General features: G+C 44.9%; 4 protein-coding genes across 5 annotated transcripts; 3 read left to right on the top strand and 1 right to left on the bottom strand.

Moving 5' to 3' along the window:
* Positions 1-11,069: 11,069 nt before the first annotated feature.
* Positions 11,070-17,578, top strand: LOC127306116 (uncharacterized). 2 transcript variants are annotated; one of them, XM_051336724.2, is made up of 5 exons: positions 11,070-11,164; positions 11,361-12,193; positions 15,370-15,486; positions 15,593-16,014; positions 17,067-17,578. In XM_051336724.2, exons 2-5 carry the CDS (start codon positions 11,363-11,365, stop codon positions 17,347-17,349), a joined length of 1,653 nt encoding a protein of 550 aa, XP_051192684.1. In that variant the 5' UTR covers positions 11,070-11,164; positions 11,361-11,362; the 3' UTR covers positions 17,350-17,578. The 2 variants fall into 2 exon arrangements, with proteins under 2 accessions (XP_051192684.1, XP_051192683.1); XM_051336723.1 differs by lacking the exon at positions 11,070-11,164 and having other exon boundaries at positions 11,171-12,193.
* Positions 17,579-28,629: 11,051 nt separating this feature from the next.
* Positions 28,630-31,457, top strand: LOC127306119 (sphinganine C4-monooxygenase 1). The gene is made up of 2 exons (XM_051336726.2): positions 28,630-29,200; positions 30,589-31,457. The coding sequence occupies exons 1-2, from the start codon at positions 28,970-28,972 to the stop codon at positions 31,147-31,149; spliced, it is 792 nt and encodes a 263-aa protein (XP_051192686.1). The 5' UTR covers positions 28,630-28,969; the 3' UTR covers positions 31,150-31,457.
* A 661-nt stretch (positions 31,458-32,118) lies between these two features.
* LOC127306118 (probable hexosyltransferase MUCI70) lies at positions 32,119-35,983 on the top strand. Its single transcript, XM_051336725.2, has 8 exons — positions 32,119-32,441; positions 32,881-32,947; positions 33,036-33,088; positions 33,486-33,832; positions 34,043-34,254; positions 34,480-34,736; positions 34,813-34,991; positions 35,260-35,983. Exons 1-8 carry the CDS (start codon positions 32,273-32,275, stop codon positions 35,371-35,373), a joined length of 1,398 nt encoding a protein of 465 aa, XP_051192685.1. The 5' UTR covers positions 32,119-32,272; the 3' UTR covers positions 35,374-35,983.
* A 320-nt stretch (positions 35,984-36,303) lies between these two features.
* LOC127306120 (cullin-3A) lies at positions 36,304-39,354 on the bottom strand. Its single transcript, XM_051336727.1, has 2 exons — positions 39,028-39,354; positions 36,304-38,504 (listed from the first exon to the last, which is right to left on the bottom strand). The coding sequence occupies exons 1-2, from the start codon at positions 39,195-39,197 to the stop codon at positions 36,464-36,466; spliced, it is 2,211 nt and encodes a 736-aa protein (XP_051192687.1). The 5' UTR covers positions 39,198-39,354; the 3' UTR covers positions 36,304-36,463.
* Between the last annotated feature and the right edge of the window lie 32,359 nt (positions 39,355-71,713).

The raw sequence follows: 71,713 nt of genomic DNA on the forward strand, positions 1-71,713 counted from the left end.
GAGGGATTTAAACCTTGAATGATATTTATCTTAATTATTAATCCTCTAAAAATAATAACATGCTTATACATTGATACAACAAGAGAGATATAGATCAAGCTACTTCCACAAACCTTTATATAGACGTTTTTAGGTCAAGACCTTTCATCTGGGGCTTTGGATGGACAGATGTGGACGACCGAAGGGCAAAAGAGAGGTGGTTGCGCGACCTGGTGTGGGGCCCGTGCCACCCCTGTTCTTTCCTTCTCCCCGATCAGTTTGCGGATTTCAAAGCTTCGTATCGTAAAACTTTGGAAAATATTGATCCTCGAAAAAGTCCAGGTCCATTTGACCTTCTATAGATCCTTGAAAGTAAAAAAATACACAAAACAGAAGATTCATGTTCTCGAGAGTTATAACCAAAATAAAGGGGATCATTGGACCCCCCCCCCCCCCCCCCAAAACAATATAAAACATTGATATAACATTTATGGAATGCAAATATGAAGGATTATGTGGCAATAAACTGCAAATTTCATGTATGCATTTTGCATGCATCAATAACAAATTGTGGTTGTCACTCCTTATACTGGTTTGGAAGTGCGAACGCTGCAGGAAGGAGCTCCATGAAATTCAAGACACCTTGTGAAAGCTGACGGATATAGATTTTCAGAATAAGATAAACCTTTTGAAGAAATGATTATGAACTTGTATTGCCTATGACTTTTTGGTCCATGGTTGTAGTTCGTGCATGAAACACGTATTCTTGTTATTGAACTTGCTGAGTATGCTCGTACTCATTTGTTCCCTCTTGAGCCCCCTTCTTAGATGGTGACTCATCAAAGGAGAGACAATAGTGAAAATTGAAGACGGGGGAGTCAACTACTACAAGGAGTTGGACTCAGTTAATGGAGCGGATGAAGTCAACTACATACACCATGGTAGAAACCTAGACTAGGAATAGGAGGGAACCAATTCCCTAATCCTAGACCTAAATAGCTAGAGTTCGATCATAATTTAGTTAGAGGTAGTAGTAAGCCAAGTCTACAAGTTATTCTTCTAGAGTTTATTTCCAGTTTTACCTCGTTGCAATTAGGAGGATGTTCTGATCTTTTGTAAAGAGTATGTGTTGTAATTCTATAGACATACCTTGTGACATGGGTATGCCATATCGGGTCATGAACATTATCATCCCTGGTATAAAGACGGGGAAGGAATAAAAGAAAGCCCACGAAGAAATCTAGATGAAGCCAAAGACACCACGTTAGGAAAGTTGAGCCCATATCGGGGCCGACTTGAAATGTAACTCGACCTCGAGGTGGACTCTGAGACCTAGCTAGCCCGCTATATAAGGGCTGGGAGGAGCCACCGATCGAGAGGGGGTAGATTCAATCAGACGAGACACCTTGTAACCCTAGTTTGACATAATACAATCTCGGCAATTCGCTATTGTTCATAATATTCACCGGATACTGATACGTCTCAAACGTATCTATAATTTTTTATGCTCCATGCTTGTTTTACACCAATTCATATATGTTTTGCCTACACTTCGTTGCACTTTTACATGATTTCCGACACTAACCTATTAATAAGATGCCACAGTGCCAGTTCCCTATTTTTTGTTGTTTTTGTATTTCAGGAAAGTTGTACAGGAAATATTCTCGGAATTGGATGAAACAAAAGCCAAAGTCAATATTTTCCCGAAACAAAGACGAAGTCCAGAGGGGGTCGAAGAGGCGCCACAGGGCGGCCAGACCACCCCATGGAGCGGCCTGGCCTGCGCCAAGGGGGTGTGTGCCCCCCCAGGCACATCACCGAGCTAAATCCTCCGCCTATTTATACATCTTCTCGGGAAAACCCTGGATACCTTGGATACCCGAGATGTACTCACCCATCTCGGGGGGTTCTGAAGCTCTACCCGGCACCCTGCAGGAGGGGGAAATCATCGCCGGAGGCATCTACATCGCCATGCCCGCCTCTGAAGTGATGCGTGAGTAGTTCATCCCTGGACTATGGTTCCATAGCAGTAGCTAGATGGTTGTCTTCTCCACTTTGTGCTTCATGTATAGATCTTGTGAGTTGCCCTACATGATAGTATCATCTTTATGTAATCCTACATGTTATGTTTGCTTGGATCCGATGAATATTGTATACTATGTTGAGATTGATTATATATTCATGTCATATGTTATTTGTGATCTTGCATGCTCTCCGTTTCTAGTAGAAACTCTAGCCAAGTGGACACTTGTGACTCCAAGAGGGGATATTTATACTCGATAGTAGGTTCATGCCTCTAGTTTTCTGGGAGAGTGACAATAACTTCTAAGATTGTAGATGTGTTGTTGCTACTAGGGACAAAACAACAATGTTTTATCCAAGGGTAATTATATTGTTTACTTTACACACATTTGCTTCATGCGGTAATCCGTTGCTTGCAATTTAATACTGAAAGGGGTTGTTCAGACGATAACCGGAAGGTGGATTATTAGTTATAAACGCAGTTGGATTATGATCTATGTATTATGGTGTAATGCCCAATCAAATCTCATAGTAATCATCTTGTCATGTATGGTCGATATTCTGTCAGTTGCCCAGCTGTAATTTGTTCACCCAGCATGCTATTTATCTTTATGGAGAGACACCTCTAGTGAACTGTGGACCCCGGTCCTGTTTCCTTTACACTGATAAATTCATCTACTGCAATCTTATTTTGTTTACTTAGTACAAACATCTTTTTCCACTCAATATGTCTAATCCTTTGTGTTCAGCAAACCGGTGAGATTGACAACCTCACTGCAAGTTGGGGCAAAGTACTTTGGTTGTGTTGTGTGCAGGTTCCACGTTGTTGCTGATGCTGGTAGTGCGCCCTGCCACTAGTCAGCTAGCAACACCTTCAGAAGCCACGCCTTTCTCCTACTGGTCGATTAAACCTTGTTTCGTACTGAGGGAAAACTTGTTGTTGTGCTCATCACACCTTCTCTTGGGGTTTCCCAACCGCTTCCACAACAACTGCAAACAAGATTGTCTGGCGCCATCACCGGAGCACCATCAAGATTTTCTCGCGCCGTTGCCGGGGAGAAAGAGGATTTCTGTAAGGGGATTCTCTCATCTACAATCTCTTTACTTTGTTATAGTTTGCCTAGTTTACTTTATTTGTTTTGTTTTCTTTATTATATCAATAACGCAAAAATAGTTTCGTTTATAGTTGTCTTTATATTAAAAACACAAAAAAATAGTTTCTTACATAGTTGTTATTTTGTTTCTATTTCATTATGTTGATTCCTAAGTACGATCTGAAGGATCTATCTGTAGGTAGTGCTTCTATAATTGGGAAATATAACATTGAAAAATTCTTCAATCATGTTAGTAAGCATAAAGATATTGAGTATAAATCCCAGGTAGAACTTGCTCCTAATTATGAAACTGTTGCAGCTTGTTTAGTTCAAATGCTGGAGGCTAGATTTGTTAGCCTTAATCCTTTTGTGCAGCAAATGTTTCTTAAACTCCATGAAATTGAGGATGATGAAAAGAAAGACTTTATCCTAGAAACTTTGCTTATAGAATTTAAAGATGTGGTTATAGAAGCTAGGAAAGTTTTTGATCGGTTTGAGAAGCTAGGATCATGTGTAGATATCTTTGGTACACTTGACCAAATCAAAAATAGTAGAGAAGTTAAAATACCAATACCTTTCAAATTAGTAGCAATGCATGAAGCTTGGGAAAAGAATTTTGATTGGATTGTTCCTGAACATCCAATACAAATTTTGATGAAAGTAGTGAACCTAAAAGTGCAAAGAAAGGGTCTTCTAAGACTCATATTGATAAAATACAAATCTTTGTTGAAAATACTTCTCACATTGATCTAAATGCTTCTTCGCTTGATAATACTTGATGCTCGCGTTTTTTCTGCACCTAGCTGAAAGGCGTTAAAGAAAAACGCTTATGGAAGACAACTCATGTTTATTTACTGTATTTTTTCTTTTTGTTGAGTCTTGGAAGTTATTACCTCTGTAATAACCTCTCCTTATCATTTTTTATTTCATTTTTGTGCCAAGAATAGCCTCTAATAGGAAGAAAGTAAGATTTGGGGAAGTTGATGTCCTGAAAACAGATTCTGTGTTGTTACTGTAAAAAATCGTAAAACTATCCAGAGAGGAATTTTGAGCTGTCATTATTTATTCTTATGCCTCAGGTTATTATATAACTTTTGTTTGTTGACCACTTTTCTAGATGAGCAACAGAGGATTTTCAAAAAAATCGATCTTTACATGTTGTTCTGTTTTGACAGACTATTTGCATTTGCCTCTTAAATCTCTTTATTTTTGAGTTCTTTTGATAAAAAAAGCTTTTTGAAGAGTTACTGCATTAGCTAATGTTTTAATATATGTTTGATATATGTTAGAACTGAACCCAAGTGGATTTTTTATCTTGATTGAACTAATGCTGCTAATAAAGAATTGTGTGAAGTTTTGTATGAAGGAAGTTTTCAAGTGTAGAGAAAGAAAAATGATGTGATGAGATGAAGAATGGACAAAAGGTCAATCTTGGGGATGGCCTTGAACCCCCAATACATATTCAAGAGGTACAAGCGTTAAAGCTTGGGGATGCCCAAGGCATCCCCTATTCATCAACAAAGCAACACATCATCTCTCTATGCGCTATATTTTTATCGCTTCATACGCTATGTGTTGTTCTTGGAGCGTCTTTATTTTTGTTTTTGTTTTTGTTTTGTTTTGTTTGCAGTAGCATATGTTGGATACCGGCACATTTGTTTGGAGAAAGACCCGCTCCTTTTTAATTGCATAGAATGCTCTAGTTTTCGCGGTTATTGTTATGCGAGTGTTATAGTTTTCTGGTACTGCGTTTAGCTCTTGTTCATTTACTTGAATCTTGTTCAGAACTCGTTAGTATTCTTTATTTGTGTATGATTAGCTCTCTGGTCCATAATGTATTTCATCTCTGAGATTTATTTCAAATAAGTTGATTGGAGTTGGATACGAGTAAAATATTTCATGACTATAGTGATGCAAAAAGAATCTTGTCTAGACTCTGGCATAGACTTTGGCATGTCATGTTGGATGTTATTCTTGTCATATGATTAGTATTTATTGTTGTAGCATGACTTTTTTTTAAATAGCTGAGAGTGCATAATGTGTCATTGAAAGAATCATGTGTTGTTTCTATCATAAAAGCATAATATTGTGGTATTCTCCTTTGATGCTTTATTGGGTTGACTTGGCGCATGATTATACCATGTTATGACTATAACCAGTCAACTAAAGCCTCTATGATCATTTAATTTTTGACTTGTAATATCACTTTATGCTTTGATTGATAATGTTTTGTCGCTATGCATGATTATGACCATTATTGCTCTCTTAGTTGGTCGCTCCCAGTCTTTTGCTAGCCTTCGCCTGTGTTGAGTATGATCTCTACTCGTGCATCCAACCACCATGAAACAAAGTTTTTCAATTGTGTCCACCATATCTACCTAGTAGCACTATTGCTATTCCAAGTAATGCATCATGTTTTATTTATCTTCCAAATTAAATTTTAGCATGAGAAAATTAGTCAGTAAAGCTCTCACGAACTTGATGGCACATTTACTTTCTTGCACTTAATAAATTTGATCATTGTGCCTATCTTATGAAGTTTATATGTTTGCAACATGCGAGTTGGGAGTTAGTAGAACCATGCTTTCATGGGGAACACTTTCGACATTGCACTTATATTTAGTTGATGTCATGTTCTTTTGTTTATGAATGCCTAGCGGTGTGAAATAAAATGGAAACTTATAAGTCCATGGAGTTTGTATATGAATTAGAGAAACGCCTAGGCCGCTAATCTAAGCCACGCATCATTCATGGTGGAAATTTACAGCTAATCCATAGTGATCATTCTATGAAGCATTTGCAATAAAAAGCTATACTCATAGTAAATAAAAAAAATCGAGATGCTCACTGTCTGTTTGTCGTGTCATTTTGGCATGGGATACTCTTACAAGAGTACCTCCATATCATCGGGCAAGAGGTACCCCGTTGGCGGTTCTCAATGATACATGTATACTTACAATGCCAAGAACTTATTTGGGACCTAACTTGAGTAGCATGAGGTTTAGGTGCTCGCATTCAAGGGGCATGAGATTTTCAACTTGTGATTTGCAAGCATATAGCTCAATTTTGACTCTAACCTTAACCATTCAAGATTCTTATGATAGGGGCAATGACAGCTCAAAGCTAATAAGTACCATACTTTTTGAAAGGTTTATAAAACTTGTTTATCTTGCTTACTCTGCAAAGAGTCTCTGTTTTACTTTATGTTGAGTCTTCATCTTATACTTTATGCACCAATTAAGAGAGCATAGTTGTCATTCTTAGTGCAATGTGCATAGTCCCAACATTATTATTGATTGATTCATGATTGTGCTATTGATTGCTCTCAAAGTACTTGTATATAGTCACCCTCTGAACTTTAAAGGTGTCCTAGCATTTATGTTTTGCTATTCCATAAAGAACATGTTGAATACCACTTTGCTATGTTTACTCTATGCTCATAAACAAAAAGTTGCTTTCAATGCACTATTATCCATGATCCTTTGTTTGAGTTACTCTTCATGTTATAACATAGTTGCTAAGTTACATTGAAGTATATTTATCATGCCTATGTAACTATGTTAGAGTACTTAGATCCTAGCTCACAATGCTTTACATGCTTGATCAAGATTGTGTTGGCTTCATGTCACCTCAAAAATTATTTTTGTTATCACTTACCTACTCGAGGACGGGCAAGATTTAAGCTTGGGGATGCTTGATATGTTTCAAACGTATCTATAATTTTTGATGCTCCATGCTTGTTTTACACCAACTCATATATGTTTTGCCTACACTTCGTTGCACTTTTACATGATTTCCGGCACTAACCTATTAACAAGATGCCACAGTGCCAGTTCCCTGTTTTCTGATGTTTTTGTTTTTCCGAAAGTTGTACAGGAAATATTCTCGGAATTGGACGAAACAAAAGCCGAAGTCAATATTTTACCGAAACGAAGACGAAGTCCAGAGGGGGTCGAAGAGGCGCCATAGGGCGGCCAGACCACCCCATGGCGCGGCCTGGGCGTGGCCAGCGCCAAGGGGGGTGTGGGCCCCCCAGGCACACCACCGACCTAAATCCTCCGCCTATTTATACATCTTCTCGGGAAAACCCTAGATACCCGAGCCTTCATCCATAAAAAGTTCCATCGCGGCCGCCATCGCAGAACCCATCTCGGGGGGTTCTGAAGCTCTTCCCGACACCCTGCCAGAATGAGAAATCATCGCCGGAGGCATCTACATCGCCATGCCCGCATCCGAAGTGATGCGTGAGTAGTTCATCCCTAGACTATGGGTCCATAGCAGTAGCTAGATGGTTGTCTTCTCCACTTTGTGCTTCATGTATAGATCTTGTGAGCTGCCCTATATGATCAAGATTTATGTAATCTTACATGTTGTGTTTGCTAGGATCCGATGAATATTGTATACTATGTTGAGATTGATTATATATTCATGTCATATGTTATTCGTGATCTTGCATGCTCTCCGTTGTTAGTAGAAACTCTGGCCAAGTGGACACTTGTGACTCCAAGAGGGGGTATTTATGCTCGATAGTAGGTTCACGCCTCTAGTTTTCTGGGAGAGTGACAATAACTTCTAATATTGTAGATGTGTTGTTGCTACTCGGGAGAAAACATCAATGTTTTATCCAAGGGTAATTCTATTGTTTACTTTATATCATTGATTAATGCGATAATCTGTTGCTTGCAACTTAATACTGAAATGGGTTCAGACGATAACCGGAAGGTGGATTATTAGTCATAGAAGTAGTTGGATTACAGTCTATGTATTATATTGTAATGCCCAATCAAATCACATAGTAATCATCTTGTCATGTTTGGTCGATATTCTGTCAATTGTCCAGCTGTAATTTATTCACCCATCATACTATTTATCTTTATGGAGAGACATCTCTAGTGAACTGTAGACCCCTATCTTGTTTCCTTTACACTGATAAATTCATCTATTGCAATGATGTTCTGTTTACTTACTGCAAACATCTCTTTCCACTCGATATGTCTAATCCTTTGTGTTCAACAAACCGGTGAGATTGACAACCTCACTGCAAGTTGGGGCAAAGTACTTTGGTTGTGTTGTGTGCAGGTTCCACGTTGTTGTTGACGTCGGTAGTGCGCCTTGCCACTAGTCAGCTAGCAACACCTTCAGAAGTCACGCATTTCTCCTACTGGTCGATTAAACCTTGGTTTCGTAATGAGAGAAAACTTGCTGCTGTGCTCATCACACCTTCCTCTTGGGGTTTCCCAACCGCTTCCACAATAACTTTCAACAAGATTGTGTGGCGCCATCGCCGGAGCATCATCAGCTGCCTGGTTTGGCTGACTGGTTTGTTGGTTCGCCAGTGTCCTTCTTCTTAGAAACCCAAGTCCATCGATATCATCATGGGCATTGGCAAGGTTAACCCTTTGTCACCTTAATTGGATCCAATGTTCTGTTGTACCACTTTGAGGGATGTAATACTGGTGGAACGATGTCTCATTGGTGTTATGTCAATGACTTGTGTATTGCAACATGCAGTGGTATGCTAGGTTACCGCACAGTCTTAGAATGATTTTTCTCCTTATGAAATTTCTCCATGCATTTTATATAACAAGATTTTGCATGGCTACTCTTCAACGACAGACATGCTTCAGTTGTTCACATTCAGGTCACTGAGGAGACTGACTGTGTGCTTTGTCATTGTGAAGAACCTAAGACGCATGTGGCATGAACACATGTACGTGAATTGCACCTTCGGTACTTAATGTTGGGATTTTGTTGGGCATCTGGACACGCTCTCGATGTTAGTATGAATACTGATCACCTTACTAGAGAGGCTAAGTATCAAATTGTTTTCTCATGTGACAAGGAAATAATTACAAAACGCATGGGTATTTATGTCATTGGACTAGAGAATTTTGTTATTTATCTCAACCCACACGTTTTCTATCCTTCCCGCTAGATACTAATCACGATCAATTGGATCAGTTCATCTCTTAAAATAAAGATGACTTTAAATTCAAACCCCATGAAGATCCAATCAATACAACTATAATTTATAGGGAATCATCTACTTTAAGATGGTCCAGATGGTTAGTTCTAGTCGATTCTCTTATGGGTGGAGAAACATAAACAAGGTACAAGTTTGGCTCGAAACATGATTATTTATTAATTGGTCCGGTATAACTAGTGTTCCCTCCATCCCATAATTTTTGTGGTTTCACTTCAAATTTGTCGTGGTCTTAGTTCAATTTTTGTTGTGGGTTTAGTTCAAATTTGAACTAAAACAATGATAATAATTATGGAACTAAGGGAATACATCTATAGTGCTACCATGACCTCACCGTCTAGTTGTGATCTCTCGGTTGAGGGTGCGTGAATATCAATGCATGCACTACATACTATTAGAAATATTTGATGCTAGATGCATATACCAAAGGTAAACACGGAACCATAGGGTATATTGCACACTAGTAAGAGTATGAAGTAGAACAATTCGTCTAAAAGTTGTGAGACTAATGTAGGAAATAAAAACATGTCTCTCTCAAATGCTCAATGAGGCTTGCACAATTATTTTTCACATTTAAATATATTTAATATGTTTAGGTGAATATAAAGTGGATTATTAGTGCAAGTCTGAGTGTAAATCATGAAGGATTGTCTGTAAAGCCTAGGCCCAATTAACTCTGACGTGCCTTAACAATGTAAAGCTAAACCAACATATCACTTCATTCTTATAGCCGGTTGGCTATCATCACGTCCGGTGATGCTGCAACACGTAAGTTAGTCGGATGCCATGCTGAAGATAGCATACGACCATAGGTTTTTGAACATGTTATGATAGACAACCGCACTACCCCGTCCTATGGGGTCCTTTGACACTATCAATGCTAGAGAGGGCAGGAAGAGCCATGTGGTCTTCTGGGCTAAGTGAAGGAAGAATAAGGCATCCCAGTTGATAGAGCTTATCCCGAAGATGCGAGGACCTAGATGTGCATGGTCGATCAAGGAATGAATAAGCTATGTGTAAGCACAAACTATAAAAGACAAGAGTTTATATTGTCTGTGATTGGAGGAATATTTTGGTCATCGATGTGGGTACATATAAATGCTACTTCGTTGTTGTGTTTGTACTCTATTGAATATAGACATGATAAAGGAATCATATTTTCCAATAACGCCATATCCAAATCGTTGGCGACAAGCAACAAGAGTGTATGCCACATACTTGAATTAACGAGGGTCTCCTTTATACAAATGAGATGTACGAATGCGACAATCATAAGCGTATACTATACCAGATTATAAACCGAAAGCCACCTCTTTCGCAACTACATACCACTCGAACCGATGTATGTCCACTAATAACAAGCATGAAGTACTTAAGCAAGGGAGAAAACTCATGCGCTACAAAAGAATGGGAAGCAACTCATTTGAGAAAGCGGAAACTGATATTTTCAGTAGTCTTACCAAAAACATTGGATATGAATGAAATCTCTAGGTGGAGATCATTCATAAGTACCAACAAGGCGACAAGCAAGAAGATTGTGCGACACATGCGACAAGCAACAGGATTGTGCGACACAAGCGACAAGCAGCGAGATTGTGCGTTACATGCTTGAATCAATGATGGTCTCCTTTATCAATGCTAAGGTTGTAACCGTTTACTTATACCGAATTATAAACCAAAAATGGCCTCTATCGCAACAACGTATCATCCAACCGCTCATCCTCAAAGCGAAAGAGGAGTAAAGCCCCAAGAGTGCACAATGATGAGTGCTACAATAAGAGGTTTCTATTAGAAGTGGGGAATGTGACTTCTTTTTTTGACATGGGAGAATTATTATAGGACTTATACTTCAACACAACAAGTGAAGCAACTCATTTTCGAAAAAAAAAAGGAAGAAGCTGACTTTTTTCTGGACAATGCTTGATCCAGACCGTGGGTTTCTTAGTCGTATATCGGGTAAAGAATCGGTTTGGGACCCGGTATGGACCCCTCGAGTCCCGGTTTCTATAAAACTCGACCCCTGACGCACGCACATCAACCGCGCCGTCACATCCCCTGACAGTCTTCCCCTTTCCTTGCAACCAAGGTACGCCCTCCTCATCTCATCTTCCTCATCCAGACCTGGTTCTTGATTCCTTCCGAATTCTTCGTACCATCCTAGCGCATAGCGAATCTTATCGATTAATGGCGATTGCCTAGTCCCTTGTTTGATCACGAGTAGATTTCAGCGCACCTTTTTTTCCCGTGGCAATTGACCCCCCTGATCTGGCTGCTCCGATTAGCCATGGTGAAGAAGAAGCCCACCAACCCGAGCGCCAAGGGCAAGGGCGCCGCGTCCGCCTCCGCGCCGCCGCCGCCCAACCCCGCCCCCGGATCGGCCAGACCCAAGAAGATTTTGAAGAAGAAGAAGAAGGTCAAGGCCGATCCGGAGAAGCAGAAGGCGGCCGCCGCTGAAGTCGCCGCCACCGCCACCGCCGAGGCATCTGCTTCGGCGCCTGCGCCGGTTCCGGTTCCGGCTCCGGCCGACGTCAGCCCCTCAGCGGCCCCTGTGGTCGCCGAGAACAACGGTGCTGACGGGAAGACGGCCGCCGAGAACAACGGTGCTGACGGGAAGATGGCCGCCGAGAACACCGGCGATGGCAGTAAGACGGCCGCCGAGAACAAGGGTGATGGCAGCAAAACGGCCACCGACAACAAGGCTGATGGCAGCAAAGCCATCGCCCAGAACAACGGCGATGACAGGAAGACGGTCACCGGGAAGAAGGGTGATGCCAGGAAGACGGCCACCGGGAGCAGCAGCGCTGACAGGAAGAAGGAGAGGCGGAGGGGAGAAGGACATGGGAGGGCGGAGGAGAAGGGGAAGAAGGACGAGGAGGAGAGGAGTTGCGCTGGCTTTATCTTCATGTGTAACGCAAAGACAAAGCCCGAGTGCTTCCAGAACAGCGTGTTTGGCTTGCCCAAGGGCAAGATAGACGTGGTGGAGAAGATCCGGACAGGGGCCAAGCTCTTCCTGTATGACTTTGACCTCAAGCTTCTCTATGGGGTGTACAAGGCGACGGCGAGAGGCAAGATGGATCTTGTGCGCCGTGCGTTCAATGGGAGGTTCCCTGCACAGGTAATTCTTAGTCCCTGTTTACGTGTTTATAGCTAGTCCATGCTTGCTTATGGTAGTAAGAAATCCCCGTTCACTGTCAGCGGATGTACAACAAGACATTATATGCCATTAAGTATGGTTTGAGTATATGTGAAAAACAACGCAAATTAATACTGCAGACAATGACATTATAGGAGTTCAATATAAAATATATCTTTTGGAAATTCGGTGTTACTCTTGTTTTAGATTGATGAAAAAAGAAGAACATATTGAAATCATTCAACAAAATTGGAAATTTAACCGTACTCATTTTCTATACAGGCTGTTAAATATGTAGGAAGTTAGTGACGCAGTAGTATAATAAATACCCACGTCACTTATATGCTTTGAATATACTGTCATGGTCATTAAGTTATATCTCCGTCTAATGCGCAAGCATGCTCTAGATTGTAAAACCTTTTTTTGTTGCTTAAGGCTATGTTTGGTTTACTGCCGATGCTGGTCCTACCAATTTTCTGGCTTGCCTGTGATATTTGTCTTCCATTTGGAACGCCACCAAAATATTGGTTTGCGCTAAACTTTATGTATACATAATTAAAATATGCCTGATTTTGTTCAATGTGAATTGGCTTGAAAATTGTACAAATTCTGCCTATCTTTTTCATGTATACCCAAGCACAAGTGGACAACTGAAAAATTCCATTCAAGTTTGAATGCACAAACTGATCTAATATGGAGAGTTGGGCTTTGGACTAAACAAAGACACGACAAACTTAGATAGACAAGTTATACGAGTAAAGTACCTTACTTTCTTCCCTCGCCATCGCTCATGTTGACCATGTTGCCAGCGGGCCGTGCACTCGTGCCCTGCATCGAGGCTCTAGATTGCCGCTGCTTCATCTCCAGTGAATATTTGGAATTGACGAATTGGAGCCTTGCGACAGATGGCACAACAGACAGGCAGCGATCAAACAAAAGACGAAACACCAGTCGAACTAGAAACGGCAATCCGATCTACTCGCAGTGTGCGTGTTGTTTCTGATTTGCAAGTCCCTGGCCCTCTTGCTGCTTGCCTGCTTCCGAATGGGCTAGTTGGCACGTTTGGGCCTAGTAGTGGTAGTTGCCTATCTGTTTGCACGATCTCATGGCAAATCAGTTGGGCCTGAAGGGGGAAACATTACGTGAGTTAAACACAGGCAGGGGGCAAAATTAGTTGTAAAAGAAAGATTAGCGTTTTAACTGGTCACTATTAAGGTGTGAGAAACATTAGTCCTGGAAAGGAAAGATTAGCGTTTTAACTGGTCGCTACTAAGGTGCGACAGAAACATTGGCGGGGGTCTCCCCCCGCTCGTCCCCCTTAACTCCATCCCTGGGTTCGGCTAGTTTGGGCTCAAACCAAGCACACCCTAAGTGCAGTGCATCCATCAGTCACCCCATACTTACCTGTTCTTACATTGGTTGAGGAATCATTTAGATGAGATCCACACGTATCACAACATAAAATGGCCAACTACTAATGAGGAAGCCACTCTTTTCCTTACTATACACTTTACTTCGACTTTGCCAATTGCCAGTTAGTGAAGCTGTCATTTTTCTTCATTATATAGTTTATTATTACTTGTTATTGCCATTTTAGATTGGTTCCTTCTTATAATACCTAATGACAACTTGTGAATCAGACTTCCTTATCTATAAAGGAAAACAGATTCCTGCATCTACAACATGAATCAACTAGTACAAACCTCGTGATATATATGAAAGATTCTAACTATGCCAGGCTCAAATATTGCACTGCAGATTTATTGGTCAGACACATGAGAGCTTTGATTTTAGCATTCACCCATTTCAGACAACATATATGGCTCAACCAAATAAGATGTTTTCCAGCGACAACGTTAACCTTTATAAGTTAACTTAAGCCTACTTTGAGCTTAGTGAAACATGAAACTGAAGTTAGATTTAGCTCCCATCAGACCCTTTGGGCTCATTGTTATTTTGTCCCCTTTGCGTTCTTTGTCTTATGCCCCTGTTTTTTTACATACATCCCTGGTGCTAGAGTACAAAATAACTTAACTTAATCCATCTTTGTGTCATTCATCACTGGTTTCTGACTGATCATTTAATGGCGTATTTGATTCCCATGACATGCAATCTCAAAGTTTTGATAGGGGTTGTGTGTTGACTGAAGAGAGAAAAACGTGAAGTTTGTTTATTGCAAGTTCAGATGCAATTGAAAAAAATTCTACTTTGATAAACTTAAAATCTGGTATGGCAACTAGCTTTATTTTCTCAAAAAACATGATTTAGTACCCACTCAAATACTATCTCGGAGAATCACAAAACAAAATGGTTATTAGCAGTATTAATTCTGATGGAAGTTTTTTTTTTAACTTATAATTCTCATGGAAATTGATTCACCAATATCTGGCATGTCCTCGTGCTAGGAAATCCTTGCCATGGTATATTATCACTAAGACAGCACAAACAATTACTAGAACATGTCGTTGAGACCAGCATGTCCTAGTGTCCAGTGTTGCGCAACAAAGTTCTAGGTGGAAGTGTGGAAATGAATAAGAAACAAAGTTTATATGAATATATGGGCCATTCTTGGAGATGTCTGCCTTGGAATCTGTTAAGTTCCACTAAAGAGGATGTGCCTGTACGGTATCTAAACCCTTCTAGAAAATCAATCTGGATCCTTGTAAGGTTAAGTAGAAATTAAGTATCGAGCCTAACTTTAATTGGTGACGAGTTCAATAGTTTCTCCGTCCTTTGGAAGAATTACTGGGAGATGACCTTATACCCATGTTTTGTAATGATATTTTTGGCAAGATATTTTAGTGACGAGGAGTACTGGTAGGGATTGAGTAACTCGCAGTGGAGCATGGTTAACACCACCGACCATGTATAACGCACCCCGTGCATAAACAGATATTATGCGTGGATCTTTATATAATACAGTTATATTTGTAGTGGAATTCTAATTTCTATATCAACCTCACATCTGATTTTTGGGTTTACCAAAATATGTGGTGAAGATCTTATCTTTTTTTATCTTGTTAATGTGGTTTTTTACCTCTCAAAGCTAACACGGACCTTCTTTTAGCATTGTTCATCTTTGGTGAAGATGAATGTTAGGGACAAGTGATGATAAGGAGGATTTTATACTATTTTAGCTAATTTGTGACTTGATGCAGGTCAAATTTAAGATTGACAAAGATTGTCTTCCTCTTCCTGAGAGTAGTTTCAAGCATGCCATCAAAGAGAACTACAGTTCAAAGGGCAAATTCACCCCACAGCTCAACTCTAGACAAGTAAGTCGTGATAATTCTTCTCTATTATGTAAATTGAAATGTGCCAAATTAGAATTAAAAACATCAATTTCAATGTTATTTACTACGATCTGGTGCTGTTTTGTAGGTTCGTAAGCTTTTAGCACTATACAAACCGATTAGCCTACATCGGTCATCTTTGCAACATGTTGAAGAATCACATCGTGTTGAAAGGCGCATGCCTCGCTATGTTGATGAAAGGCGACAGCCGCATGATTATGAAGAAAGGCGACTATCGCGACATGATGAAGATGAAAGGCGCTTATTACGACATGATGAAGAAGTGCATCACCCACGATTTGTTGAAGAGAGGAGACTAGGGTATGCTTATGAAGAAAGAAGGCCACCACACCATGTTGAAGAAATTCGACGTGCACAATTTGTTCAAGAAGTTCATGCACCAACTCATTTACCAGAGTCTCAGTATGCACCTCCAACATACTATCGCCACATTGCTCCTGCTTCTAATGATTTGTACCATCCACATCAGACCAATATGATTTATGAAAGGTGAGTGCTCAAATCACCTTATCTGATGGTATTGTATATTGTACTTTGTGTGCTAATTTATAATTTTATTACAGTAGAAAGTTTCACTCGTTAATGAAAATAGTTTCAGTCTAGACAGACAATTTGATAGATACTTCGTGCATTTCTTAGTTGAATTGTGAGTAGTGAACTTAGAAGTGCTTTGTGAGATTTTAATTGTGGGATTGTTACAAGGCTGCATTTTTTTCTTTTGACTTGGTTACTAGTTGAAGGATGGGATTTCATACCCACCAACTATTTATCAGATTGGTTGTTTGTGTGGATTTCCTATGATTGAGCCCTTGCCTTTTGGTGCTAAGTCTAAGGTAGCTAACTAGTTCACCTCTTTTTCAAAAATATAAGATAGATACTCCCTCCGTCTCGTAATATAAGATGTTATTATAAGTTTATAACCTGCTAACTCACATATGAGACAGAGGGAGTAGTTATGAATTTTATTGTATTGAAATCTGGAAATTTAGAAGAAGACAACACATCTTTAACTTGACCTTTTGGGACTTGTTTATACGCTGACTTGTCAAAGAATGGATTGCACTAGAGGCCCCTACAATTTAGGGACCTAACTGCTACTTAACTACAAGTTCGTGATCCTCAATTTTCTCTTCCTAAAAAAACTGAGTGGTTTAGCTCATCTCAGAATCTCTCCACCACAATTCTAGAGTTTACATATTTGTTTGGGAATCAATTATTGCATAGACTGAAACATTCAGGAACAAAAGGAAGAATTGCCAGGTATGAATATTTGAAGGTGTGAGTTGAGGCAAAGTTGTGTCACATGTTGAAGTGTCTTGACTTTTGTGGAAATAATACGGAACATGCTTTAATGTTTATATCATGGTGTCTTGATGATTGCGCTCTTCTATTAGTGTACATCGTGTATTATCATGAAAGCGGTGATGTGATTTAATTGTTATTTAATAGAGTAATAGAAGTCTCCTCAGTCTGCTCATATAATATACTTGCTTATATATCTGACGAATTCTGAACTTGTGTGACTTCATTTCTGCTCCCAGATCTCCAGTTGACGCAGCCAACAGGGATCCATACCTTGCAAGGGAGTACAGAGGGCCGCCGCCAGCAGAGTTCGCCGCACGCTCGGATCATGTGGATGAGCTCTACCGTTCTTACAAGCTCGTCACTCGTCCACAGGGCCTCCGCCAGGATCCGCCCTACGCGCCAGTCGCCTACGAGAACCCAAGAGCTCCTTACCCAGAAGACATCCAGCAGAGGCCTGTTTCTACAAGGGTGCCCGTGTCCTCCCTCTACTCCTTTGCTGGCGCACCAGCCTACAGATGATCATTGGCAGCAGCTGGTCCCAGCCTTAATCATTATTGCCAGCTGGTGTGGCTAATTATCTTCCGCAACTGTAGTTTATTGGATCCTTTAGATTCCGTTTGCAAGAAGTCTGATACTGGAACGTGGTCTTTGTTTCGTGTGCTGCTGAACTAGTGCGCAGCTGGATGTTAGTAACTTTCCTGAGAAAATGCTTCCGTGGTCTTGCAAATATGATCTATTTTGTTTGTTATGCAAGTGGTAGCTCTGTGCCTCTGTTTTTTGTTTCTGGATCTGTCACATGTCTCACAGAGAGGTTGCTAAAATGGCTGTTGTAGCTTATAATATGGTCGACATGTGTGCTGGTCAAATGTCTCCATAAGGAAGACTTAGGGCATGCACAATACAAGATGCTTAGGTAGGTGCTTAGAAAAATAAACCGGGTTTGTCTAAGCAAGAGTGTTTACTTACACTAGGGAGATGTCTAATTAGGCCCCTCCCATGTACAAATAACCACTTGCGCTTCATTAAACCGGTTTATTTTCATAAGCACCCAGCTAAGCATCTTATTGTACATGGCCTTATGCTGGACATGTTTTACTGGTCAAATCAGCCTGAATCCAAAGCATCCCATTCCCATGTGGCTTATATATTTGTTTGGTTCCTGGTCTTGAGTCTCAACCGCAGGCTTCCATGTTCTTAGCAGCTAGCATCTTTACTCCGGGAAGGTCCCCAGGATGCCTTTTTTTTCATCCGGATGGACGAAAACGCTTCAGTCGTGCCCCGATTCCTCGTTTTCTCCCCCGGATTAGGCTTTTCATCCGTCCGGAGAGCCAAGGCCATCCCCGGTTCCCGAGGCTCGGTCGGGGACTGATGTCTACGTTCCCCCTCCTTTCCTGTAGACAGTGTTGGGCCTCCAAGAGCAGAGGTTTGTAGAACAGCAGCAAGTTTTCCCTTAAGTGGATCACCCAAGGTTTATCGAACTCAGGGAGGAAGAGGTCAAAGATATCCCTCTCATGCAACCCTGCAACCACAAAGCAAGAAGTCTCTTGTGTCCCCAACACACCTAATAGGTGCACTAGTTCGGCGAAGAGATAGTGAAATACAGGTGGTATAAATAAGTATGAGCAGTAGCAACGGTGCCAGAAAATAGCTTGCTGGCGTGTAGTTGATGGTGGTAGTATTGCAGCAGTAGTAACACAGTAAAACAGTAAACAAGCAGTAGTAACGCAGTATTTAGGAACAAGGCCTAGGGATTACACTTTCACTAGTGGACACTCTCAACATTGATCACATAACAGAACAGATAAATGCATACTCTACACTCTTGTTGGATGATGAACGCATTGCGTAGGATTACACGAACCCTCAATGCCGGAATTAACAAGCTCCACATTTTGTTCATATTTAGTAACCTTATAGTGTAAGATAGATCAACAGACTAAACCAAGTACTAACATAGCATGCACACTGTCACCTTCATGCATATGTAGGAGGAATAGATCACATCAATATTATCATAGCAATAGTTAACTTCGCAATCTACAAGAGATCATGATCATAGCATAAACCAAGTACTAACACGGTGCACACACTGTCACCTTTACACACGTGCAGGAGGAATAGAACTACTTTAATAACTTTGCTAGAGTAGCACATAGACAAATTGTGATACAAACTCATATGAATCTCAATCATGTAAAGCAGCTCATGAGATTATTGTATTGAGGTACATGGGAGAGAGATGAACCACATAGCTACCGGTACAGCCCCGAGCCTCGATGGAGAACTACTCCCTCCTCATGGGAGCAGCAGCGGTGATGAAGATGGCGGTGGAGATGGCAGCGGTGTCGATGGAGAAGCCTTCCGGGGGCACTTCCCCGCTCCGGCAGCGTCTTGCGGAACAGAGACTCTGTCCCCCGGATCTTGGCCTCGCGATGGCGGCGGCTCTGGAAGGTTTCGTGGTTTCGTCGAACGCATCGGGGTTTCGATCCAGGGGCTTTAAATAGGCGAAGAGGCGGCGCGGGAGGGTCGAAGGGCGACGACACCATAGGGCGGCGCGGCCGGGGGCCTGGGCGCGCCGGCCTATGGTGCAGGGGCCCAGTGCCCCCTCTGGTCCTTCTCGTGTGTTACGGATGCTTCCGGTGAAAATAGGAACCAGGCGTTGATTTCGTCCGATTCCGAGAATATTTCGTTACTAGGATTTCTGAAACCAAAAACAGCAGAAAACGAGGCGGCACTTCGGCATCTTGTTAATAGGTTAGTTCCAGAAAATTCACGAATATGACATAAAGTGTGCATAAAACATGTAGATAACATCAATAATGTGGCATGGAACATAAGAAATTATCGATACGTCGGAGACGTATCAGCATCCCCAAGCTTAGTTCTGCTCGTCCCGAGCAGGTAAAACGATAACACAGATAATTTCTGGAGTGACATGCCATCATAACCTTGATCATACTATTTGTAAAGCATATGTAGTGAATGCAGCGATCAAAACAATGTATATGACATGAGTAAACAAGTGAATCATAAAGCAAAGACTTTTCATGAATAGCACTTCAAGACAAGCATCAATAAGTCTTGCATAAGAGTTAACTCATAAAGCAATAATTCATAGTAGAAACATTGAAGCAACACAAAGGAAGATGAAGTTTCAGCGGTTGCTTTCAACTTATAACATGTATATCTTCATGGATATTGTCAACATAGAGTAATATAATAAGTGCAATAAGCAAGTATGTAGGAATCAATGCACAGTTCACACAAGTGTTTGCTTCTTGAGGTGGAGAGAAATAGGTGAACTGACTCAACATAAAAGTAAAAGAATGGTCCTTCAAAGAGAAAAGCATCGATTGCTATATTTGTGCTAGAGCTTTGATTTTGAAAACATAAAGAGAGCATAAAAATAAAGTTTTGAGAGGTGTATGTTGTTGTCAACGAATGGTAGCGGGTACTCTAACCCCCTTGCCAGACAAACCTTCAAAGAGCGGCTCCCATTTTATTTTATTTTGGGTGGCACTACTTCCAACCTTTCTTTCACAAACCATGGCTAACCGAATCCTCGGGTGCCTGCCAACAATCTCATACCATGAAGGAGTGCCTTTTTATTTTAGTTTTATTATGATGACACTCCTCCCAACCTTTGCTTACACAAGCCATGGCTAACCGAATCCTTCGGGTGCCGTCCAACAATCACATACCATGGAGGAGTGTCTATTTTTGTTAATTAATTTGGGACTGGGAATCCCATTGCCAGCTCTTTTTGCAAAATTATTGGATAAGCGGATGAAGCCACTAGTCCATTGGTGAAAGTTGCCCAACAAGATTGAAAGATAAACACCACATACTTCCTCATGAGCTATAAAACATTGACACAAATCAGAGGTGATAAATTTTGAATTGTTTAAAGGTAGCACTCAAGCAATTTACTTTGGAATGGCGGAGAAATACCATGTAGTAGGTAGGTATGGTGGACACAAATGGCATAGTGGTTGGCTCAAGGATTTTGGATGCATGAGAAGTATTCCCTCTCGATACAAGGTTTAGGCTAGCAAGGCTTATTTGAAACAAACACAAGGATGAACCGGTGCAGCAAAACTCACATAAAAGACATATTGAAAACATTATAAGACTCTACACCGTCTTCCTTGTTGTTCAAACTCAATACTAGAAATTATCTAGACCTTAGAGAAACCAAATATGCAAACCAAATTTTAGCATGCTCTATGTATTTCTTCATTAATGGGTGCAAAGCATATGATGCAAGAGCTTAAACATGAGCACAACAATTGCCAAGTATCACATTACCCAAGACATTATAGCGAATTACTACATGTATCATTTTCCAACTCCAACCATATAACAATTTAACGAAGGAGAAACTTCGCCATGAATACTATGAGTAGAAGCTAAGGACATACTTGTCCATATGCTATAGCGGAGCGTGTCTCTCTCCCATAAAGTGAATGCTAGGATCCATTTTATTCAAACAAAACAAAAAACAAAAACAAACCGACGCTCCAAGAAAAGCACATAAGATGTGATGGAATAAAAATATAGTTTCAAGAGAAGGAACCTGATAATTTGTCGATGAAGAAGGGGATGCCTTGGGCATCCCCAAGCTTAGACGTTTGAGTCTTCTTGATATATGCAGGGGTGAACCACCGGGGCATCCCCAAGCTTAGAGCTTTCACTCTCCTTGATCATATTGCATCATACTCCTCTCTTGATCCTTGAAAACTTCCTCCACACCAAACTCGAAACAACTCATTAGAGGGTTAGTGCACAATAAAAATTAACATATTCAGAGGTGACACAATCATTCTTAACACTTCTGGACATTGCATAAAGCTACTGGACATTAATGGATCAAAGAAATTCATCCAACATAGCAAAAGAGGCAATGCGAAATAAAAGGCAGAATCTGTCAAAACAGAACAGTTCGTATTGACGAATTTTAAAATGGCACCAGACTTGCTCAAATGAAAATTCTCAAATTTAATGAAAGTTGCGTACATATCTGAGGATCATGCACGTAAATTGGCTTAATTTTCTGAGTTACCTACAGGGAGGTGGACCCAGATTCGTGACAGCAAAGAAATCTGGAACTGCGCAGTAATCCAAATCTAGTACTTACTTTTCTATCAACGACTTTACTTGGCACAACAAAACACTAAACTAAGATAAGGAGAGGTTGCTACAGTAGTAAACAACTTCCAAGACACAAATATAAAACAAAGTACTGTAGCAAAATAACACATGGGTTATCTCCCAAGAAGTTCTTTTCTTTATAGCCATTAAGATGGGCTCAGCAGTTTTAATGATGCACTCGCAAGAAATAATATTTGAAGCAAAAGAGAGCATCAAGAGGCAAATACAAAACACATTTAAGTCTAACATGCTTCCTATAAAAAGGAATCTTGTAAATAAACAAGTTCGAGAAGCATAATGCAACAAGCATAGAAAGATAAAACAAGTGTAGCTTCAAAAATTTCAGCACATAGAGAGGTATTTTAGTAACATGAAAATTTCTACAACCATATTTTCCTCTCTCATAATAACTTTGAGTAGCAACATGAGCAAACTCAACAATATAACCATCACATAAAGCATTCTTATCATGAGTCTCATGCATAAAATTATTACTCTCCACATAAGCATAATCAATTTTATTAGTAATAGTGGGAGCAAATTCAACAAAGTAGCTATCATAAATAGGAGGCATATTGTAATCATAATCAAATTTCTCCTCCATAACAGGTGGTAACAAAAGACTACTATCATCATAATCATCATATATGGGAGGCAAAGTATCATCAAAGAAAATTTTCTCCTCAATGCTTGGGGGACTAAAAATATCATGCTTATCAAAGCCAGCTTCCCCAAGCTTAGAATTTTCCATATCATTAGCAACAATGGTGTTCAAAGTATTCATGCTAACATGTTCCATGGGTTTTTTAATTTTCGGATCAAACCATCCATGTCTTAAATCAGGAAATAGAGTAAAAAGCTCATTGTTGTCCATTATGCCAAACTAGTGTAAACAAGAAACAAAAAGTTGCAATTGCAGGATCTAAAGGAAATAGCTTTGAGTACTTACGGCGCCGGGAAATAGCTTGGTAGCCGAGGTCCGGAGTGTGAGTACCTTTTACCTTTCCTCCCCGGCAACGGCGCCAGAAAATAGCTTGATGTCTACGTTCCCCCTCCTTTCCTGTAGACAGTGTTGGGCCTCCAAGAGCAGAGGTTTGTAGAACAGCAGCAAGTTTTCCCTTAAGTGGATCACCCAAAGGTTTATCGAACTCAGGGAGGAAGAGGTCAAAGATATCCCTCTCATGCAACCCTGCAACCACAAAGCAAGAAGTCTCTTGTGTCCCCAACACACCTAATAGGTGCACTAGTTCGGCGAAGAGATAGTGAAATACAGGTGGTATAAATAAGTATGAGCAGTAGCAACGGTGCCAGAAAATAGCTTGCTGGCGTGTAGTTGATGGTGGTAGTATTGCAGCAGTAGTAACACAGTAAAACAGTAAACAAGCAGTAGTAACGCAGTATTTAGGAACAAGGCCTAGGGATTACACTTTCACTAGTGGACACTCTCAACATTGATCACATAACAGAACAGATAAATGCATACTCTACACTCTTGTTGGATGATGAACGCATTGCGTAGGATTACACGAACCCTCAATGCCGGAGTTAACAAGCTCCACAATTTGTTCATATTTAGTAACCTTATAGTGTAAGATAGATCAACAGACTAAACCAAGTACTAACATAGCATGCACACTGTCACCTTCATGCATATGTAGGAGGAATAGATCACATCAATATTATCATAGCAATAGTTAACTTCGCAATCTACAAGAGATCATGATCATAGCATAAACCAAGTACTAACACGGTGCACACACTGTCACCTTTACACACGTGCGGGAGGAATAGAACTACTTTAATAACTTTGCTAGAGTAGCACATAGACAAATTGTGATACAAACTCATATGAATCTCAATCATGTAAAGCAGCTCATGAGATTATTGTATTGAGGTACATGGGAGAGAGATGAACCACATAGCTACCGGTACAGCCCCGAGCCTCGATGGAGAACTACTCCCTCCTCATGGGAGCAGCAGCGGTGATGAAGATGGCGGTGGAGATGGCAGCGGTGTCGATGGAGAAGCCTTCCGGGGGCACTTCCCCGCTCCGGCAGCGTGCGGAACGAGACTCTGTCCCCAGATCTTGGCCTCGCGATGGCGGCGGCTCTGGAAGGTTTCTGTGGTTTTCGTCGAACGCATCAGGGTTTTCGATCCAGGGGCTTTAAATAGGTGAAGAGGCGGCGCAGGAGGGTCGAAGGGGCGACGACACCATAGGACGGCGCGGCCAGGGCCTGGGCCGCGCCGGCCTATGGTCTGGGGGCCCAGTGCCCCCCCCTCTGGTCCTTCTCGTGTGTTCTGGATGCTTCCGGTGAAAATAGGAACCTGGGCGTTGATTTCGTCCGATTCCGAGAATATTTCGTTACTAGGATTTCTGAAACCAAAAACAGCAGGAACTGGCACTTCGGCATCTTGTTAATAGGTTAGTTCCAGAAAATGCACGAATATGACATAAAGTGTGCATAAAACATGTAGATAACATCAATAATGTGGCATGGAACATAAGAAATTATCGATACGTCGGAGACATATCAGGGACTCCGGACGAAACAAAAGCGCGCGAAACGTCGAGCGGGCCCGCGTTGTCGGCAACAGAACTGGTAGTTCCCTCCATTAATTTCGTTTTCCCTCCAAAATGCGCCGCACAGAACCATTTTCCCCGCCGAATTTCGGAGGAGCTACCGCCATTTTTTCCCACAGTTGCAGCTCCTCCTCTTCCCTTCCACCACCATGCCGCAGAAGAAGCTCACCGCCGATTGTGCGCCGAAGGCGAGGAAGCCACGAGCGCCAAAACAGAGGCCGTCGGACCTGACAAACGCGCAGTGGGCGGCGGATGTGGAGCGGCGGCAGAACGAAACTCGTGGCAGGGCGGAGAGGAAGAAGAAGTGCAACGCGAAGAGGGTGGCGGCGGACGAACAGGCGAGGTTGATCTCCATCAACTTCGGCCAGCCGCGCGTTGGCCAATTCCCTGGGCCATGGCCGACCCAAGGTATGATCGGCTCTCCTTCCTTCTCACCGGCGTCGCCAGCCACGGGCATGTTCCATGACACCTACGCCGCCGGCATGGCGGGGTTTACGCCGACACCGCCCGCGTACGACGGTGCGATGTACGAGGGCATCTCGCCGGCCCTGCGACATGGGTCGCTCTCCTTCTCCAACCCCGGGATGCCGCCGCCGAATGAGCCCGTGATGCACGAGATGATCACGTCGGGCTCCATGACCATCGCGTCGAGCCCGAGTTTCTTCACACAAGAGGAGGCAAGGGCGACGGAAGCCATCGCGTCGCGGGGCGGCGTCAACCTCGACCACGATCACCACGATGAGAACGACGGTACCCAAGACGTCGACGAAGAAGATGAGAAGACCTACCTTGACCAAGACATGGACGAAGAAGAAGCGCCTGAACCCACGCAAATCTTGAATCGCCGGACTGTTTTTGCAGATGCGACGGACACTCAACATGTACGCGAGATCTTAAGCTCCTGATTGTCAACCGATGTCTCGCCCAAGACGAGGAGCTTTTAGGGCATCTCCAGCGGCGCGACGCATTTCGGACGCCCAAAAGTGGCCGCGAGCGTCCGTTTGCGTCCGTTTGTGTCGCCCCGCAGACATATTTTGTCCGCACGTCCGTTTGCGTCTGGGTGTGCTTCCACCGAGGCGACCCATTTTTTGAATTGCAACATAGTTAAAAACTTTTAAAGCAGTACATATGAATGCATAAAAACTATAGAAAGTAGATCTATAGGCCTAGACTACTTGCTTCCTGATGGGCTGGTACCGTCGTTGCATCGCTCCGTCGCCTCTTGATACGTCTCCGACGTATCGATAATTTCTTATGTTCCATGCCACATTATTGATGTTATCTACATGTTTTATGCACACTTTATGTCATATTCGTGCATTTTCTGGAACTTACCTATTAACAAGATGCCGAAGTGCCGATTCTTTGTTTCTTGTTTTTGGTTTCAGAAATCCTAGTAACGAAATATTCTCGGAATTGGACGAAATCAACGCACAGGGTCCTATTTTGCCACGAAGCTTCCAGAAGACCGAAGAGGAGACGAAGTGGGGCCACGAGGTGGCGACACCATAGGGCGGCGCGGCCCAAGCGCTGGCCGCGCCGACCTAGGGTGTGGGCCCCTCGTGCCGCCTCTTGACCTGCCCTTCCGCCTACAAATAGCCTCCGTTGCGAAACCCCCAGTACCGAGAGCCACGATACGGAAAACCTTACTGAGACGCCGCCGCCGCCAATCCCATCTCGGGGGATTCAGGAGATCGCCTCCGGCACCCTGCCGGAGAGGGGATTCATCTCCCGAAGGACTCTACGCCGCCATGGTCGCCTCCGGAGTGATGTGTGAGTAGTCTACCCCTGGACTATGGGTCCATAGCTGTAGCTAGATGGTTGTCTTCTCCCCATTGTTCTTAATTGTCGGATCTTGTGAGCTGCCTAACATGATCAAGATCATCTATCTGTAATTATATATGTTGCGTTTGTTGGGATCCGATGAATAGAGAATACTTGTTATGTTGATTATCAAAGTTATGTCTATGTGTTGTTTATGATCTTGCATGCTCTCCGTTACTAGTAGATGCTCTGGCCAAGTAGATGCTTGTAACTCCAAGAGGGAGTATTTATGCTCGATAGTGGGTTCATGTCTCCGTGAATCTGGGGAAGTGACAGAAATCTCTAAGATTATGGATGTGCTGTTGCCACTAGGGATAAAACATTGGTGCTATGTTCAAGGATGTAGTTACTGATTACATTACGCGCAATACTTAATGCAATTGTCTGTTGTTAGCAACTTAATACTGGAGGGGGTTCGGATGATAACTGAAGGTGGACTTTTTAGGCATAGATGCATCTTTGGATAGCGGTCTATGTACTTTGTCGTAATGCCCAATTAAATCTCACAATACTCATCATAATATGTATGTGCATGGTCATGCCCTCTTTATTTGTCAATTGCCCAACTGTAATTTGTTCACCCAACATGCTGTTTATCTTATGGGAGAGACACCTCTAGTGAACTGTGGACCCCGGTCCAATTCTCTATACTGAAATACAATCTCTTGCAATCTTTTTCTTGTTTTACGCAAACAATCATCATCCACACTATACATCTAATCCTTTGTTACAGCAAGCCGGTGAGATTGACAACCTCACTGTTTCGTTGGGGCAAAGTACTTTGGTTGTGTTGTGCAGGTTCCATGTTGGCGCCGGAATCTCTGGTGTTGCGCCGCACTACATCCCGCCGTCATCAACCTTCAACGTGCTTCTTGGCTCCTACTGGTTCGATAAACCTTGGTTTCATACTGAGGGAAAACTTGCCACTGTACGCATCACACCTTCCTCTTGGGGTTCCCAACGGACATGTACTGTACGCGTATCACCTCTCGCGCGGCCGCTATGGCTCGGTGTGCCGCCGCGTCCTCTTGCAGGCACTGCTCCAGCCTCGCGTTGGCGGCGTCGTCCTTCAGCGTCTTGAAAGACTCGACGATGGCCCTCTGCTCCCCCGCCTTCTCCTCCGGCGTAGGCGCATCAGGGTCATCGGAGGACCAAGATATCTCCGAGTCGGAGTCCTCTGCTGCAGCGGCGGCCGCCAGCCTGCGCTGTTCCAGCTCGGCGTCGACCGCCGCATGGGCCGCCCGCTCCTCCTTTGCTTCCTTCTCCGCTTCAGCCAGGGCCGCTGCGTCCCTGACCGGGTGGAGGAGGTCGGTGCTATCTTCGGAGTCGAACCCGTCGTCGGAGCTCGAGGCCGGGGGAGGTGGAGTGGGAGGTGAAGGTGGAGGTGGAGGCGCGGCATCCTGGCCGCGTCCGGCGCTGCTCATGGCGGATCTGCTAGGGCTGAGCAGAAGCGGCGCTACGGCAGCGGCGGCTAGGGTTTTGTGGGAAGGAGATGAGATGCTCGCGCCCCTGTTTATATAGGTCGGAGGCAGGGCGATGGCCGCGCCACGCGTGGCATCGCCATTACTACGTGCGCAGAGGTAGGCGACGGCCGCGCGGCACGCGAGGCATCGCCATTAACGCGGCCGCAGACTGCCGAAGCGACGCCTCGGCGCCAGTACTGGCGGAGAAGACGCATCGACGCTACGTCATTGCCTGGTGGGCCAGACAAAACGTCCGCCAGACGCGAGCGGACACTTTCCGCGTCCGCCGAGCGTCCGCCAGAGACGCATCACAGGCGCATATTTGGGCTAGGTTTGCGTCTCCGCGGACGGCCCGGTCACTTTGCGTCGCCTCGCTGGAGGTGGTGCCAGACGCATTTCTGGTCACGGCGGAGGTTGCTGATCGATCGTTTGCGTCGCGCCGGTGGAGATGCCCTTAAAATTCGATACGAACCCTATCTGCACCTGCACGCGTCACAATCTTCTAGTAGACCTCCAGGACGCAGCGTGGTAAAGCCGGCGAAAACGAATGGACTCCGGGGAGAGACCCAGCCCGGCGGCTGTTCTACGCAGGAAAAGTCCGGCGGCTTCACGCGAAAAATCCGCAGCGACTCGCCGTGACGAGTGGTCGTGAGCGGCACCAGCGTCGGCCTCGTGGATCCACCATCCGTTGACGCGCACGTCATCGTGCAGCACAGTTACCGGCTCCGTTATAACCTTTGGCTGGCCCAGTTGCAATTGCAACGTCCCTCCCCTCCCCTCGTCTCGTCTCCTTCCTCCCTCCTCCTGCCACAACCCGACGGCGCCGGCCGGCCCCCGCGCCACCGCCTATATACCCGTCGCTTTCCTCCACCCCACCCGTCCTCCCGACCGAGCCACCAGCCTCCGCCAAAAAAAAAAGATCTTCCCATCCCAGCTCCTCCTCCCTTCCCCTCTCCACATCCCTCCCCGCTGGGGAGATCCGGCCGTCCCCTATCCCCGAATTCGCGCGGTCTCCGACCCGGCGGCACGCGGAATTCTCCGGGCGCGCATTTCGTCCGCCGCCTCGCCGGGGATTCGGGCCTTCTGAAAGAGAGGGGGAGGCCAGCGGCCGGCGGGGGGGATGGCGATTGCGGTGTCGGACGAGCTGCTCGGCACCTTCGTGCCGATCGCCGTCTACTGGCTCTACTCGGGCCTCTACGTCGCGCTCGACGGAGTCGACCGCCTCCGCTCCTACCGCCTGCACCCCAAGGCGGAGGAGGCCGCCAAGAACGTCGTCTCCAGGGCCGCCGTCGTCAGGGGCGTCCTCGTGCAGCAGGCCTTCCAGGTCGTCGTCGCGCTCACGCTCTTCGCGGTAATTCCCCTCCTCCTCCTCGCCGGCCCGCCGCCGCTTAGTGCTTATAACCTAGCCTGCCAGTGTCCAGATACACCTGAATTCCTGATGCTCAATCAGTTAGCTCTGTCCTTTGGGGTAATAATAATAATGGGGACCAAAACCGTGATTTTTTTGCTGGAAAAGCGACCTTTTTCCTCTTCCAGAAATGGTATTACCGAGACAGACGCTTTGGTAAGCTAGTATCAAAATTGGTCAAGTCTTTGGCATTCATAGTTTTGGCATGCCATTGCCGCATTGCAGGCAGCGCAAAATTTTGGGCCTGGACACATTAACGAAAAGAAAACAGCATGCCATGCTTATTAACTGGGCAGTTTCTTCGCCTGGAGAATCTCTCTGCCCTTATGTTTTGTGTTCACATTTGCTATAGAAAATCAGCAGCTAACCATTAGCCAACAAGGAATCCAAATGAATTAGTGAACAGAGTCGATCTTTTCCTCTTCTCTTCTTTCAGAAACGGTAGTGCAGAGAGAGACGCCTGGTAAGCTGTCCTGGTCTGAAGCGAAACTGGTAGTCTTTGTCGCTCATAGTTTCGGCATGCCATTGCGGCGTTGCACAGAGAGCAAAATCTTGGGCCTCACCATCTTAATGAAAGGAAATCAGCATTTCACGCTTAAAACTGCAGTTTCTTTGTTTCCAGGGAGAATCGCTTGGCCTTATGCTGTGTGTTCACATTTGCTATAGAAAATTAGCTAACAGGGAATCCTAATGAATTGGTGAGCAGAGTGGTTTTGTTTCTTCTTCGGAAATGATAGTACAGCGTAGTGAGCAGAGTGGGTCATTTCTCCTTTGAGAAGTGGTAGTACAGCGATAGACGCCTGGTAATGGTAAGCTAACCTGGTCTGAGACAAATTTGGTTTAGAGACGCCGTTAGGTTATCCTCCCTTGCTTTGGCATGCCATTTTCACATTCCACATAGAGCGGATTTTTTTCGGACCTGAGCGTAGGAAGCCCTGTGAATTTGTGAGATGGTAAGACTAAATACTGATGTTGATTATGTCTTGAGTTAGTTCTGGAGAACAGTTGTATTCCCTCTGTTCCATATTAACTGTCGCAGATTGGTTAAGATACGCATGTAGACCAATCTGCGACCGTTAATATGGAACGGAGTAGTATTTCTAGCATAGCATATAAGCCTGGTACAAGCCCTTAAATTGATGTAACATGAGCTACTTTATGTGGACTGAAGGTATATCAACATAGCTTCTATGGAGAAAAAATTGATGCCCAATTTAAATGAACAAGTTTTTTATAAAAAAATACCGAGTCTTTACTATCCTTGTAGAGTTTACCTGACAGCTTCATTTACACACAAGTTTCTAACATGGTTAATTTTTGGTGAACTGCAGGTTATTGGTGATGACAGTGGTATTGCACAGAAGCAACCTTCTGCTGTGGTGATAGCACTTCAATTTGTCATCGCGATGTTTGTTATGGACACATGGCAGTACTTCATGCACAGATACATGCACGTCAACAAGTTCCTATATAAGCACATCCATTCCAAGCACCACACTCTTGTAGTCCCTTATTCCTTTGGAGCTCTTTACAACCATCCTCTCGAGGGACTAATCCTGGACACCATTGGTGGTGCTCTCTCGTTCCTCGCCTCTGGTATGACTCCACGAACATCGATATTCTTTTTCTCGTTTGCGACCATCAAGACGGTGGATGATCACTGCGGGCTGTGGCTTCCTGGTAATATCCTCCATGCTTTGTTCAGCAACAACAGCGCTTATCATGACATCCACCACCAGCTCTACGGCAACAAATACAACTTTTCGCAACCTTTCTTTGTCCTTTGGGACAAGATACTAGGGACATACATGCCCTACTCTCTCGAGCAGCGAAAAGGAGGAGGGCTAGAGTCGAGGCCAGTTAAATTAGTAGAGCAAACCAAGACTGATTAATACATGCATAGTCTCTGATCCTTGTTCCATTTAGGTCCTATACTCACCGCTTTGTCGCTCCCCCAGATTTTCTAACTACGCAAATGCTGTAGAATTCGTGTCCTGGTCCGTATAGTGAGGGTTTTTCTTGTTTTCTACACTTTCTTTTTGATTTGGTTTGGGAGTTCCGTCTTGTATCAAGGTATACCGGGTAAAGTATTGTATTGTATCAAAGAATACTCAGCATCCACTTGGATTTGTCTCCTCTGGATTGGTCTGTACTTCCATCCATGGCGATGTTGACAAAGAAGGATGATATTTACACTGTATTCAGTATGCAGCATTGAGTTGTACTTCTCATTCTTCTTTTTTCCTTTTCCTGTGTGTGTGTGTGTGTTGATACCTGTGGTCGATGAATGCTAAGCTTTTTTCTGATGTGTGTAACTTGAAAAGATGCTCCTTAATGAGCTGTACAGAAAGAGCTGTCTGTGTTATTTTGCAACTTCGTTCTGCAGTTTTGGATGTCAATCAGGCGCTTTGCTGCGCCGCTAGGCTGGTCTAGCTAAACTAAATAACGAAGATCGTTGTGGCAACACTGCATCAGTTTTGATCACTTTGAGATATATTTCTGCTGACTACGATGTGTAAATGGTTAAATTAACTACTGCTATTGTACTTCACAGTCCAGTTACTACACGTACGCTTAATCCTGCCTAAAACACACAGAAACTGGGAATTTTGCTAGGAACAAAAAATTCTACTGCCGCTGAAACGGTTAACTCTGACTACGATCATGAGGCAGGCAGACCGCAAGACCAGAAATAACAGCTACTCTGAACATTGGTTGACACAAATTTAAATCAAATGCATCATCACCCATTGGACCATCAATGTGAAAAAGTATAATTTGTGAGATATACTGCAGCTCTGCATGATCAGAAAAAACTTCGTACTGTACTAAAATTATCGAAGAACACAACATGTCGCATGAAATTTGGAACAGTGTCGTGCCCCCAAGATAGGGAGGAAGACACGGGAACAGCAGGAAACGCAACAGGGGGAAAAGCCCGTGAGATTTGGCCACGCTCTTCCCGTACCGTCCCCGCGACTCGCCGGAGCGCGCGCGCGCGCGGCGTGGGGGCCTATGCCGGAGCACCGCCTGCCGACATCCACCCCGGCCGCGGCCGGGCCCCGCCGCCATTCCCGACGTCCGCGGCGCCGTTGCCGCCTGCTCCTCCTCCCGGCCTTTACCCTCGCGCTTCTCTCCCTCGCCTACCTCTCCTTCTCCTCCCACTCCAGCCTCCCCTTGCACGGTCAGCTCTCCTACCCTGTAATTAAGGTTTGCTTTCAATGTACGTAGTACTTACTCCGTAGTGGCGAAGGTGAACAGATTGCGATTTGTTCGTCTCAGTGTGTCTGTGTGTGACTGCAATGGCATCGACATGTTATCTCCGCTCCCATTGCGATAATTCGCGGGGCTAGTGTTCTCTATGATGTTGCATTTGTGAGGAGGGGAAGTTAGGACGTCTTTGCATCATGTTTAGCTCTTAAAGTTCACTGTCAATTCAAGAGTCTACAAAATTATGATTTGGCGTGCGACAAATTGTTTAAGAAATAAACTTCATGCTGAACAAATTTGTTGCTGAACCCTACATCTTCATGTTAATCAGATATTTGTTAAGAGTGACAGAGGCAGTTTTATCTTGTAACGTTCTCAAACTTCTCTTGAATGATGCTTTTTCTGCTGCGCAGAGAATGTTGGGAAGGAAATGGACAAGAGGTACACACTCAATGCCACCGTCAAGGAAAATGTCTCTATGTGAGTGCACATTTACCACTTTAATGTGTATATGCACACATCTTTGGGTGTCACTAAAGGTCAATCATCAGATTTATTTTTATGTCAGGGCTATAGAAGAGTCTGAACCCTTCATAAGAAAAAAGAAACCTCATAAGCATTGTAAGCACCTTCTGGACCCTACTCTCTAAACATTGAAGTAACGTCGTCATTTTTAATCTAATGTATGAAAAATCTGTCATCTATCAGTCTGTTCCGAAATATAAGACGTTTTGGGAATTTGAACTCCCAAATCATCTTATATTTAGGAAAGGAGGGAGTATTTTTTATCTTATATGCACACAGTTAGAACAAACATGTAGATATGCTCGGATGGTTCTACATTCAGAATATCTACTCTATCTTTTGCTGCCCTATTAAGCCTGTTGATCATCTAAATAGAACCATGTAGATGATTGATATATTGAAAAAAACCGATGTTTCTCAGTTTTTTATTAGTTAATGTATTTTTTTTGCGAATTAGTTAATGTATTTGTTGACAACTAATGAAACGTTGCAGATGTGCCCTGTGAAATTGAGTTTTTGCCGTCCGTTGAAAATCTTGTGGAGCCTGCTGACTACAACAATTTTACCCAGTTCTCATTGAGCTATATCTTGAAAGAGGAACATTTGGCTGGTAACGGATCATTGTTTGGAGGGCACCAGAGTCTTCAAGAAAGAGAGGGGACATACTATGCAAAAAACCAAAGTCTCCACTGTGGTTTTGTAGAAGGCCCAGACGGTTACCCTAGTAGTGGATTTGATTTGTATGAACATGACAGGGCTTATATGGATACCTGCCGTGTTGTGGTGTCATCATGCATTTTTGGAGGCTCTGATTACTTAAGGAGACCAACTAAAAGCAAGGTACTTTTCTTATTCCTTTTTTTGTGAAATGCATTGTAACAAGTGCCATGTTTTTGAGATGCAAAATTTCAAGTTACCATCGTTTGCTCCTTACCAATTTCTTCTGCTATTTATTTTCATGATAATTGCATGCTTTAGCAATATTCGTTACTTCTACCATAGGTGTTATTACATGATGTCAGAAACATTACCAGTTTAAAATTCTCACAGATCAGCTCATACTCTAAGAAGAATGTATGCTTCATCATGTTCCTGGATGAGCTAACGTTGGCAACCCTTTCCTCTGAAGGACACGTCCCTGATGAAACTGGATCCATTGGTCTTTGGAGAATTGTTGTAGTTAAGAACTTACCCTACAAAGATATGCGGAGAGCAGGAAAGGTGCCAAAACTTCTGGCTCAGCGACTCTTCCCATCTGCCTTGTAAGTTTTTGTGGATGGATTTGTCCATAGTATCTAGTTGTATGCAGAATCTGTAGAGTACCCTATACTCCTGCAAAATAAAATTATATAAATTCTAAAACATCTGCAAATAGTTGGTTATTAACTGGTTGGTGACTTATGCATGTCATCGCATCAACTCCTAATATATATTACCTACAAATGCATTCTTTCTCCATCGCTAACATACCACATTTTACCCATTAGGTACTCCATCTGGTTGGATAGCAAACTGCGTCTTAATGCTGATCCAATGCTTATCATTGAATATTTCTTATGGAGAAAGAAAGCAGAATATGCCATTTCAGTGCACTATGATCGCACATGTGTCTGGGAGGAAGTGCTTCAGAACAAGCGCTTAAACAAGTACAATCACACTGCTATCGACGAACAATTTTACTTTTACCAGTCTGACGGCCTTTTGAAGTTTAATGCTTCTGGCCAAGAGCCTCTTCTACCAAGTTGTAAGTAGCATTTACTTGTGTTTTTTTAAAAATCCTACGAGTAAATGAATTGATCTAGTGTATCATAATTTTGCAGATGTGCCCGAAGGATCTTTCATTGTTCGTGCCCATACACCAATGTCTAATTTATTTTCATGCCTTTGGTTCAATGAGGTCAACCGTTTCACCTCACGTGATCAATTGAGTTTTACATACACTTACTTGAAGCTCAGAAGAATGAACACAGGAAGAAATTTTCACCTAAATATGTTTAAGGTAATAAATGTTTACAGTAGAGCCTTCCTTTTTCTAACTGAGTTTCTCCGGATGTATTGCTTTTCTATCTCGGCTAATAATAGTTACCTCAATAAGATCCCATGCCTTTGCAATATTTTTTGTTGCTCAAATTGATTATCCGTCTCAACATTTATATCTTTCGTTGGCTACAGATGCAAAAATAGGAAGTCATCTTTCACCGCATCAATGCTTAAACAGGTTCACATAGAATTCTAATACGGTGCTTTTCAATTTATTTTTGAAACAGGACTGTGAAAGAAGAGCAGTAGCTAAACTCTTCCACCACCGAACTAATGGAACTACAGATCCACCACCTTCTAATCATCGTATGGATAAAACTCATTCATCAACACCAAGCTAAGATTGCATTGAGGAATTGATGGCAAGACTACATTTCATTTTGAGATGTGTACAATGCATCGAGGTGTTTCTACAGTTCCCTTTTGCAGCACAAATCATAGGAAGCACCAATGTATTCCGCTGTGATCAGAGGAACAGAAAACACGAAGTCCCAATCGTGCATGTCTACTTTGTACATGGCAGAAATCTACCGGTGATCACTTTCTCGGGATATTATAGTCGATTTCAACTCACTGCTGATGGTCACTGCTCATTGAAGGAACAAACTTACTGGTCGGAGATCACCTAAGCAGTCTTTATCATTTCTAGACTAAGTTAGAACATGTTCCAGGGAGAACAGGGCGTCGACCTGTTGGTTAGCAGTGCGGGAGCGCCTGCTGCCCACCCGGGCTCGAATCCTCGGATTGACGGGTGTTCAAGGAGCTTTCTTCTATAAAGCTACGCCAGCCAGGGCTTGTACTGGCTGGTCGCATTTTTTTTTAGAACATGTTCCAGGACAATTTCTGAAGGTTCTTTATTATAGTGCTCGGAAAATTCTTGGATGTATTTTTTATGTACTGCAACTTTTGAATCAGTGAGCTTTGGTCGTATACAATGAAATAATCACATCACACCGGGAAAGCTTTAACAAATTATCTTGCATTAATTTTTAGTTTTTTTAGTGCATCGGCTGCATGGCTGGGAGTATTTGGACAAGAAACGTTAACAAACGATAGAGATGTTAAATATTGAAACAATAATGAAATGCATATATATACTCTGCCAATCTTCACATTCGTTAAGAGTTCAGGACTGAGAAGCAGCATCCTAGGAAAAGGAAGGAAAATGTGTCAAGTCAAATCCCTGGTAATATATTTCGAATATGAAATTCTGAATGAACAAGTATGCATAACAGAAATGCAGCACTAGTAACCCTGTTGTAGAGAGCGGGTAAAAACCACCGTTTCAATCGATTGATAACCAGATCCAATAGCTGCTATGATTTCAGTGGACAGTGTCCAACAAATAAAACTGAACTCAAGCATAACGGAAAATGTTTTACAGTAATACAAGGAGGCCACATCCTCATGAAATATATCACATGGTGGGTTTTACGCAAGATAGCGATATAATTTTCTATCTGCTTTGTCCCTTTCTAAGAACTCACGTTCAATTAGAGATTCTATGCGTTTTTTTATGATAACAGGGTTTGGCAAGAACCGTGCTTGCAACTGCTTGGTAACCTCAGCTACGATACTGTTATGATCCAACACTCTCCTGGATTTCATGATCCTGACAATGGCAGCCTCAATTTGAGGTTTCCTGTCCTCCTCAACCCGTTGGCGAGTCTCCTGCTTCTCTGGCTCGGATTCCTTTTGTGCGACCACTGTCCCAATCTTCACCTTAACAAGCTTGCTTGTGAACTTGTCATTGAAGTAGAATGTGTCATCCTCTGATATGTCCTTGCTCATGGGCTCCTTACGGAGAACATTCTTCCCTTTGACACAAGCAAGAGACTGGAGACATCTCTTTAGGTCTGTGGCAGGTATCTCAGTAGCTTGTTCGATATCTTTGTAGGTGTATCCATCATTGGAATTAAACAGCATGAGGACACACATCTGATAAGTGGATACATTTAGCTCATGCTTCTGGCCTTTCCCAAATGTGGCTTTTATATCAGCTGTCCCCATATTTGTTTGCCATGTCAATCTCCGGCCACTATGAGTTCCAAGATAATATGCGCGGAACTTCTCACATACTACGAGGATTTCAGGTGGGAGGGTGCAGGGAGGGCTGGGTTGCGTTGGCCAAGAGCCAGTTGTGAGAATGTGGACATCAAGCGTAGGGCCATCCCCAAGCTCCTCAGATTTCTTGGCATAGAAATCTTGCATGGTGTCCTGAGAAGTCTTCATGTCAGTGAACATGCCCTCCAATTTGGAGGTGAACTGATACCCGCATTCTGTCTTGAGTTTCACTATCATACTCCTCTCAGCATCATCAGAAACAGTTTTGGCAGAAAGAAGCCTTTTCGCCAAATGCTGCTTGTAGTACTTCTCAAACACATCCTTCTCCTGAAGGTAACGGAACAGCATCATGACTTTGTCCAATATACCCTCCACGTCCTCTTCTGTTGCCCCTTTCAGTCCTTTGCGGAGTTTGTCATCAACATACAATGATATGAATTCAGGTGACCTGTTGTTTAAGTTGATGAAGAACTCAAAGGATGAATTCAGAGCATTTTGGAAGGTTTTATCATTGCCAAAAGCAACACTGATGATCTTGTCATGCTTGTCCTTCTCATTTAACAAGCACTGGACAAATTCCACAGGGTCTTTCAGTCTCTCTGGGTCTGTCACCAACTGCTTCCCTGTTTCCCGCAGGTAAGAAATCATCATATCTCTGATTGTGGATAGACCATCAGGAACCCTTCGGAATAAGGTGTACATCCTACCCAAATCTTCATACTTGTCATCTATAAGCATGTTGACAAGGCCTGAGTTCTCCATGTGGACCAATCTATGCATGTGATTGGCAATCATCTCTTTCTCCACCACGCTAGTTATCTTCGCCTCACTGCCAGCATCCAAGTAGTGAGATACACGCTCCATTTCCTCATTGAGCCGCCTCTCAGCCTTCTTAAGATAGTTGCCACAATCACAACATTCAATGAACTCCTGAGATTCCCCACTGTAGAAGCTAGCTGAAACTTCCAAATATGGCTTCTCAAAGTCATCTTGATACACAGCAGGACCAAGATCCATCAGCATCTTTGTTATGCTCCTCATCAGGCCCCTGTTGATCACCTCACCCATCCTTTCTCTGTGAATAAGATCGAGAAGGGTGTCGAGCAGCCGACCATGGATCATGGAGTGGTGGATTATATGATCCCTCCACAGATTCAGACCAAGCTCGTGAACAGGCGTCCTATGAGACGTCGGGACGTAAGTCCGGTCCATGTACATTAGAATGTCCCGGATCATCTGCAACGCCTTGTTGTGATCCATCCACTTGGCGTTCAGCTCTGCCAGAAACAAACCGCCCTGCGCAGCCTCTATGGATTTCGATATCTCCTTGAGGCGCCATGTCAGAGTGCTCTCGAGGCCGTTGTAGAGCTTCTCGCCGTACTTGTGAAGCACCATGTTGTAGGCGCTCCTGCACATGGAAAGGGAACTCGCGAGTTAGACTAGAGGTGAGAACACAATAGCTTAGCATACTACATTTGATATGCGCCCAATATCCATGGCGTAGCAATTCGTTACCAACTTAGTTCAACAGACAATATGACTCAGACTTGTACATGACAAGTAAATACGCAGCATATATACCTAGTGGAGCACAATGTCAACAGCTAGGAATCCACCACCGGCCACACACGCAAAAGAAAAAACTGGTTTTTTCAGTAACATTATGGAGGGTACCAGCTGAAAGCACAATTCTCTCCGATAGATCAATTTCTTCCATCGCCTTGCACGACGATAGGAATATCCAGCTAAATTTCACAAGGTACTACCAAGAACCAGTTCCAATTGCACAAAGTCTCTACCTTGGAACCAAAAAAATTCCCCCGAATTCACAAGGGTGTGTTATCTAGCTAAGCAAGGGGAGCAGCGAGCGTAGATCAGGCATGCTAGCTTAGGGGTAGGGCGGACGGGGCAGGGATGGCTGGAGGACGGACCTGTATAGCTCCTCGAAGGAGAGGCCGCTGGCGTTGTGGTTGTAGATCTCGTGGATGGCGTGCTCGAGGACCTTCCATGTCCGCTCGGCGTACTTGGGGTCGAGCTCCACCCGGTGCTTGAAAGCCTCGATCTTGAAGTTGCGCTTCCTGGGCGGGCCCCCGCCGCTCATCCTCGCCGCCGCCGGTGGGTCCGCCTCGCCGCCGGCGGCTGGCTAGGGTTTCCGGGCCGCGGGGTGGGTGGACGGGACGTGGGGAGAGGCGATGAACGGAAAGAAAGAAAAGGGAACGATAGATAGCACAGCGAGTTTCCTTCGCCGCTGGGTTCGTTTGTTTACGGGAAAATAGAGGATTGTTGTTACTGCTGTCAAGCTGCAGCCGATAATCAAATCGTGATGAGTACTAATTCATGCAGTAGTTATTTTTTCGCTTTGTAGATTACCTAACCTAAAGTGATATACAGTACAAACCTGTTTTGTTTGTGGTTGATCTCTCGCTGAAATTAGCTGGACATTGGCGGTTTTCAGATTCAGGGGACAAAATAACATTGGAAGATGGATTTGGTACCACTGATTAGGGTAGCTCGAATCATGCACGATAGTAGTAGTAGGATCGCACGAGCGAAAACGACGATGGCCGTCACCATCGTGCCATGCAATACCGAATTTCCTGTGAGGTGTAGGAGTACCATCCATCGTGCCATGGAGGAAAGCAGAGAGGCAGCTTCTCTAGCCAACCACTCGTCGCTACAATGCATGTGCTAATTGATTTCCTGCACTAACAAAAGCTTGGCGGTGCTTATCTAATCTTTGTAGTTAAAGCGTCCCTTTTAGCACCTCATGACCTGGCATTTTGCATTTGAGAACTGAAAAGAAAGCACTCAACCTCGACACGGATGTAACACCCGATTTACCGGAAATATCAGGATATTTGTTTTCGAATTGAGAATTAATACTTCTATCTGGCTGTATCAAGTAGCAGCACCTTTAAATTACGAAATGTCGATGTAGAGCAATTGGTTGATCTGTGAGCAATCGAAAGCTTTTTCGAGGGCACGCCAATAGCGTGCCAAAGCTTTACAAAAGAAAAAAGAGGGTAATTTACAAGAACCGACACCAAGATGCGAACATCTAGGGAGGGAACTCCACACACACCCGCTAGCCTACTCTCGTGGCATGACTAGGCTGCCTCGATACGCGCCAACTTTCAAAGCTCAAACTCATCCTTGATTTGCATCTGTTGCACATTGCGCTGCTGTGTGGTGTTGTTGAAGGCTCGGGTGTTTCGTTGTTTCCACAGCGTCCAAGCTGTGAGAATAACCAGAGTGTCGAAGCCTTTCTTGTCCTTCTTGTGCACTAACTCCCTAGCAGCTTCCCACCAAGAACGTAGCGTGCTCTCCGTGTTTGTTCGACGATGTTCAGGCCTGCCGCCAACAAGCATTGAAACCAAACCTGTCGCGAGTATGGGCATCGCATGAGGACGTGGTTTACCGTGTCCTCCTCCTGCAAACAGGTAAAACATGCCTCTGTATCCTCCTGTAGTCCATGTCTCTGATGCCTGTCCGATGTTCAGAGCCTGTATCTGAGTGCCAACCAGCAAAAAATCTTGCATTTGAGTGGGTGTCGTTGCCTATTCGACGGTACCTCGGAGGAGGGATCCTCACGAGGGGGAGAAGAAGTAAGGGCCATAGGGCGGAGTGCACACGGGACGGTGGTACGCGATTTACCCAGCTTCGGAACACCTGCACGATGACAGGGCCTACTGCTGCTTGTCTGGAATTATCTGGGCGCTTTCGCGTTGTTACAATGAGTTGTGGTTGTGCCTCTAGGGCTCCCAGCATCCGGCTTATATAGGCGCACGGATCTAGGGTTTACATGGAGAGTCCTAGCCGGAATACAAGTTACCTAACTACGGTACAATATCTTGCCGTGTACGTCAAGGATCCGCCTTCCTTCTAGGCCGTGCTGGATCCGGATACTTTATGGGCCTCCACGGATCCGGCCTCCTTCGTAGGTCGGTTAAGATCCGGCTCCTCGTTCCTGGACTGGACTTCATCCTTCACGATCAACAAAGAATCGGGCCGCCCGATGGGCCACATGCCACCATCACCGTCGGTGGGCCACCCGGGCTTGCCGGATCCAGGCCATGTCGTCGATATACCCATAAAGTATACCCACAACAGTAGCCCCCGAAGTTTTCCGAGATTCATCATTCCTCCGACTTCATTCAGCTTGGATCCGAAGAGAATCTTGGAGAGCTTCAAAAACCTTTACTTGTTTCCGGTATCATCTATTCGGAAATCTTCCTTTCTTCTGGACTGGTAATGAAACGGAAAGCCCACTTCTCCCGCGCACAACTTCCTTTTTTCCCGCGCTAAATTTTCGGAGATACAAATCTTCTAGCCGGAAATTTCGGGAGCGCACAATTAAGTTACCTCCACGTCATTTTACCGTTATTTGACCTAAGACACGTGTCGATCATCCAACGGCGTGACTGTTCAGTTTCTACCGTCAGATCCGAAACACGAATCTCCGCGCGAGGTCTATATATAACCCTCGCCCGCGGTAACCCTTCATTCTTTCACCGCTCCTCATCACTTCATCTTCCTCCTCGCGCCGCGCCGCCCGACGGATCTCAACTCCGGCGAACTTTGCCACAGCGAGCTTCGCGCGCCGCCATCCCAAACCTCTCCTCGAACCAAGATTGCCACGGTTGACCAGGAAATCAACTCCGCCGCCGATTCGTGGTCATCGAAGGCTCGAAACTGCTAGCTCATCGACCTCTACTTCGCCGGAGCTTCGCCGGACCGTCGCGCCATTGCTGGTACGTGCACCGGTCTCGTAGAAGAAAAAGTAGTTGTAGATTTTCCGGTTACTCAACTTAGCTCGCATGGGTGCAGCCGGAAGCATGCCTCATGGTTCTCCTCACTGCACTGGTAGTTCTCCGTGTAGCCCGGATCCCAGTGCCGTGGAACCAATTTGCCCGGATCCCATTGCGTATCTACCACCATATGTTTCCGACGTTAGGCTTGCTCAACCGTTCTCCGCCTCTTCCAGTACTTTACTAGGCCGGATCCCAACAGCCCAAGAGCTCAAAGAGGAGCTACAAGGCCAAGCTAGAATGGCAGCCAAGGTACAAGAGGTGGAAAACAAGAAAGCTTCCAAGGTCCGAAGCCGTGAAGGGGTGCGGGGTCAATGGTGGCCCTGCGAGACAACTGACGCGGAGCTCCGGGAGCTTCAAAACGAAGGCATGATCTCCGAGCATTGGAGTTTCACGCGCGACTCCGACGTTCCCAAACCCGACGCGGATGACGCGTTATGACAAAGGCGTGGGTCGAGCGCGGATTATCACTCCCTTGCTCGGAGTTCTTCCTCTCCGTCCTCGACACGTACGGGCTCCAGCCCCACAACATCTGCCCCAACTCCTACCTCCTGCTCTCGAACTTCGCAACTCTTTTGCGAGGGGCACCTCGGAATCTGACCCGACATCAAACTATGGCAATTCTTTTTCCGAGTGAAGAAAGAGACAAAGGACAAGGCCATGCTAAACTGCGAAAGTATGACGTTCATGCTCCGCTCTGGTCGGATGTATCCTCCTCACGACTCCCACGAATCCGTCCGGTACTGGAACGCCGGATGGTTTTATGTGAAGAACGCGTCAGTTCCGAGCGTCCACGATGGACTCCCGCCCTTCAGCAACACGCCTCCGGAAGAATTGGCGAGCTGGAGCTTCATCCCCACGCTTGCCCAATCACCCATACTGGAGAAGGCTGCGCGGAGGATTTCCTGGTTAGTTCATGATGGACTAACCGGGGCCCAGCTCACCCTCAGCTGGTTTACCCGGAGGATCCAACCCCTGCGCTACAACGCACGCCTGATGTGCGCTTACACTGGGGCGGACGATCTCCTCCGAGTCACTCGCCACGATCTTCCGGCCGACTCCCTCAAGAGAAGGTTCAAGACATTGGTGAAAATTGCTAGGGGCCAACAGGTCCCGGAACTGATTAAGGATATTAGCACACACGACAAATGTCCTCCGGTAAGCACTTAATCCCTCGCATTCCTTTATCCTTTCACAATTTTCTAAGTGTTTAACTTGTTCTGCTCACCCTTTTCGCAGCTTGACTCTCTGGCGGAGGAAAACCTACGCGCCATACTCCGAGTTCCCGTTAGCGGTGACTCGGTGGAAGAGGATCCGGAAGACCCTGAGGAGGAAGAAGAACGAGTGCCCCGAAAGGCTGCTCCTCGACCTACAAAGCGTTCCCGCGCCAAAGTCTCTGGCTCCGACGCTGGAGGCAGCGGCGAGGCTTCCGCCAAGAAACCCAGGGTGATCAAACCACCTCCGCTTGACTCCAGGAAGGCGGAGCGCGAGCGCCTGAAGATGCTTTCGACAGCAGAGAAACCCTCACGTCCCAACATTTCGGGCGCAGCGTAAGCTTCCGAGTAACATGCGTTGTTTATCTTGGTAAGCTGTGTTATGTATACTTTTCTTTTACTTGCTCATAGGAATCCGAACCCTACCACCGCGCGGACCAATGTTCAGGAGCATATCACTAAGTATATGCAGAAGAAATCTCCCGCCGTTGGCCCTTTGACGCCAGCTCCGCCGAGCGCTCCACAAGCCCCCCTGCAGCCTTCTCCTCCTCCCGCGGACCAGTCTCCAACTCCTGCCGCACCCACTCCACCGGAAGTAATTCCGGTTAGCAGCGACAGAGCGAGCGGAGATGGTTCCGGCGGCAAGGGTCCCATCAACGACGAAACTGAAGGACGAAACCAGGGGGAGGCAGAAGTTAATTCCTCTGGCAAAGCTGAAGCCACCACAGGTGATATGGTCGTTTTCCCCAAAAACTTTGGAGATCCGGCTGATCTTACTTCCACCCCGAAAGCCTATGCCACGAAGTTTTTTAACAAACTAACGGAAGCAGAGAAGTGGGAGCTGGAGCAAGATTTGCTCAATGCTATGCTAAACAATGCCTGGGACAAACCGGACGTTGAAACGTCGGAGATCCAGGACGTCAAGAAAAACATTGGCGAATTCTTCGACAAGCTTGTTTGCAAGCAAAAGGTAACTCCCCAGTAGCCCCCAAGTATTTAGGCGGAAACTCTATCAGTTAGCGTCTGAATACTTTTAGAGAACTCAATCTGAAAGGAAAGTTTTAAATGTCGTGGTAGCCCCCAAGCATGATGGCGGAAAGTGAAGGAGATATGCCCTAGAGGCAATAATAAAGTGGTTATTATTTATATCTTTATGTTTATGATAAATGTTTATATATCATGCTAGAATTGTATTAACCGAAACATTAGTACATGTGTGATATGTAGACAAACAAGAAGTCCCTAGTATGCCTCTTAAACTAGCTTGTTGATTAATGGATGATTAGTTTCATAATCATGAACATTGGATGTTATTAATAACAAGGTTATGTCATTGTATGAATGATATAATGGACACACCCAATTAAGCGTAGCATAAGATCTCGTCATTAAGTTATTTGCTATAAGCTTTTGATACATAGTTACCTAGTCCTTATGACCATGAGATCATGTAAATCACTTATACCGGAAAGGTACTTTGATTACACCAAACACCACTGCGTAAATGGGTGGCTATAAAGGTGAGATTAAGTATCCGGAAAGTATGAGTTGAGGCATATGGATCAACAGTGGGATTTGTCCATCCCGATGACGGATAGATATACTCTGGGCCCTCTCGGTGGAATGTCGTCTAATGTCTTGCAAGCATATGAAAGAGTTCATAAGAGACCACATACCACGGTACGAGTAAAGAGTACTTGTCAGGAGACGAGGTTGAACAAGGTATAGAGTGATACCGAAGATCAAACCTCGGACAAGTAAAATATCGCGAGACAAAGGGAATTGGTAATGTATGTGAATGGTTCATTCGATCACTAAAGTCATCGTTGAATATGTGGGAGCCATTATGGATCTCCAGATCCCGCTATTGGTTATTGGTCGGAGTGAGTACTCAACCATGTCCGCATAGTTCTCGAACCGTAGGGTGACACACTTAAAGTTGGATGTTGAAATGGTAGCACTTGAATTATGGAATGGAGTTCGAATATTTGTTCGGAGTCCCGGATGAGATCCCGGACATCACGAGGAGTTTCGGAATGGTCCGGAGAATAAGATTCATATATAGGATGTCATTTTATGTGAAATAAAGTGTCGCGGAAGGTTCTATGGAAGGTTCTAGAAGGTTCTAGAAAAGTCCGGAAGAAACCACCAAGGAAGGTGGAGTCCACATGGGACTCCACCACCATGGCCGGCCAGCCCTAGATGGGGTGGAGTCCCAAGTGGACTCCACCATAGGGGGCCGGCCACCCCCCACATGGGAGGTGGGAATCCCACCTTTGGGTGGGAGTCCTAGTTGGGCTAGGTTTCCCCCCTCCTATGGAAGGTTTTGGTTTTGGGTCTTATTCGAAGACTTGGACACCAACACTTGGGATCCACCTATATAATGAGGGGCCAAGGGAGGGGGCCGGCCACCCCAAGACCATAAGCTGGCCGCCCCCCTTGAGTGGCCGGCCACCCCCTCCCAAACCCTAGCTTTGCTCCTCCACTCCATATTGCCCGCGTAGCTTAGCGAAGCTCCGCCGGACTTCTACACCGCCACCGACACCATGCCGTCGTGCTGTCGGATTCAAGAGGAGCTACTACTTCCGCTGCCCGCTGGAATGGGGAGGTGGACGTCGTCTTCATCAACAACCGAACGTGTGACCGAGTACGGAGGTGCTGCCCGTTCGTGGCGCCGGAACCGATCGTGATCAAGATCTTCTACGCGCTTTTGCAAGCGGCAAGTGATCGTCTACCGCAGCAACAAGAGCCTCCTCTTGTAGGCTTTGGAATCTCTTCAAGGGTGAGACTCGATACCCTCTCGTTGCTACCGTCTTCTAGATTGCATCTTGGCTTGGATTGCGTGTTCGCGGTAGGAAAATTTTTGTTTTCTATGCAACGTTGTCCTACAGTGGTATCAGAGCCGTGTCTATGCATAGATGGTTGCACGAGTAGAACACAATGTTTTTGTGGGCGTTGATGCTCTTGTTATCTTTAGTTTGAGTACTTTGCATCTTTGTGGCATAGTGGGATGAAGCGGCTCGGACTAACTTTACATGACCGCGTTCATGAGACTTGTTCCTCGTTCGACATGCAACATGTATTGCATAAGAGGCTTTGCGGGTGTCTGTCTCTCCTACTATAGTGAAGATTCAATTTACTCTTCTATTGAAAACATTAGTATCAACGTTGTGGTTCATGTTCGTAGGTAGATTAGATCTCTCTCGAAAACCCTAAACCACGTAAAATATGCAAACCAAATTAGAGACGTCTAACTTGTTTTTGCAGGGTTTGGTGATGTGATATGGCCATAATGTGATGATGAATATGTATGAGATGATCATTATTGTATTGTGGCAACCGGCAGGAGCCTTATGGTTGTCTTTAAATTTCATGTTGAGTAGTATTTCAAAGTAGTTGTAATAGTTGCTACATGGAGGACAATCATGAAGCCGGCGCCATGAACCTTGACGCTACGCCGACAATGATGGAGATCATGCCCGTTGATGATGGAGATCATGTCCGTGCTTTAGAGATGAAGATCGAAGGCGCAAAGACAAAAGGGCCATATCATATCACATATGAACTGCATGTGATGTTAATCCTTTTATGCATCTTATTTTGCTTAGAACGCGACGGTAGCATTATAAGATGATCCCTCACATTAATATCAAGATAATAAAGTGTTCTCCCCTCGTATGCAACGTTGTAACAGTTCGTCGTTTCGAAGCATCTCGTGATGATCGGATGTGATAGATTCAACGATTCACATACAACGGGTGTAAGCCATGTTGCACACGCGGAATACTTGGGTTTGCTTGACGAGCCTAGCATGTACAGACATGGCCTCGGGACAACGGAAACCGAAAGGTTGAACACGAGTCATATGGATGATATGATCAACATGTTGATGTTCACCATTGAAGCTACATCATCTCACGTGATGATCGGTTTTTGGTGTAGTGAATTTGGATCGTGTACCACTTAACAAGTATGAGGGATGTTGTATTAAGTGGGAGTTCATTAGTAATTAGATTAAACCATGAACTAATTATCTTAAACATAGTCTGAGTAGTATTTTGAATTAATTTTGTAGTATTGGCATCCGTTTACTTCTATGCGCTAGTCTTGTAATTGAGATAGAAATACTGTTAAAATCTGACAAGAAACTTTACGGTTTGGTACCGTATTGTTAAAAGATCAAGAATTAATTAAGTCCTATTGCAAACTTTTAGTAAACCTCACATTGTTGATTCAAAGAGCTATGGTTTCAATTAGTACCTAAAGTTATCTTGTCTCCGTGAAACTTGAAGTTCAAATCTGTTTGAAAAGTAAGGAGCTGAAAATTTAGTTTTCAGAAATAATCAAGGTATGAGATATATGTGATATCTAAGACCTTATTGCAAGATGATAGAATATAATTTGGTGAGACTACATGAACTCATAAGTTTTATGGGAATGTACGAAGGTTGAAGACGCAAGGCGTCACAATCCTCCAACTATTGGGGCACTAACGATATTCGCATATCCATGAAGTGACCATCCTTAAATATGCACCGTTACTAAGACTCGTCGTTTCGAAGCATCACGTGATGATCGGGTGTGATAGATTCTACGTGTGCATAAAACGGGTGCAAGCTAGATCTGCACATGCAAATACCAAGGTTAAAACTTTACGAGCCTAGCATGTACAGACATGGTCTCGGAAAGTCGTCATGATATGATGGATAAAATTATGAGTGAAACTGTTCATCATATTACAAAGTTACTAATAGTGAAATCTGGAACACTTGTCATATGATGATCAACTTCAAAGTAAGAACCTCAAGGTTATTGGTATTTGACCAACAAACCTAGAAGTTAATGATGTTGATGTGTTTTTCTGAATAATGAGGGAAGCTAAAAGAGAAACTACAAAAGATTATTGGCAGAAAGAAAGAAAAGACTAGAAAGTCTAGCTCAGGTGTATATAAATGATATACATGTTATGGTTGTATTCCTAGTTAGGTCACAATATGAAATTCTTGGGTATTAGTACTATATTGGTTGGTATGAAGTGTCATACAAAACAACGCAATACAAGAATACAATGGCCTAAGTGACTGACAAGGAATATGATAGGAATGCACGACTGGAACAAAATAAAGTGTTATTATGTTCGTCGTTAGCATTCTATCTAGCCCTTAGAATTTATAATAAAGAACTTAATAATTGTTATTTTGCTCTGGTCAAATGAAAACAATGAGTTGTTCAAATTATGACATTACTCCATATACGATGGATAAGTTATTATAAATCTTAATGGTGAAACACACATACATAAAGCGACGCTAAAATGCCATAAGGCAAATGATTTGAATTCCACTTATTTGTGGAACCGCCATTTAGGTCATGTTAGAAAGGAACGCATGAAGGAACTCCATGCAAATGGATTTTTTGAGTCATTTGATTTTTGAATCATTTGACGCTTGCAAATCTTTTCTAAAGAGAATGATTAAAATACCGTTCATAGGCCAAGAGTTGAACGGGCAACAAACTTAGTGGAAAAATACATAATGATGTATATGGTTCACTGAGCATAGTTGTGTGCGGGAGATTCTTCTACTTCATGAAAACTTTCAACAATGAATTGAGTATATATATGGATATATTCGATAAGGAAGAAGTTTGAAACATTTGAATGGGTTCAAATAAATTTCAACATGAAGTGGAAATCAACGTAATAGAAAAGTCAAATATCTATGATTGGATCATGGTGGAAATATTTGAATTACGAGTTTTAGCGAACATCTAAGAGAGTTATGAAATTATTCTACAACTCACATTTCTTGGAGTATCATAATGATGATATAGTATCCGAGATATGTATCCAAACCTTGTTGGATCAATGATGAGATAAAATATTGATGCCATTATATTTTTGTGGATTATGCTTTAGTGACTACCGCTTTTACATTGAATAGAGCATCATCATGATCCGATGAAATGACATCATACAAGTTATGACATGGGTATAAACCCTAATAGTCTTTTCTTTAAATTTTGGTCTAAGAGTTTACAACCAAAATCGGATGAATGTCTTCGTTGGTTATCCCAGAGATTTAATTGGGAATTCTTCCCACAAGACAAAGACAAAAGTGTTTGTCAATGTTTTTATTTCCAAGAAATTGTTTCTAGTGAAGTATTTGAGTGGGAGGACAATATAATTTGATAAGGTTTATGAACCTGAGCATAGTGATCAGAGTAGCGCAGCATCGGAATTGGTTTCGGAAGCGGCCACGACGATCATGGCTCCCATGACTACAAAGTGTTTTAGCCATGGAGATCGAAGTACATATTGAACCTACTGTAGGTATGGTTTACTTTGTGATCAAATAAATGATTTGTGGACAAAGGATTGATTTTGAACAATGATAAACCAACTACAAACAAAGAAGTTATGATGGGCCCTGACTCCGTTAAAATGGCCATGCGCCTTGAAATCCATAATAGATGAATACTTTTTGAAAGTAAATGGATCTATAGACTTGGATGAAATATCCTTGAAGAAAGCTCGACTTGTTGAAAAATAGTTTACAACAAAGTTCAAAGAGTTGACTACGATAAGATTAGATCTTCCGTAGCAATGCTTATAGTCTATGTGGATTATTCTAGTAATCACTACATATTTCTTTTAGGAGATATGCTAGTAGGATGGCAAAATACATTACTTATCAGAAGTATGTATTAAAGGTGTATACAAGATACAACCAAGAGTTTTGCTGGTCTGTGGAATACTAGATAGGTATACGAACTTCAATTGGATGAAGTAAGTATTGCGGAGTAGGAATCTTCACCAGATGAAATAGTCAAAGAGTTTTTTGATTTCATCAGAGACGATGAAGAAGCTTGCATTTGCAAGAAATTAAGTGGGAGCGCTGAGACATATTTATAATACTTTATGTAGATGACATATAGTTGGTTATAAATAATGTAATTATATACTTGATTAAAATGTTTCATTGAAAATTAACTTCAATGAAAGGATATGGACTAAAACATATTTAGTGTCAAGATCTATGAAGATAGATTGAAACACATAATAAGTTTAAGTCAAAGTACATAGAATGGATATTGAAATAGTTCAATATAGAAATATTAAGAAAATGTTCTTGTCATGTGAAGGTTTAACAAGACTTGAGTGTATCTGACACTCGATGAGTAAAAAACACATGAGTGATTTTAGATCACGAATAATATGTACAAAATCAGATATCTTGTGCTCTAAAATGTTATGAGCATATACCGGAATGATTCATAAGATGATCATGGGACGACAGTAAGAATATCCTTGAGTACTTTAGAAGAACTAAGGATATATATATTTTTGTATGAAGAAATGACAAACAAATCGCTGTAAGGTGTTACACCGATATTGGTTTTGTCACATATAAAATATAATCTCAAATTAGACGAAGTGTTGTTTAAAAGGTAGCACAATGAGCTAGAAGTTGTCTATGCTAGATTTAGAAGAGTTCTAAATATTGTGACGGATTCTACAAAAGAAGGCAGAGTATGTCATTGTTTTGACAATGACAAAGGATGTTAAGTCAAGAGGTTCTTTGAGAACTTGGTGTAGTTCCGACAGAGTCAGAACTTTGAAGCTATATTGTGTGTGACAATATAAGTGACATGTTTCAGACAGCGGAATTAAGGTTCCACCAGAAGATCAAACATATATAATGCCAACTCATTTGGAAATGAGTGATGCGTTGAGACGCAAATGAATTACAAAATACATACGTTTCTGAGCGTGTCAGATCCGATGACTAAAAACCTCTCCCGTGAGCAATACATGATAAAGCACCAGAAGGCCAAGGTGTTATATCTTTACAAATGTAAACTAGATTATTGACTCTAGTGCAAGTGGGAGACTGAAGGAGATATGCCCTAGAGGCAATAATAAAGTGGTTATTATTTATATCTTTATGTTTATGATAAATGTTTATATATCATGCTAGAATTGTATTAACCGAAACATTAGTACATGTGTGATATGTAGACAAACAAGAAGTCCCTAGTATGCCTCTTAAACTAGCTTGTTGATTAATGGATGATTAGTTTCATAATCATGAACATTGGATGTTATTAATAACAAGGTTATGTCATTGTATGAATGATATAATGGACACACCCAATTAAGCGTAGCATAAGATCTCGTCATTAAGTTATTTGCTATAAGCTTTTGATACATAGTTACCTAGTCCTTATGACCATGAGATCATGTAAATCACTTATACCGGAAAGGTACTTTGATTACACCAAACACCACTGCGTAAATGGGTGGCTATAAAGGTGAGATTAAGTATCCTAAAGTATGAGTTGAGGCATATGGATCAACAGTGGGATTTGTCCATCCCGATGACGGATAGATATACTCTGGGCCCTCTCGGTGGAATGTCGTCTAATGTCTTGCAAGCATATGAAAGAGTTCATAAGAGACCACATACCACGGTACGAGTAAAGAGTACTTGTCAGGAGACGAGGTTGAACAAGGTATAGAGTGATACCGAAGATCAAACCTCGGACAAGTAAAATATCGCGAGACAAAGGGAATTGGTAATGTATGTGAATGGTTCATTCGATCACTAAAGTCATCGTTGAATATGTGGGAGCCATTATGGATCTCCAGATCCCGCTATTGGTTATTGGTCGGAGTGAGTACTCAACCATGTCCGCATAGTTCTCGAACCGTAGGGTGACACACTTAAAGTTGGATGTTGAAATGGTAGCACTTGAATTATGGAATGGAGTTCGAATATTTGTTCGGAGTCCCGGATGAGATCCCGGACATCACGAGGAGTTTCGGAATGGTCCGGAGAATAAGATTCATATATAGGATGTCATTTTATGTGAAATAAAGTGTCGCGGAAGGTTCTATGGAAGGTTCTAGAAGGTTCTAGAAAAGTCCGGAAGAAACCACCAAGGAAGGTGGAGTCCACATGGGACTCCACCACCATGGCCGGCCAGCCCTAGATGGGGTGGAGTCCCAAGTGGACTCCACCATAGGGGGCCGGCCACCCCCCACATGGGAGGTGGGAATCCCACCTTTGGGTGGGAGTCCTAGTTGGGCTAGGTTTCCCCCCTCCTATGGAAGGTTTTGGTTTTGGGTCTTATTCGAAGACTTGGACACCAACACTTGGGATCCACCTATATAATGAGGGGCCAAGGGAGGGGGCCGGCCACCCCAAGACCATAAGCTGGCCGCCCCCCTTGAGTGGCCGGCCACCCCCTCCCAAACCCTAGCTTTGCTCCTCCACTCCATATTGCCCGCGTAGCTTAGCGAAGCTCCGCCGGACTTCTACACCGCCACCGACACCATGCCGTCGTGCTGTCGGATTCAAGAGGAGCTACTACTTCCGCTGCCCGCTGGAACGGGGAGGTGGACGTCGTCTTCATCAACAACCGAACGTGTGACCGAGTACGGAGGTGCTGCCCGTTCGTGGCGCCGGAACCGATCGTGATCAAGATCTTCTACGCGCTTTTGCAAGCGGCAAGTGATCGTCTACCGCAGCAACAAGAGCCTCCTCTTGTAGGCTTTGGAATCTCTTCAAGGGTGAGACTCGATACCCTCTCATTGCTACCGTCTTCTAGATTGCATCTTGGCTTGGATTGCGTGTTCGCGGTAGGAAAATTTTTGTTTTCTATGCAACGTTATCCTACAGAAAGAATTTCCAGCGACAATGCTTTAGAAAGACTTAAACCATGATGGCGGAATTCACTCCGTTTCTGACTGTGTTTGCGGGAACAAAAAGCCCTGCATTACGAGTTGCACAAAAACATTGCGCTGCAGCGTCGTGTGACCATCAGCCAGGCGGAGAAAATCCAGTGCCTTCAGGCGGAGAATGCGGATCTGAAGAAACAACTTTCAGAAGCTCAAGGTTGGTTTCCGATCATCTGACGATTGTGGGTTATGTCCCGCACTTTCCGACCTTGATGCTTTATATAACTATGAGCAGGTGCCTCCTCTTCTCTCGCTGCAGCTTCCTCCGAGTTGGAGACTCTACGTGCTTCACAAAAGAATCTCGAAGCAAAACTCGTAGTGGCAGAACAGAAAATTTCTGAGAAGAACTCGGAGCTTGCTCGGAAAACTGGTGAGTTTGAGCTGAAAAGACAAACTGACAGCGACACCATCCAGAAGCAGCAAAGAGAAATTGGAGGTCTTCGCAAGTATATGGAAACAGCAGAGAGCTGCTGGGACCTGCTCAACTCCGACGTCATGGGTCCGTCCTCGAAACTTATACGACAGCATATGTGTAACTTGTTGTATTTAACCAAATTTGCATCTTCCAGATCCACTCGGATATGACGAGGAACGTCGGAGCCAGTTCCCGCGCGATGACCTGCTGCAGCTGGCCGGAGAAGACTGCAAGGATCTCATCTCCGCCTCCAGGAAAATCTGTCACAACCTCAACATCAAGAAGAGCCGAACCTGCGATGTGCGCAAGCTCATCAAGAGGATGGATTTGCTTCCGGAGCTGGTTGTGGACCTGCAATCCTCTTCAGCACGGGGTGCAGCTGCCATGTCCTTGGCTATGTGCTTAGGGCATAATCCGAGTTTAAACCTGGACCGGGTGACTTCTGGCGTTCCTCCGGAATGTGATGTCAATGCGCTGCTTGACGCGATTAGCGGCTATGATACGCGCATTGCTCGGAGGATCCGCCATGATGAATTTTATGAGAAGGTGGTTCTTCCTGCTGACGAACCTCTCGAAGCTGAGCTTTTGGAGGATCGCGAAGCGGAAAACAAGCCCGCCCAATCCGGAAGCCAGTATACGTGGACAAGCTCAAAGAACCAAGGCGGCGCTGCTTCTCCGACTGCAGCTGGAGCGGAAGAAGATGAAGATGTCTCTTCGCCTGACAAAGACGCAGAGAAGGAAGCTCCGACTGACGCAGGGGGAGCTGATGCCAACGTGGAAACTTCTGCGGTTAAGGAGAAGTAAAAACTTAGTCCTGCGGAAAAACAATGCATCATTTTGGCCCCAGCGAGGGTTTGTAATATAACTTTAATTCTTAAGTATCTAGGGACGAAACAATTATGCGTGGGCGGAAAACTTATCCTGCTATCCGTTAGAATTATTTGCATGTTTCGTTTGTTAAAAGCAAGTGCTGGTTTGTTAATTTTTCGGCTTGCTCGTTTGACCTTCCACGAGCCGGAAAACCTTTGGCCGGAAACGCTTGCCTGCGGTGACGAAACCCAATGGCGTCCGTCCATAACTGCGGAAACAAGCCCCCAGCCTAGGTGCCGGAAGTCGCTACCAGGAATCCACGAGTTCGCAACAAAAAAAATTTCCACCAGAAAACTTAGGCTTACGTCTTAAAGGACGATTTTGAAAATCACAACTTTCATACACGCCTAGGCGGAAACATCCAGCTCTGCGGTTTTAGTCAGAAAAACATACACGATCTAAAATGAACAAGTAAAGGAGGTAAAAGACTCAAAGAGTGAACCATAAACTTTATTTCATTGATCATGTATAACTATTACAGAGTTTGTAACTCGGAAAAAATATGCTAAGTGTAGAAAGGACGTAGCTGTGCGATGTTCCAAGGGCGATCTGTCTCGTCGTAGATGTCATCCGGATCCTCACGCTTGCGTTTCCGGTGCCAATTAGCAGGTCTATCCTTCAGCTCGCGGAAATCAACAAGGTAGTACGACCCGTTATGAAGCACTTTGCTAACGACGAAGGGTCCTTCCCATGGAGATTGTAGCTTATGGTCTTTCACCTGTCGAAGGCGGAGGACCAGGTCTCCTGCCATGAAGGAGCGATTCCGAACTCGACGACTGTGATAGCATCGGAGCTTCTGCTGGTAGATGGCGGAGCGCTGGTCAGCTAAGTTCCGAGCTTCCTCGATCAGGTCCACAGATAGCTGTCTGGCCTCGTCAGCTGTTTCTTCATTGTAGGCGGAAACTCGCGGTGAATCGTGAATGATGTCGGAGGGAAGCACGGCTTCGGATCCATATACCAGGAAAAATGGGGTAAACCCTGTTGACCTGTTAGGGGTAGTTCGCAAACTCCACAAGACAGCTTCCAACTCGTCAGCCCAAGCTCCAGCTGCTCGTCGCAGCGGTTCTTCAAGGCGTGGCTTAATTCCTGATAATATTAGGCCATTAGCCCTTTCAACTTGACCATTGGATTGTGGGTGAGCCACAGATGCAAGGTCCAGCCGAATCCCTACTGTCTCACAATAATCCCTCAACTCTCCTTGAGCGAAGTTTGTGCCATTATCTATGATTATGCTGTGTGGGCTGCCGAATCTCATCACGAGGCTGCAGACAAATTTTAGTGCCGTAGCACCGTCGGCTTTTCTCACTGGCTTAGCCTCGATCCATTTGCTGAACTTGTCAACAGCGACCAAAAGGTATTCAAAACCGCCAGGAGATGATCTTTTTAACTTACCAACCATATCGAGCCCCCAGACCGCAAACGGCCAGGTGATAGGTATGGTCTTCAGCTCTTGGGCTGTAGCATTTGGTTGAGTAGCATAGTACTGGCAACCTCGGCAGGTTTTTACCAACTTGTCAGCATCTTCTTTAGCTGTGAGCCAGTAAAATCCTAGCCGAAAAGCTTTGGCAACGAGGGACCTGGGGGCGGCATGATGCCCGCAATCCCCTGCATGGATCTCTCGGAGGATTTCAATGCCATCTTGATTGGAGACGCATTTGAGAAATACCCCTGTTGCACTTCGTTTGTAGAGCTGTCCATCAACAATTGTGTAGGATCTTGCTCGTCTAACGATCTGTCGCGCGAAGACCTCGTCCTCTGGCAACTTCTGATCGGTAAGGTAGTCCAGGAAAGGCTGGGTCCAAGCCGGAATGATAACCATCACTTCCTTTGCCGGAGATACTGCCACCTCTGGGTTTTCCGGGTTAGCGCCCTTAACTGAGGGTATCCGTAGGTGCTCCAGGAAAATACCAGGCGGAATTTGCTTCCTGCCGGATCCGAGCTTGGATAGCATGTCTGCCGCTGTGTTATCGTCTCTCCTGACGTACTTGACTTCGTATCCGAGGAAGCACTTGGCGATCTCGTCAACTTCGTCTCTGTAGGCCGCCATGACGGAGTTTCTGGCGTTCCAGGTTCCGGCTACTTGTTGTGCCACCAGGTCGGAATCTCCACAACATATAATGTGCTTGATCCCAATTTCCTTAGCGATGCGCAGACCGTGTAGTAGAGCCTCGTATTCCGCCATATTGTTTGTAGCTTCGAAGTGGATCTGCAGAACATACTGCAGTTCTTCTCCGGTAGGGGACTTCAGGGTGACTCCGGCTCCTGAGCCTTGATGCTACTTGGATCCATCGAAGTGCATGACCCATGTTTCTGGTTCCGGCTCCAGACTTGCATCCGGAGCTTCTGTCCAATCTGCGACGAAATCTGCCAAGACTTGGGATTTAACCGCAGTCCTAGGCTTGTAAGCGATGTCGAAGGCGGATAATTCGATGCCCCATTTAGCCGTACGCCCTGTTGCGTCAGCGTTGTTGAGAATTGTTGACAGCGGAGCCTTGCTCACAACTGTTACTGGGTGCTCTTGGAAGTAATGTCTCAGCTTCCGGCTGCCTAGGAACACTCCATAAGCTAGCTTCTGAAAGTGAGGGTATCTTTGCTTTGACTCCGTCAGTACCTCGCTAATGTAATAGACAGGTCTTTGGACGTCATATTCATGACCTTCTTCCTTTCGCTCCACCACAATGACGAGGCTGATGACTTTGTTGGTAGCTGCCAGATAAAGGAGCATTGGCTCTGACTCTGCTGGGGCTGCCAAGATAGGTGGGGAGGTGAGTATTTCCTTCAACCCCCGAAGAGCTGCGTCGGCTGCGTCGTCCTAGACGAATTTGTCTGTTTTCTTCAGCAGCTTGTACAAAGGTAGCGCCTTCTCGCCAAGACGGCTAACAAACCTACTGATTGCTGCGACGCAACCAGTTAGTCGTTGCACATCTTTAAGACAAGTTGGCCGTTTGATACACAGGATTGCCTTGATTTTTTCCGGGTTAACCTCAATGCCTCTGTGAGAGACTATGAAGCCAAGGAGTTTTCCGGCTGGCACGCCAAAGACGCACTTCAGTGGATTCAACATCATCTTGTACCTGCGGAGGTTGTCGAAGGTTTCTGTGAGGTCACTGATCAAGTCGGATCCTTTCCGTGTCATGACCGCGATGTCGTCGACGTAAGCGTGCACGTTCCGGCCGATTTGGTCCTTCAGGCACCGCTGCATCGTACGTTGGTAGGTGGCACCTGCATTTTTCAAACCAAAGGGCATGGTGACATAACAGTAAGTGCCGAAGGGGGTGATGAACGAAGTTGCCTTTTGATTAGACTCCTTCATCCGGATCTGATGATACCCGGAATACGCATCAAGAAAACACAGAAGTTCCGCCCCCGCCGTCGAATCAATGACTTGGTCAATGCGCAGCAAGGGAAACGGATCCTTCGGGCAATGCTTGTTCAAGCCGGAGTAATCGATGCACATTCTTAGTATTTCAGTGTTCTTTTTGGGTACAAGGACGGGATTTGCGACCCAATCGGTATGGATAACTTCTATTACAAAACCTGCCTCTAGTAACTTAGCTAGTTCCATTCCTATGGCGCGGCGCTTCTTATCTCCAAAGCGTCGCATAGCTTGCTTCACCGGTTTAGCCCCCGGATTTATGTTGAGGTAGTGCTCGGCGAGTTCCCTAGGTACTCCGGACATGTCAGAAGGTTGCCATGCGAAGATATCCATGTTAGCGCGGAGGAACTCGACGAGCGCGTCTTCCTATTTGGGGTCCATGTTGGCTCCGACTGAAACCTGCTTGGAAGGGTCGCCTATGATGAGGTCGTGCTTCTTGGTTTCTATCGCGGCCTTGAAGGAGGTCTTCTGTTCAGAGATCTGCTTCTTGGTGGTCTGCATCTCAGTTGGATCCACCGCGGCTCTGTAGCCTTGCAGCTCCTCTCCAGATATCACAGACTCTGCGAAGGCGGCTTCGCCTAACTCGCATTCGTGAGCCTTCTTGTAGTCTCCGGATACGGTAATCATACCCTTAGGACCCGGAATCTTGAGCTTGTTGTAGATGTAGCATGCTCTTGCGTGGAACTTGTGGTAGGTGGGCCTGCCGAAGATGACGTGGTAGGAGCTCTTGAAGGGCACAACTTCAAACGTGATCTTCTCTTCGCGGAAATTGTGAACATCGCCAAAAGCCACGGGAAGTGTGATGCTGCCGAGGGAATTCGCCTTCTTACCCGGAACCACGCCATGAAACTCAGTGTTGCTGTGTTTGAGCTGTTCCTTGGTGAGGTTCATCCGCTCTAGAGTCTCCAGGTACATGATGTTCAAGCTGGCTCCACCATCCATGAGGCACTTGGAGAAGTCATACCCATCTATGCGGGGACTTACAACCAAGGCGTAGCATTCTTTTGGCACAATGGCAGGGTGATCCTCCCTATCAAATGTGCACGGGACTTCCGACCACCTGACATACTGCGGCACAGCCGGAACTGTGGCGTTCAGGATCCGGGTAGCTGACTTGGCAGCGCGGATCGTTGGGGTTCCGAGGAAAGTGTGGTAAGCCCCCACGCTCTTTTTCTCGAATGGGTTGGATTTACCTGCGGATCCTACCTTGGGATCCGGCGAGTTATCATCCTCATCCATCGCCTCGGAACTATCTTCCTCTTTGTCCTTGTTCTTGCCCTTGCCTCCCTTGCCGCGTGGGCGGTGCTTCCGGGCTCGCTTGTATCCTGCCTCCGGGTCGTTCTTTAGATCATTGACCCACTTGCAGTTGCGGTTGGTGTGAGTGGACTTCCCTATAACCGGATCCAAGTGGGCCAGGCAGGGCATGTCTCTGTACTCCTCGTAGGTTTGTGGGGCGCGGGATCCGCCAGCTGTGACCTCAGTGGCATGCTGCTGACCCCTGCCGGCTCCGCCTCCACGGCCGCGTCCTCTTCCGCCTCCTGAACCTCCGCGTTGAAACGCCATGGCGACCATCTCGGATCCGCCACTCTTCTGGTCATCAGGGTTCTTGCGCTTATGGCTGCTGCTGTTGCCGTTATCACGGTTCTTCTTTTGTTGATGTAGGGGGATTGCTGTAGCTGCGAGATCACCGCCTGCGTCATCATCGGCGGCAGTATGATCACTGGCAATGGAGATCATTTTATCCAAAGTCAGCTTGTTTGAGTTAGCCAAACGAGTGAGCGTATGCCTCAGCAATCCTCCCCTCTGCAGTCCACCAATGAAGGCGTACATGGCGGTGGTGTGGTCGATGTTTTCGCACTCGTTCCTGCATGCCAACCATCATGTGAGGTAGTGTCTTGAGGTTTCTCCCTTCTTCTGGATGCAGGCTTGCAAGTCGCTTGCCGTGGCAGGTCTTTTGTAGGTGCCTCTGAAGTGTTTCTCGAAAGCGGTCTTCAGGTCGAACCAGTAAAAGATGGAGTTCTTCTCGAGGTCACTGAGCTGCATCCGGCTGGACCTACAAGGTACAACTGGAGCATGCGGCAGGCGATGTTAGGGGTTCCTCCGGCAAAGGTTACTGCATTATAGTAATCCTCAATCCAGGTATCCGGCCTTTCGGTGCCATCATAATGCTTCAGATTTCCGGGTAGCTTGAGGTTCATCCTTGGCTTTGGTTCCTCTCGAATCATCCTGCCAAAGCACTTTGGACCAATGTAGTCGGTTCTGTATTCGTTAAGGCGTTCCCGCGCGTCGCGCGAGCCGTGGCGAGGAGATTGTGAGCGAGAGCGAGATCTCCGGCCGTCGCCTCCGCCTCCACCTCCGCCGCCACCGCTAGGTGGTGGTGAGGGAGACCTGCGAGGTGGTCGATCCGACTTCTTGCTTCCGCCTTCCGATTCTCCTCGGCCTTCCCGGTGCTGGCTCCGGCTTCTGTGGCTGCCTTCGCCATGGCGCTGGCTGCCCTGGTCGTTCCGGCTCCGGCGAGGCTCTAGGTCGCGCTCCTCATTCCGACTCCTCCTGGGCTCGGGCTCACGATCGTTGTTCTGGTTCCGGCGAGGTTCCGGCGAGCGCTCCCTGTTTCTGTTTCTTGGCAGCACGTTGTCGCGGATAACAATCCCACCATGCCCTGGGGGCCTGGTGTTTCCGGCTGGACTACGGCGGCGAGGGGGTCGCGGGTAACCATTAGGTGGAGGAGAGGGGTTGCGGTACTTGTCTCGTCCAGAGTACATTGCATCCTTTCCCTTTCTTGGATCTGACGAAGGCGTCTTTGACGGCACGGGGATCGGATTTGGGTGTTCCCTGGCTTTTCTTCTGCGCTCCGAGGATCCGGTGTGTGATTCATCGTCGCGATGTCGATTGGCGCGAGCGTCCTTCTGCGCGGTAGATACACAGTTATCCGGATTGGATTCTAACCTGCGCGAGGTATCCGCCTTGCTTTGCTGCTGCATTGCTGAAGCGACAAGTTTGCGGAGGTAGTTGATATCAACTTCTTCGTCTTTCTTTCTCAATAGCTCCGCAGCTTTTAGCATGTTATCCTTTGGGGTTTCCAGCGGTTGCTGCTCTGCGGGCGTGGCGAAATTGATTCTGCGGGGCGGAATTGCTTCTCTAACGATTCGATCGGCCTCCGCCTGCGCATAGGTCATCTTTACTTCCCACTCTTGCCTCATGCTCTTGACATGCTCGAGTGTGTCAGCAATTTCGCGATCCTGTCTTTCGAAGTGGTCCATCAAATTTGCAAACCGCCCTTTCATCCCTTATTGCGGCTGCGGTATTGGCGAGCTTCTTGGCTGTGGCCAGCATTTCCTTTCTCGTGGCCTCTAGAGCCTCCGGATCTGCAGCGTCGCCCGAGGTTATAGGTTTGTTAAGAACTGCTCGTGCAACCATCTCTTCAGGTGACAGGAGTTCCTCCGAGGAAGAATCCATGCGGAGTCGCTCCCGTGACATTGGAGATCCTTGGCGGGATGGCTGAGGGTCGGATTGGTTGGTTGCCTCTTCTGATCCAGGTTGTCCCAGCGCTGCTACGGTTGCGAGAACCTGCTTAGGCTGGGCGGATTCAACTTCAGGCTGATCACCGTATCCGTATTCCCTTATCTTGCGATCGAACTCTTCAGTATCCATGGAGGGGGTATCTCCCGAAATTGGGCTCAGATTGCCCAAGATCGATTCTTCAACCGGAGTTTCGCTTTCTCCGGCAGGCTCAGCCTGATCCGGATCCGCGTCGTTTTCCGGTGCCTCTACCTGCTCAGGACCAGCTCCGTCTTCTTGAGGGGCGGTTCCGGCGGTATGGGCCAAGAAGTGTACGAAGTGGCACCTCTGCTTTTCTAACACAGGAGACCCGGGCGGATCCGCATTGGTCTTCCACCGTTGTTTCCTGCTCGTGGGCGGATTGGGTGGGCTTTGAAAATTCCAGATCCGAGGCGGAATCTTCCCTGGGAAGCTCCTGCATCTCAGATCGGATCTTCGCGACAGCGTCCAGCTCTGCGGCGGTCGCGTCTGCGTTACTTACCAGTGGGTTTCCGTCGGAATCGACGGTTTCCCCGATGAAGATGTGTATGCCGCCAACTGGGACGATGGAGAGCTTGACGGGGTTTGTCCTAGCCGGAATCCAAAACTCGTCCGGAGGGACGATCGGCAGATTTCTGGCGTAGAGGACGCGCCCCACAGCGATGGTGTCGTCGTAGCTTCCCATGGCGGAACCCTCCCGGTTCCAGCCTCCAGACGCCGCAGGCCCCACGGTGGGCGCCAACTTTCGTTGCCTATTCGACGGTACCTCGGAGGAGGGATCCTCACGAGGGGGAGAAGAAGTATGGGCCATAGGGCGGAGTGCACACGGGACGGTGGTACGCGATTTACCCAGCTTCGGAACACCTGCACGATGACAGGGCCTACTGCTGCTTGTCTGGAATTATCTGGGCGCTTTCGCGTTGTTACAATGAGTTGTGGTTGTGCCTCTAGGGCTCCCAGGATCCGGCTTATATAGGCGCACGGATCTAGGGTTTACATGGAGAGTCCTAGCCGGAATACAAGTTACCTAACTACGGTACAATATCTTGCCGTGTACGTCAAGGATCCGCCTTCCTTCTAGGCCGTGCTGGATCCGGATACTTTATGGGCCTCCACGGATCCGGCCTCCTTCGTAGGTTGGTTAAGATCCGGCTCCTCGTTCCTGGACTGGACTTCATCCTTCACGATCAACAGCAACTGGGCCGCCCGATGGGCCACATGCCACCATCACCGTCGGTGGGCCACCCGGGCTTGCCGGATCCAGGCCATGTCGTCGATATACCCATAAAGTATACCCACAACAGTGGGGCTAGCGATCTCCGAAGCGGGATGTGCATGTTGAACTCCTCCTCTCCAAGACATAGCAATCGGTAAGTGTCTCGGGCGGAGTAAGCACCATTGGATGTGCCAGTCCATCTGAAAGATTCTTGGCGCATTACATCTCTGTGAACCGAATCAATCGTTTCCCAAAGACTTATGCACTGAGCCCAGGCCTCCACCGATAGATCGGAATCAATATCGAGGAGCCAGGCGTTGCCCGTCATGGCCTCAGATACTCTTCTTGTGTTCCTCTTCCTCGTACTGACTGCCCTCACCACCATAGGTGCAAAGTCTTTGGCACATTTGCCACTGATCCATCGATCCGTCCAGAAGAAAACCCTCGTGCCATTCCCCACTGAAATCTGGGTAAAGCTCTAAAAGACGGTTGTCGCCTCCGTGTCTCTGTTCAGCTTTAGACCTTGCCAAGGCCTGCTCATGGCTGTCCTCTGAAGCCATTCCCATATTGCTCTGAGTGCAAGTCCTTGTAGCTTCAGGTTTTGGACGCCGAGCCCTCCAAAACGAGTAGGTTTACAGATTGTGTCCCAAGCTACAAGGCAGTGTCCATTGCTATTACGTTTCTTCCCAACCCAGAAGAAGTGCCGCAGATGTCTGTCTATCTCTTTGATTAGCCATACCGGAGGCTCATCCACGATGATGTGATGAATAGGTCTAGCCATCATGACAGACTTGACCAAAATCAGCCTTCCAGCTCTCGCGATGAGTCCTCGCTGCTAGGCCGACACCACCTTGACAACTGAGTCGAGAAGCGGTTGCCACTCTGTGCGTGTCAACGGTCTCAACGCAAGCTGCAGGCCCAGGTATCTTACTGGAAAAGGGACACATTGGCAGCCCAAGTGTTCCTGGACCCTGGACTCCTCCTCCGCCGTTCCTCTGATCAAAGTGGCTGAGGTTTTCGTGTAGTTGACTCGTGGCTCTGAAGCCTCCCCGAACATCTCAAACAACCGCTTGATCGCCGTCAATTCCTATGGCAGGGGCTTAAGGAAGAGTACCACATCATCAGCATATATAGAGATCCTTTGCATCGTTGTGATTCCGGCTAGATTGCTCACAATCTCCTCCTCTACTGCCTTACTGACCAGGCACGTCAGTACCTGCATCCCAATGACGAAAAGCATTGGAGAGGTCGGGTCTCCCTGGCGCAAGCCACACGTATGTTGTATCTTCCTCCCCGGCACGCCATTAACCGTGACTTTGGTGGTGGCCATTTGAAGTAGAAGGGCGATCCATCTCATGAAAAGCTGCCCAAACCCTAAGCATCTCAGGACTTCAAAGAGGAAGCCCCATGACATGGTGTCGAAGGCTCGGGACAGATCCAACTTAAGCAGGATTCCAGTTTGCCTCCTGGTGTTTATCTTCCTAGCGACCTGACGAACCAGCATGAAGTTATCGTGCAAGCACCTGCCTCTGACGAACGTTGATTGGTTTGTGCTGACCATCTCTCCCAGTCTTCCTCTTAACCTGTTAGCTACTAGTTTGGAGAACAATTTGGCGAAACTATGCACTAGGCTAATAGGCTTGTAGTATCCGATCTCGTGTGCGTCTTGTTTTTTAGGGATGAGCGTAATCGGCGCCTTATTCAGCCTCGCAAAACCCCTTCCATCCCCCACTCCTAATTTGAGCAGGCATGCCATGATGTCCGGCTTGATAACTGCCCATGCACGTGGATAGAATGCTCCAGTAAACCCATACGGTCCGGGTGCATGATCCGCCGACAACTCTCTGACCGTGTCCCAAACTTCCCTTTCAGTAAACAGCAACTCCAGGTCATGTAACTCCAGCGGTTGCATCCCAATAGCGTCCATGTCAATGGTGTGCAGCCTGGTGCGAGCGGTGCCAAGTAAATCTGCATATGCATCCGAGAAAGCCTCCACCTTGTGGTCTTGATCCGTAATGATCTCCTCGCCAAACCTAATCGACGAGATAATTTTTTTAATTCTGCGTCCGTTCGCCACTGCATGAAACATTTTGGTGTTTGTGTCTCCCTCACGAAGCCATCTAATGCGCGATCTCTGTCTTGCCATGGTGCGTTCCTATTAGAGATATGCCCAAGAGGCAATAATAAAATGGTTATTATATATCTTTGAGTTTATGATAATGTTTACATACCATGCTATAATTGTATTAACCGAAACATTGATACATGTGTGTTATGTGAACAACAAGGAGTCCCTAGTAAGCCTCTTGTATAACTAGCTTGTTGATTAATAGATGATCATGGTTTCGTGATCATGAACATTGGGTGTTATTAATAACAAGGTTATGTCATTATATGAATGATGTAATGGACACACCCAATTAAGCGTAGCATAAGATCACGTCATTAAGTTATTTGCTATAAGCTTTCGATACATAGTTGCCTAGTCCTTTCGACCATGAGATCATGTAAATCACTTATACCGGAAAGGTACTTTGATTACATCAAATGCCACTGCGTAAATGGGTGGTTATAAAGGTGGGATTAAGTATCCGGAAAGTATGAGTTGAGGCATATGGATCAACAGTGGGATTTGTCCATCCCGGTGACGGATAGATATACTCTGGGCCCTCCCGGTGGAATGTCGTCTAATAGCTTGCAAACATATGAATGGTTCATAAGAGACCACATACCACGGTACGAGTAAAGAGTACTTGTCATGAGACGAGGTTGAACAAGGTATAGAGATACTGATGATCAAACCTCGGACAAGTAATATATCGCGTGACAAAGGGAATTGGTATCATATGTGAATGGTTCATTCGATCACTAAGTCATCGTTGAATATGTGGGAGCCATTATGGATCTCCAGATCCCGCTATTGGTTATTGGTCGGAGAGAAGTCTCAACCATATCTACATAGTTCGCGAACCGTAGAGTGACACACTTAAGGTTTGATGTCGTTTAACTAGATATGGAATATGGAATGGAGTTCGAAGTTTTGTTTGGAGTCTCGGATGGGATCCAGGACATCACGAGGAGTTCCGGAATGGTCCGGAGAATAAGATTCATATATAGGAAGTCATTTTCTAGGTTTGAAAATGATCCGGTATTTTCTCTGGAAGGTTCTAGAAGAGTCCGGAAGAAATCAGGATGGAAGGTGGAGTCCCAGAGGGACTCCACCCACCTTGGCCGGCCAGCCTAAGGGAGGAGGAGTCCCAAGTGGACTCCTCCCCATGGTGGCCGGCCACCCCACCAAGGAAAGGGGGGAGTCCCACTCCCCCTAGGTTTGGTCATATGGAAGGTTTATGTTGGGGTCTTATTCGGAGACTTTGACCTAATCCTTGGGGCTTCCACCTATATAAAGAGGGGAGGAGAGGGGCTGGCCGGCTACATCAAGACCACCATGGCCGCACCCCCTCAAGGCTGCCCTAGCCGGCGCCCCCTCTCCCAAACCCTAGCGGTTCCCTCCTACCTCTCTCTCCCACATAGCTTAGGCGAAGCTCTGTCGGAGATCTCCACCACCACCGCCACCACGCCGTCGTGCTGCCGGGATTCCGAGGATGATCTACTACTTCTGCTGCCCGCTGGAACGGGGAGAAGGACGTCGTCATCAACACCGAACGTGTGACCGAGTACGGAGGTGCTGCCCGATTGTGGCACCGTCAAGATCTTCTACGCGCTTTTGAAAGCGGCAAGTGATCGTCTACCGCAGCAACGAGAGCCTCCTCTTGTAGGCTTTGGAAATCTTCAAGGGTTAGTCTCGTTCATCCCCTTGTTGCTCCCATCTTCTAGATTGCATCTTGGCTTGGATTGCGTTCTCGCGGTAGGAAATTTTTTGTTTTCATGCTACGAATCCACACAGTGGTATCAGAGCCATGTCTATGCATAGATGGTTGCACGAGTAGAACACAATTGTTTTGTGGGCGTTGATGCTTTGTTGTCTTTAGTTCGAGTACTTTGCATCTTTGTGACATGGTGGGATGAAGCGGCTCGGGCTAACTTTACATGACCGCGTTCATGAGACTTGCTCCACGTTCGACATGCAACTTGTATTGCATAAGTGGCTTTGCGGGTGTCTGTCTCTCCCACCATAGTGAAGATTCAATTTACTCTTTCTATTGACAACACTAGTATCACCGTTGTGGTTCATGTTCGTAGGTAGATTAGATCTCACTCGAAAACCCTAAACCACGTAAAATATGCAAACCAAATTAGAGACGTCTAACTTGTTTTTGCAGGGTTTGGTGATGTTATATGGCCATGATGTGATGATGAATATGTATGAGATGATCATTATTGTATTGTGGCAACCGGCAGGAGCCTTATGGTTGTCTTTAAATTTCATGTTGAGTAGTATTTCAAAGTAGTTGTAATAGTTGCTACATGAGGTGAACAACCATGAAGACGGCGCCATGGACCTTGACGCTACGCCGACGACGATGGAGATCATGCCCGTTGATGATGGAGATCATGTCCGTGCTTTGGAGATGAAGATCGAAGGCGCAAAGACTAAAGGGCCATATCATATCACATATGAATTGCATGTGATGTTAATCCTTTATGCATCTTATTTTGGTTAGAACGCGACGGTAGCATTATAAGATGATCCCTCACATTAATATCAAGATAATAAAGTGTTCTCCCCTCGTATGCACCGTTGATATAGTTCGTCGTTTCGAAGCATCTCGTGATGATCGGATGTGATAGACTCAACGTTCACATACAACGGGTGTAAGCCATGTTGCACACGCGGAATACTTGGGTTTGCTTGACGAGCCTAGCATGTACAGACATGGCCTCGGGACAACGGAAACCGAAAGGTTGAACACGAGTCATATGGATGATATGATCAACATGTTGATGTTCACCATTGAAGCTACATCATCTCACGTGATGATCGGTTTTGGTGTAGTGAATGTGGATCGTGTACCACTTAACAACTATGAGGGATGTTGTATTAAGTGGGAGTTCATTAGTAATTAGATTAAAACATGAACTAATTATCATAAACATAGTCTGAGTAGTATTTTGAATTAATTTGTAGAATTGGCATCCATTTTCTACCATGCGCTAGTCTTATAATTGAGATAGAAATACTGTTAAGTCTGACAAGAAACTTTACGGACTGGTACCGTATTGTTAAAGAATCAAGAAATGATTAAGTCCTATTGCAAACTTTTAGTAAACCTCACATTGTTGATTCATAGAACTATGGTTTCAATTAGTACCTAAAGTTATCTTGTCTCCGTGAAACTTGAAGTTCAAATCTGTTTGAAAAGAAAGGAGCTGAAAATTAAGTTTTCACAAATAATCAAGGTATGAGATATATGTGATATCTAAAGACCTTATTGCAAGATGATAGAATATAATTTGGTGAGACTACATAAACTCATAAGTTTTATGGGAATGTACAAAAGTTGAAGACGCAAGACGTCCCAATCCTCCAACTATTGGGGCACTAACGATATTCGCATATCCATGAAGTGATTGTCCTTAGTATGCACCGTTGCTAAGACTTGTCGTGTCGAAGCATCACGTGATGATCGGGTGTTATAGATTCTACGTGTGCATACAACGGGTGCAAGCCAGATTTGCACATGTGAATACTAAGGTTAAACTTTACGAGCCTAGCATGTACAGACATGGTCTCGGAAAGTCGTCATGATATAATGGATAAAATTATGAGTGAAATTGTTCATCATATTACAAAGTTACTAATAGTGAAATCTAGAACACTTGTCATATGATGATGAACTTCAAAGTAAGAACCTCAAGGTTATTGGTATTTGACCAACAAACCTAGAAGTTAATGATGTTGAAGTATTTTTCTGAATAATGAGGAAAGCTAAAAGAGAAACTGCAAAAGATATTTTGGCAGAAAGAAAGAAAAGACTAGAAAGTCTAGCTCAGGTGTATATAAATGATATATATGTTATGGTTGTATTCCTCGTTTGGTCATACAATGAAATTCTTGGGTATTTGTACCATATTGGTTGGTATGAAGTGTCATACAAAACAACACAATACAAGAATACAATGGCCTAAGTGACTGACAAGGAATATGATAGGAATGCACGTCTGGAACAAAAATAAAGTGTTATTATGTTCATCGTTGGCATTCTATCTAGCCCTTAGAATTTATAATAAAGAACTTAATAATTGTTATTTTGCTCTGGTCAAATGAAAACAATGAGTTGTTCAAATTATGACATTACTCCATGTATGATGGATAAGTTATTATAAATCTTAATGGTGAAACACACACACATAATACTGACGCTAAAATGCCATAAGGCAAATGATTTGAATTCCACTTATTTGTGGAACCGCCATTTAGGTCATATTGGAAAGGAACGCATGAAGAAATTCCATGCAAATGGATTATTGGAGTCATTTGATTTTTGAATCATTTGGCGCTTGCAAATCTTTTCATAAAAGAGAATGACTAAAATACCGTTCATAGGCCAAGAGTTGAACGGGCAACTAACTTAGTAAAAACATACATGATGATGTATGTGGTTCACTGGACATAGTTGTGTGCGGGAGATTCTTCTACTTCATGAAAACTTCAACAATAAATTGAGTATATATATGTGAATATATTCAATAAGGAATAAGTTTGAAACATTTGAATAGATTCAAATAAATTTCAGCATGAAGTGGAAATCATCGTAATAGAAAAGTCAAATATCTATGATTGGATCATAGTGGAAATATTTGAATTACTAGTTTTAGCGAACATCTAAGAGAGTTATGAAATTGTTCTACAACTCACGTTTCTTGGAGTATCATAGTGATGATGAAGTATCCGAGAGATGTATCCAAACCTTTTTGGGTCAATGATGAGATAAAATATTAATGCCATTATATTTTTGTGGATTATGCTTTAGAGACTACCGCTTTTACACTAAATAGAGCATCATCATGATCCGTTGAAATGACACCATACAAGTTATGGCATGGGTATAAACCCTAATAGTCCTTTCTTTAAATTTTGGTCTAAGAGTTTACAACCAAAATTGGATGAATGTCTTTGTTGGTTATCCCAAAGAATTGATTGGGAATTCTTTCCACTATGAAATAAATGACAAATGTGTTTGTTAATGTTATTTGATTATTTCCAAGAAATTGTTTTCTAGCGAAGTATTTGAGTGGGAGGACAATAGAACTTGATAAGGTTTATGAACCTGAGCATAATGATCAGAGTAGCGCAGCATCGGAAATTGGTTCCGGAAGCGGTCACGACGATCATGGCTCCCATGACTACAAAGTGTTTTAGCCATGGAGATCGAAGTACATATTGAACCTTGTAGGTATGGTTTACATTGTGATCAAATAAATGATTTGTGGACAAAGGATTGATTTTGAACAATGATAAACCAACTACAAACAAAGAAGTTATGATGGGCCCTGACTCTGTTAAAATGGCTATATGCCATGAAATCCAAGATAGATGAATACTTTTTGAAAGTAAATGGATCTATAAAATGAAGGAGATATGCCCTAGATGCAATAATAAAGTGGTTATTATATATCTTTATGTTTATGATAAATGTTTATATACCATGCTATAATTGTATTAACCGAAACATTGATACATGTGTGATATGTAAACAACAAAGAGTCCCTAGTATGCCTCTTAACTAGCTTGTTGATTAATGGATTATTAGTTTCATAATCATGAACATTGGATGTTATTAATAACAAGGTTATATCATTATATGAATGATGTAATGGACACACCCAATTAAGCGTAGCATAAGATCACGTCATTAAGTTATTTGCTATAAGCTTTCGATACATAGTTACCTAGTCCTTATGACCATGAGATCATATAAATCACTTATACCGGAAAGGTACTTTGATTACATCAAACGCCACTGCGTAAATGGGTGGTTATAAAGGTGGGATTAAGTATCCAGAAAGTGTGAGTTGAGGCATATGGATCAACAGTGGGATTTGTCCATCCCGATGACGGATAGATATACTCTGGGCCCTCTCGGTGGAATGTTGTCTAATGTCTTGCAAGCATATGAATAAGTTCATAAGAGACCACATACCACGGTACGAGTAAAGAGTACTTGTCAGGAGACGAGGTTGAACAAGGTATAGAGTGATACCGATGATCAAACCTCGGACAAGTAAAATATCGCGTGACAAAGGGAATTGGTATCGTATGTGAATGGTTCATTCGATCACTAAAGTCATCGTTGAATATGTGGGAGCCATTATGGATCTCCAGATCCCGCTATTGGTTATTGGTCGGAGTGAGTACTCAACCATGTCCGCATAGTTCGCGAACCGTAGGGTGACACACTTAAAGTTGGATGTTGAAATGGTAGAACTTGAATATGGAATGGAGTTCGAATATTTGTTCAGAGTCCCGGATGAGATCCCGGACATCACAAGGAGTTCCGGAATGGTCCGGAGAATAAGATTCATATATAGGAAGTCATTTTATGAGATTTAAAATGATCCGGAAGGTTCTATGGAAGGTTCTTGAAGGTTCTAGAAAAGTTCGGAAGAAACCACTTTGGAAGGCGGAGTCCCAAAGGGGCTCCACCTCCATGGCCGGCCAACCCTAGAGGGGGAGGAGTCCCAAGTGGACTCCCCCAAAGGGGTCCGGCCACACCCCCACATGGAAGGGGGGAATCCCACCCCAAGTGGGATTCCCACCTTGGGTAGGTTTCCCTATCACATGGAAGGTTTTGGGTTCGGGTCTTATTCGGAGACTTGTAGTCCAACACTTGGGGCTTCCACCTATATAATGAGGGCCAAGGGGAGGGGGCCGGCCACCCCAACAACCACAAGGTGGCCGCACCACCTAGATGGCCGGCGCCCCCTCTCCCCAAACCCTAGCCGCCCCGCTCCTCCACTTCCCGCACGCTTAGCGAAGCTCCGCCGGTTTTCTCCACCACCACCGACACCACGCCGTCGTGCTGTCGGATTCAAGAGGAGCTACTACTTTCGCTGCCCGCTGGAACGGGGAGGTGGACGTCGTCTTCATCAACAACCGAATGTGTGACCGAGTACGGAGGTGCTGCCAGTTCGTGGCGCCGTGATCAAGATCTTCTACGCGTTTTTGCAAGTGGCAAGTGAACGTCTACCGCAGCAACAAGAGCCTCATCTTGTAGGCTTTGGAATCTATTCAAGGGTGAGACTCGATAATCCCCTCGTTGCTACCGTCTTCTAGATTGCATCTTGGCTTGGATTGCGTGTTCGCGGTAGGAAAATTTTTGTTTTCTATGCAACGAATCCCTACAGTGGTATCAGAGCCGTGTCTATGCATAGATGGTTGCACGAGTAGAACACAATAGTTTTGTGGGCGTTGATGCTCTTGTTATCTTTAGTTGAGTACTTTGCATCTTTGTGGCATAGTGGGATGAAGCGGCTCGGA

The sequence above is a fragment of the Lolium perenne genome, chromosome 6 (assembly GCF_019359855.2).
Source record: "Lolium perenne isolate Kyuss_39 chromosome 6, Kyuss_2.0, whole genome shotgun sequence".
NCBI classification, from domain to species: Eukaryota; Viridiplantae; Streptophyta; class Magnoliopsida; order Poales; family Poaceae; genus Lolium; species Lolium perenne.

Coding starts and splice junctions, on each gene's coding strand:
- LOC127306116 (XM_051336724.2), top strand. CDS start 11,363: ATGGTGAAGAAGAAGCCCACCAACCCGAGCGCCAAGGGCAAGGGCGCC. Junction 15,487..15,592: donor CACAGCTCAACTCTAGACAA/GTAAGTCGTGAT, acceptor GCTGTTTTGTAG/GTTCGTAAGCTTTTAGCACT. Junction 16,015..17,066: donor ACCAATATGATTTATGAAAG/GTGAGTGCTCAA, acceptor TTCTGCTCCCAG/ATCTCCAGTTGACGCAGCCA.
- LOC127306119 (XM_051336726.2), top strand. CDS start 28,970: ATGGCGATTGCGGTGTCGGACGAGCTGCTCGGCACCTTCGTGCCGATC. Junction 29,201..30,588: donor TCGCGCTCACGCTCTTCGCG/GTAATTCCCCTC, acceptor GGTGAACTGCAG/GTTATTGGTGATGACAGTGG.
- LOC127306118 (XM_051336725.2), top strand. CDS start 32,273: ATGCCGGAGCACCGCCTGCCGACATCCACCCCGGCCGCGGCCGGGCCC. Junction 32,442..32,880: donor CTCCAGCCTCCCCTTGCACG/GTCAGCTCTCCT, acceptor TCTGCTGCGCAG/AGAATGTTGGGAAGGAAATG. Junction 33,089..33,485: donor AAAGAAACCTCATAAGCATT/GTAAGCACCTTC, acceptor GAAACGTTGCAG/ATGTGCCCTGTGAAATTGAG.
- LOC127306120 (XM_051336727.1), bottom strand. CDS start 39,197: ATGAGCGGCGGGGGCCCGCCCAGGAAGCGCAACTTCAAGATCGAGGCT. Junction 38,505..39,027: donor TCCTTCGAGGAGCTATACAG/GTCCGTCCTCCA, acceptor TTCCATGTGCAG/GAGCGCCTACAACATGGTGC.